Consider the following 71,600-nt stretch of genomic DNA (forward strand, 5'->3'; position numbering starts at 1 on the left):
TCATGGAAGCACTGGATTTGCTTGCCTATCTCATAAGTGCTTTCAGTGCAATCCTTTGATTATCTTGCTCTGTCTACTCCAGTGACTTGTAAATGGCTTTTCACTTGCATGTTTTAAGCAAGCAGATTACCAGATCATTCTCATGGAAGCTCCTATGTTTGGAGAAGATGATAGAGAACCAGCTAAATGAAAATGGAGTGAGGGGGTCTCTATTTCCTGATGCCATTTATGTAAGAAAGAATTCAATACTCCACTCAGCTGCAGAGCTTTCCATTGCAAGACTTCAAAGCACTGATTTTTACTTAGAAACAACTGTGAGAGGTGAGAACTCAGTTAAGGTAACAGAGAGCCTCATCCTCCCATTTCTGCCACAGCCTCACTCTGCAGCCTCTGGCAAGACACTGAATTTTCTTGTTCAGCTCCACTCTACAAGTGCCTCCCCAGAAAGGTGGCAGAGAGGGGCAGTGTTAGAAGCAGAGGATGCTTTCTTTTCAAGGCACATGCTTAGTATGAGACTTAGAGAAGTAAAGGCAGATCCTCTTTGTCACACTTATTTCAGGAGCCAATACCTGATCAATCCAAGGCTGTATTTAATGTGTTTTTCCTCTAACAAAACAACTCTAAAGCTATCTAATCCTTGTTTCTAGTGCTGCCAAGCTGAGTCACTTTCTTAAAGGCTAGGTGGAAGGTCACGAGGGCCCTTACTGCTTCAATAAAAGGAATTTTATTACAAGCTGCTCTTGCCAATTTGTTCTCCATTCAGCATATATGGCAATACCATCTGATTTATTCATTTCTGGAAAAGAGGTATCTTATTTTATAGCCTTGACACAGACACATTGCATTGTCATGAAGAAAACAGATACATGGGATAAAACAAAAAAAGCTTCCAGTGTTGGTCTTCTACAGTCTTTCATTTTACTTGGAAGTTGCTTCCACAGATCTGCCTTCAGAGATACCAGCAAGGAGATCTCCATCCTGAAAATGCACATGTCCTCCATGATGTCTGCTGGGCAGGCATTGAATTGTGGGTCTATAACTCCCATATTTCATACTTGCCAGGAGAGCTGGCATGTGAGCAGAGCAGATATAGCTGGCAGGAAAACAAAGTAAATGCAGAGAAGAAAGAGTGAGGAGAAGGCACTCATGTCTCACTTTACAAAATCCCCTGCTCCCAGAGTGAAACTTGTTGCTTACACCAAGTGTAAGCAGCATGTGGCTGTTATTCCACACTAGTTCAGACTCTCAACCTCCTTTGCAACACATCAGCCTGGAATAAGCAACCCTATGAACAAGGACACTCTCAGATGGTCACACCATGTTAGACATTACATGTCTATATAGGACCAAGTCATGTGTAGAAGACAAAAGAGGAAAAAAGAGGGAGGAGGGAAAGATTCCTGCAGAGGGAGGTGGCATTGAACTACTTATGGTTCCTGCCCAATACTCTTCAGAGAGAGATGTATCCCTTAGTATAATATTTCCATCAGTGAATGCAGTATTCCAGCTCATCCTTTGCCTTTTTAAAACTCAAGTTAGCAAGTAATAACCTGCTTCTTATACAGGCAATAACCTGATCTCAGATTAAGGCAGTGTATGTTAGGGCTGGATTCAGCCACACCGTACCTGCCAGGGTGCCCATAGAGCCATGCTCCTCGCATGCCAGGATGAAGTGGCTGAGGATGCCTGGGGCAGACAGGGAGTCTAGACTCTCCTGCCCTAGGGTATGTGATATCCTGCCAAGGCCATGCTGAGACTGTTTAATCCTATTAAAGCATAAGCTGGAAGTACACGATACTCATTAAAAGAAAATAGCTTGCTTTGTTCCCGAGATCTAAACCCCACAGCAGCAGACACTGTGGGATAACCCACCATTATTGATCTCTGCAGGCAGGGCTTGCCATTGGCTTGCCATTCCCAGCACCACTGCCTGAAGAAATCCCACAGCCCTGCTCTTTGCTCACATATGGAGACATAGGTTTAGGATCCCTTCTCAGGACAAGTGCCAGAGCTAGAGCACACGTATTTCCAAAGGGAATTTGCAAATACAAGGGCCCAGCTAGTCCTCCAGCTGGTGCTTTACAGGCACACAGAGTCCATACAGGGCCACAGCCAGTTGTCACTGTCCCCACACTGGCCTTCTCACTGTTAAAGTACCGAGCAGACAAAACCAGGCACGTCTTCTATCCCCCTCACTGGGTGTGTTGCCAAGTCTCTCACTGTTGCTGCTGACTTTGCATGCACAGTTACAGAACGCTAGAAACAGAGTGCACAGAAGCCTTCAGGCTAGGAAAGAAGAAAAAAATATTAGCTGGTTGTGTAAGTCAATAAGTAAATCTGTTCAGGAATAGTAATCATTTATCAAAAGGTGGAGAAAAAGATCGAGAAAAGATAGGCTGTGAAAACTCATCCAGATCTCTTAATGTGTGGAAGGGGCAGGAATTCTATGGCATGTGGAGCTTGTCTGCAACATCCAACTTAAGCATGGGATTCAAGACTTCCAATGGTTTTAGCTGTTAAACTTAGTAATATCTGAAACATGAAGAAATTTTCCCCTTCCAAAACTGTTTATTTTTAAGATACTTGTGCTGCAGTACAGCACACATTGTTGGTTAGGAACCACACTACTAAGGAAGTGATGAAATTATCATTGTTACTTTTGTTCATTCCACCCATAATGAGTTGAAGCAAATCATGCCATTCAGAAAGACAGAGCTGTTTGTATCCAAGTAATCACTGCTGGCACTGCAGAGCTTGATGCAGGTGCGTGCCCAAGGACACATTTCCCTGAAGCTCACAAAAGGACCAGGAAGGAAAGGGCCAACCCTCCTGAAGCAATAACGCATCTGAACCTATAGAAATCAACACACTTGTCTGACTATGTTCCCCAGAGAAGCTTTGTGGGGGTGTCCAGATACTTGTCTGCTTTGTGGCTACATGGAGCTGGGCAACGAAAACCCCTCAAAAACAAATAGGAAGAGAATCAGTAAGACAACAGCAGCAAGAGGAAGACAGACATGTGCATGTCACCAAGAATTAAATAGTTGTCATTCCTTCATGCATATTTCCTGTCTTGTGGATCTGCATCCCCAAGTACCAGAGCATCACCTCCCTGTCTTCTGATAACAGAAAGCGTGCCCCTCAGTAGTGACCATAAAACCTGTTATTTAAAGGGACTATCACCTGATCCTGCCTCCCTGTCCCCTCAATCAACTGAGCTGTCATTCTTCCCTCCCCCTTGATGTAACCTCCCTTTAGATCTTCACTAAAACTATTAATTCACTGTGCTGCTGAAGAATCACCATGGATCTTTCCATAGTCTCTGCATCCACTTAACAGCTTACACAAAGCAGAAGTCCCCCATTCTCTCTACACAGGAATGTCTTTTTAAGAAAGTGATGTTGTCTAAAACAAAACATGAATTCTTTTTTACCACAACAAAAAAAATTACACAACACTGCCTTCACATAGCCAACTGCAAATGTTTTTTTTTCAGAACCCATGCAGTCAGTTATTTCTTAAGAAGGTGCTTTATATGCTCTCGAAGGCAGTATTCATACTATCCCACATATTCTTGCTGTTGCTATGGAAATCATTCCTCCGTAAGCTGATGTGCAAATGCAGGTCTCATTGCTGAGTAGAGAGGCTAAAGGTGTGCATGAGTCAAACTATTTGTTGTGCATTATTCCTCTGCAGCCTCACTGCTGCTGGGGAACAGGGGAAGGAACGATTAACGTCTGCACTGAGAGTGCCTGTAACAAGGAGCTGTGGAGAGAGTTAGCAGGGTGTTAGCAATGCTAGAGAGTCATAGGAAAGCTCTGGCTGTTACCTGCAACCAAACACAATTTAGTCATCCAGCTCACCTGCTCTGGGTGCTACAGAAGTGACAGGATTCAGGCACGAGAGATACAAAACATCATTCATGGTGTTTTCAAACATTTCAGGGGGAAAGTAAGTCACGATGCATCATCATGGATACAAGGTAGGCAATACCCTTTCACATCTATAAGCCTGAAATTACTCAGAAAAGTGAATGATAAAATTAGGTTTCTGACAAGGACCTGCTGGTGGCTACAGAGAGGCAGAGACTTAAAAGCTGCTGGAGATCCCTCTAACTCTGGTGAAGCAGCAAGACCAAAGGAGAAAACCTACAAAAATCAAGCTTCTTTGCATATGCTGTTTGGCAACTCAACTAAACATGGTTTTCACACTGCTTAATACCTATGAATAAGCATTAAGGTGAATATTGGAGTACTCTCAGTCAAAACACAGCTTGATGCCAGCAGGCACTTTTCAATAACAACCACTGCCCTTTCACAATGCACCAGAAACACAGGAACCTGCTGCCTTCAGGACTCAGCAACCCTTTACCGTGAGTTGAGATGAACCCCTTGGAGCAGAGGCCATGTGTGGCAGCTGCTGAGCTCCTCTGTGCCCCACTCCAGCCAAACACAGGTACTTCTCTGCATATGGGAGGCTGTGTGAACATTTCAACACAAAACATCCCACACCCATTTCTTTCCATCTCCCCTGGAATACTTGGCAGTAATTTTCATAAATATATTGAAATAAGTAGTATGTCTCAAGGTAGTCCCCATGCCTTGGTAGTTTCTTAGTTCATCCCTTCTGCAGCCTGTGGGTGGGAACTGGGATGAAAGAGGGAACAAGGGGTGTAGTGAACTCAGATTTATAGTAGGTTTTTAAGGGAGAATAGGGTTTTTCTATTTTTTGCAAGTGTTAGAGTGACCATCTGAACATTCAAGATTTTTTTTCTTCAAACAAGGACATAGAAGGCTGTAGCAGAGAAACGCAGATTCATCAAAAAAGCAAACATGGGCTTCTTTTTTTCTACTTCATCTCACTGAAAAAACTGCTCCTGCAGAAGACTGACAAGCGGTCTAGCACACAAACTGAAGGTTTCTAGTCACATCTTATTTCCTTTCTTACTGCTCTACAAGAAACAGGTGTTCTACCAATCCTCTCCTCTGAATCATCTTCTGCCGTAGACATTAAGGAACTCTTAGAAGCAAGGCAAGAAACTTAGAGTTACAGAGTCATAGAAAGTTTGTGAAGTTTTTATACCACTTTTTCCTTCTGTTTTGGTCAGTCACCCTGGGGAAAGGCAGCTAATTAAAGAACAGATTCCAAACACACAAACAGAAGTCTGAACTTCTGCAAAATATCTCAGATTGCAAAGACAATAATCACAAAACGCAACTCCTTTGAGGCACCATTACATATGACAATTAAACACAAACACAGTAAACAGGCTACAGCATATTACTGTAAAGAAAGCAAGCAGATCTCCCTCAACTGTAACCCAAAACATAGGCAGCACTTACTTCAATTCAGGGCTAGAAAGGAGTCTGTTATCACCTAAAGCTGCTGCACTCCTGCTTGCTTTCCCACGTGGAGGTGGTCTGGTCTGCTCTCCTCTCCTCTCTTATGAGCTACCTGGAGGGGGTCAGCTGCTCCGTGGTCCTTAGGAGAAACACCTGCTAGTTCAGCATAGCTTGCTAGCAGAGTGCAGGGGTGGCTAGCATTTAAAACAAAAGAAGAATTAGTTAACGATTCTTTATAAATATTGTTGGTTTTAATTATTCATGAGCTATAATGGGCATTTTTGTGGTTAAAAATAACTTACTCAATAAATACCTCCTAGTATTCTAGTAAGCTGTTATACCATCTATTGAAAATGCAACAATAAGCAAATAAAAGTGTTTCTAGTTGCTTTAAGAAGATATGGTATGAATGTGAATAAATTACATTAAATCATACTATCATAGAGAAGTATCTTGTGATTTATAAATTCCTACCTTATGTAAATTAGTGCCACAGAATTCTGCAGCCCCATGGATAGCTGTCCTTTGTGTTGTGGTACGAATAACAAACTATGCCTCAAAAGCTTCCTAATGTGTGGGTGGGAGTTGGAGAATACAAATGACATAAGAAACTAGAGGGGTTTATTTCAAGAACAGCTTAGTATGTTAGAATATAGTATCAGAGATTAGAGGTTATGGATTAGAGATTCAATGTCTTGTTAGAAAGGGTGTAAAAGAAACACTGAAAGAATAGTAGAGATATGGCAAAGAGCAATGTACACATGTGCACTTAACATAATTAATCGCCATTCCTGTTATTTTTAGTATAATGGCATTCACAATGAATCATAGCGTGAGTGCAAATTTAAGAAATGTGATTGTGAATGGATTTGGTACAATCTGTTTATGACACTCATAAGTGCAGACACAACGCCACCGTCAGAGGGATTAGGAAGGATTCTTTTCATGTACATCACAGCCAAAACCTATAAATTTAAATTCTGAACAAGTTCTTAAATTTGCTAATCATTAGGGCTATTTTTTTTCCTTTTCAGGTGCCTCATTTCATGTAAACTGATTGTGTCTTGGCATCCAGTTCAGGGGTTGAGTTTGAGCCGAAATACTTCTTAAAATATTTGATACTCTTCTGTAACAGGAGTAAGTGAATTTAGAAATACAGATCAATCAAATGATAGACTGAATTCAATAGTTTTCTAGGATAATTTTCTTCAACAACAGAACTAAAACTCAAGTCACACCAGAGACAACATTCTTGCAAATGTTAAGAAAACTTATGTTTTCAGGGATTTCTTCATTATAAAGTGAAAGATTAAATTAGTACATGTCAAGAGACAGGATGCACATCAGAGAAAGGGGAAGAGGCATTACTGACTCAAGTTCTGCTAACTTTTAGTTTTCCCCTGGGGCAGACACTACTTTTCTGCTTTGCATGAGGAAAAGTTACTGAAAAAGGACTATGCTATGGAAAAATTACTGAAAAAGGACTTCTACCTCTCATCTCTCCATAGCAATTGCACCTTAATTTATGTGTGTGATGACAACAGGGGACACAAAATACACATTTCAGTGCCAAATCCTAGAATTAAACTGCAGGGAAAAAGGAGGGCTTGTCAGCATTTGAGAAGCAGTATCCTTTCCATCACACTCCGTATGAAGTACACCCTAAGATATCAAAAGCTCTCAGCTCTGATTAACTCCCACAGGAGTTTAGTGACTCAGCACCAGGCAAGTGATCTCAGCACATTTCAGGATGAGGCCATTTCCCTACTTGATAGCAAATATTGCAGTGGTTCCTTAAACTGAGTCTATACACATAAATATGCTCTAGTAAATCTCACCGTTAGTGCATCAGCCCAAAATTGGTTCTCTCTTGGCTGAACATTATGCAACTTGGCTTCACTTGACCAGCAACACACCCAGAAGGTCAGATATAGGGGAGATATTTTCATCTGAGTAGACTGTTAGTGAAACCAAAGGCTATCCATCTTTCCCTGCCACTCCCCTTTGTTGCTGGATTTATTTTCTGACAACATTTGTCCTGTAAACAAGAAAGAACTCATGTGCTTGTTTTTGTAATTTTAAAAATAATCCCAGAACCTGTTAAAGGTTGATAGTGTCTAATGCAATGTGTTCTGTCCTTCCACAGGAGAGGAACTGGGCTCTAGTGTTTTTTTCTCTCACAAAGCAAAGAAAGCAAGTGATGTTTCCTTCTCTTCTGGCTGCGCTTTTGGCCTTGATTTCAAATATCTGTCCATCAAATCTAGATTTAGAGCTGGAAAAAGACAGATGATCACACATTATTATCAGATGAACCAATTCTACTGACACTTGGGGTGGCAATATGCAACCTACTTCAAGAGGAAACTTCTGGTTATTTGGCTGTTGAACACAGCCAAGTTGTTGTTGTGCACACAATAGAACTGTTCCGAATATTTTCACTAAGTCCAGCATATCCAGGATGTGTCTGGACATGATACGTGATCAGATCAACTGTGCCACCCCCTTGTGTCTGGACTGGAGTGCCCTAAAGGCACTGGAACCTAAAAAGGGCTGGTGCAGTTTGTGTCCCTAACAGCTCCCATGTGTGAGATGCATTGCATTGTTGGTCACTGGCCTGCACTGCACCCCTACACAGTATAGTAGTTTCTCTGTGTGCTTTACAGCTCCTCAGGCTGTTTGTGGCATCTCATTGTATGTTAACAAAAAGCAGATTTTCATAAGATTGCAGAATTCTGTGAGTTGGAAAATTGATTGATTAATGGAAATATTATTTCAGGTTAGTTCTACAGTGTAAATCGGTAGAAAGGCATGTTCCAGAAGATTGACTCAGGATTACTTGAAGAAAGGAAGTGCAGAGTAATCCAGTGGAAACATCACGTTGGTCGGTAGCAGCTCAGCTCACTCCATTCATCAACAGAATAAATCCTCCATGTGTTTTCTTCTGATGATACCAGACATCAGCACAAAGGGCCCACTGCCTTTGGAAGCACAAACTTCCAAGTGCTGTGGAACAGGATGCGCATGTCCCTTGTCCTGCTGTAACCTGGAATTAAATCTGATTTAAATGCAATTCATAGACAGGGCTACTACAGTTACACTTTCTCTCTTGCAGTGAGACACAGTGGCAGCTACTCAGTCCTGGTATATCTATAGTGGTAGAAAACAGTAACTTGATACAAAGAAGGCATCAGCAGCAGTCAGAACTCACTGCTCAGTGACAGTGGTTTGTGGTCTAGGAGTACAGCTCCAGATGATGTTAGGATGACAGCTCAGTATCCCAGCCACAGTGGAGAATACACAATTGTCCCCATATGACATGAAAGGTGACACTGTCCACAACACACAGTTTTAGCCATTAGACATTTGTCATGAATATCTAACAGCTGCAGCTGGGAATAATTTCTAGTGCGAAGGTCTTGTGTTCCCTGAGCAGACAGAGTAGACGGGGGAGTCAGCAGCTGCTGCAGTTATTAGTCAGCCAAAACTCTGCAAGCTTCTGACCCCACATGTTTTCCCTGGATTTAGTGGCTCCACGAACCTGCAGCTGCAGAGGCTGTGGAGGCGGTGTTGCACTTGCTCTGATCAAGAAGTGTGTTGCAGCTCCATGTTCAGCTCCTCGGAGTAGCTGAGTTTGTCCACTTCTGACTGATCCTTCTAACAGTTACTTCACTCCTCTTTCTCACTCACAACTATTACGAGTAATAAATACCTCCTGTCATTTTTAAAAAGATACTATTAGCAGCTATTCCCTTTTATCCCTCATGCTCAAGCCATCTTAATGAGGTAGGAAGTATGCTAAGCTCACAGAGTCTACTGCACTAGTTCAGCCTAGCAAAAATCTCACAGATAAATGTCCTTGCAAGCTGGGAAGAGATGATTGTGGAGACTAAGCTATGTTTAGAACAAACAGCACTTAGTGAATTTTTCAGATAAGTTTCCTTTTCTCTCCTGTGAGCAGAACTGGTATTACTAACTTGTTCCTGGGAAATCTTGTGGTTGCATTTTTGTGTTTAGTTGACTTAGAAAAATATCCTGAGAGGTGAAAAGCCTTGACACAAAGACAAGTTGTGCACTTCAACACGGTGATGTTTGATTGCATCTAGGGATGCTTTCATATGTATGCTCTGCTTCATGTGACAGTTCTTTATGAACCATCTCACTGGCTGACAGGACACAGACGGCAGGACAAAAGTGAGATAAATTTGCTATGTGCTGTAATGGGTGTAATGACTAGTTTTCATCTTAAGTGAACTGAGGCAACCAGTGTCAAGTCCAGAATAACTGTGGCACAACGTTCTGAGAAGATGCTGAAGATAGCACCTATTTCATTATCACTGGGTTTTCAAAAGGTGATGTAGACTAATTTATGATTTTGGATTTCTGCTTTTAACTGATGACGCTCTTACAATGTAATGGAGTAGCTCAAGGGTTTCTTCTGTTAGCATCATCTCTGTTTTGGACATATTGGGAAGTTTCATACTTGTCTGTGGCATCTCAGGAGATGATGGATTTTAGGAATAGACTTCAACTCATATAAGTTATGAACTGAATACTACCTGGAAAAAGAAATAGATATAATATCCTGAAATGCATAGGGAAAATTTACCATTTCATCCCGAAACCTTTGAATTATTTGCTTGAATGAAATGCTGGAATTACAAAAATTTAAAATCTGTTCAGTTTTGTATTTGTAGGCTTATACTTTAAAAAAATCTATAGGCACCACATGGACTGACTCCACCTGGCTGTAACTTTGTAATGAACATGGAGGAACTCTCAGACCAAGAGTCTGCAAGTTACCTGATTCTGTTTCTGAGTTTGTATCAAATTCCCTTGTGATTTCTGATGGCTAAGTAATTGCTACAGTCCACTGTGCTTGGTTTTATTTTCAGTAAGAAATGGGTACTGTAGTCTCTGAGTGTATTAGATACCATTTTTAGAAGTGTACACTTCACTGGAGTACTTCTGTGCCAAGTCAGTGATTTTGGGACAGTTCATAAATGCAAAATGTCTTTTGTGTGTAAGGAAGAGCAGCACCCCACTGCAAGTAGAAAACAACTATGGGGTTGCTTCAAAACTAGAAAGGCCAGTTACCTTGGCATTTACAGGTGACAAGAGTTTGCAACATTTTACAGGTTTGAAACTTTCCATTTTAGTCTTTCTTTAAATAAAAATGTCATAAAGATGTCAGTGAAACTCTATCACTCTGTGAAAGCTGCTACATGTCCCTGCCATTATTCTTAGACAACTACCAAGAAAATGTTTGTCTTTTTTTTCCCACATTCTAAAGGCTCCATTAATATATAGATAACTGAGATCTTCCTGAGTAGTAAATAATCATATTAATTAATGATCATGTGAAACAAAATACAAAGAAAACATACACTCCAAAGGACTATTTATGTGCATGTTAGTGCCAGTAACTCCAATGGAGACAAGTGGGAGATGCACATACAAACAAAAGGGAGAATACGTTCACCACAATGGATGGAAAAAGGCCAGCCTGGAAGAGAGTGGAATGCATAGAGGGATTTTAAGCAGGATTACAGATGCCTGTGGCAACTCATGACAATAAATTATAGTAAGATCAAAGAAAAACAGAATGCTTTGATAAGAGATTAACAAGTGCGCTTCTCAAATGTACAGTTGTAACTAAAAGCAAATAAAATTACATTTTAATCCCATATTCAAGGTATTACTTTTTTCCCCCTAGTTTTATTTATGAATGACTTCTGGCACCTGGGGGTAAAGACAGCTTCTTCAATGTCTTCATAGAGCCAGCCACCAAATAAACATGCACTCGTTATTTTCGTGTACGTATCAGGAGTTCTGATACAGGACATGGGCTTTGGGTGCAGGTGGTGTAAATTTCAGAAAGAATAGGTGACATGCTTAAGCTAAAAGGTAAAGAGAATCCAGACAGCAAGGCTGCTTTTCTTGGATTGATAGCTAAGTACTTACCAACTCGTAATAAAGATAAAAGCAAAATTGGATTTGCTTTCATCTATTTTCTAAAATCATTTCTTGCCCTAGAACATAATGAACACGTGCACTATTGCTTATGCAGCACAGTAAAAAAAAGTAGTTCTTTGAAAAATCAATGGAAAATTAAGCAGTAAACTCATAAGTTACTACAAATGTGATTATACTTTCATGATCTTATACAAAATGTAAAAAAAAAAAGCCCTTTTTTTTTTGTTAATTTACAGCTAGCATGGGAAGATGTATTATGACTGTTCCCCTTCAGCATCAGAAGAGCAGGGACCCCAAAATGCATTCTGCAGTGACTCTGAGATCGCAGAAGTATTTGCAGGTGCTTGATGCTCAGTTCAAAACAAAAAGGGTAGGCCTTCAAATCTGAGCATTTTAATGCTGCAGTTGTCTAGAAATTCCGTCTTTGGAAAAATCACTTTCACGTGACTCTTCCTCATTTCTGAAAAAAATATTCAGACAGTTAAATCTCATATCCATCAAAAAAAGGAACCTAGGTGTTTGTTTTTACATTTCTTCACCATGAAATTTAGTGTTTCATTTGTATTAATGCTGTCCTGTATCTTCATCCTCGATACACCAGCAGGAGGAAGAAGTATCTTCCCGGTCTTTCTGTCATGTTATAGTGGGAACAGCCTGCCTCTACACTGGCTTTGCCACACAGATGGTCTAAAAAAGACATGCAAAAAGAAGCAGAGCTCATAGAAAATTTCTTACAGGATATGTGAGTTAGATATGGGCAGAGCTTCAGGAAGAACTGACTGGTCCTAGTCACAGCCTAGTCACCTTCTTAGCTCCCTAATTTGGATAATAACAGACTTTTGGGGAAACGGCCTACCCCATGGTCTCCTTATCCAGCTGACTGTGGTGTGAAGATGCCTCGACTGAGACAAAATAGCAACGGGGGAAATTTCTGGTATTTTCCCTGTGAAATAACAACTTACTAAAAATAGTGTCTGCAGATTGCAGACCCGGAGAAACCAACTTAGATAATTCACTCCTCCTTCCTCCTTTTGCATACGCTCCCTACACTTTCTCCTGAAATGAAACAGAATACAGAAATCCCATGTCAAAGGGTTGCAACAGACTCCTGTAAAACTTCTGTGTTACAGAAGGGCACAGGATTTTTCTCCAAGTTCATCATCTGACATAAATTTGCCTCTGATTATGAAACTTTAGAGGACAAGGTACATTTGGGGTTTTTTGCCTGCTTTCTTTTTTTTTTTCTTGGTTGGTTTTTAATTACTCCCTTCTCTAAAATTAAACTCAAATTGCATTTTTAGTATATGCCGTGTACCTATAACAAATTGACAAATAAAGGGCAAATTGACTTTTGTATCTGTGTTTGCAGTCACAGAAATACTTACCCTCTAGCCTCAAGAGGATGACCAACATAATATGATGTAATGTAATTTCAAAGTTGCATCAATGCTTTTCCACCCTCACTGGTATTATCTCATTCAAAGGAGATATTTGTTAAAAATAGCTTGGATACAAATCCAATAATACCTCACTGACAATGAAAGCTCATGGAAGGGGAGAAAAAGCTTTTCAGCAATTTAATGTGAAGCAGGTTTACACATTTACATTTTAATTGCAATATGTTAAAAGCAAAAAAAAACCCCAAACAATAAACACTGTCCCCTAACCCCCAAACATAAAAGGGTTACTTTTTCCTGGTAATAGTGATTTTTAAAATCTCCTCAAGCTATTTCTAACATTATAGTGGGTATGACTTCTATAAATGAGAGAGAGGCTGCTCTGCCTGAGTGCATGTATTATAAGTGTTGTGACACACTACTGTTTTGCTAAGAGATTACAAAATCAATTCTTTATGAAAACATCATTATTCTTTAAAGCAAAAGCCACCCAATTCTTTCTCACTTTGGTTCCCTGAGCTCCCTTTTATTCGCAAGATGCAGGAACCTCCCTAAGGTAGAGCATCCTCATGGGTTGCATCCAAAGATCTCACAGGACAGCTTCAGTGTCAATAAAGCAGAGAAGCTCCTTTTTGTTATTCCTTAGCTCCCAAGATATTTTGATTGGCTGAAAGTGATGAAAGAGTAAATAACAGGGAGGCTGACCAGACTGGGTTCCCAGAAAACAGGGGGAAGAGTTAACCAAAGCTTTATCAAGAAAGAACCAGACACATTACATGCAACGGATGCTAATCCATGTGGTTGGATGCAAAGCAGATCTTTTCAAAAAAGTCTCTTTTCGCAGGATGAAAGGTCTGGTAGAGAGCACCATTCATGTTAATGCAGTTTACTTGGGTCTTGCCAAAGCATTTCATTTCATGGCATATGTTGGTATGATTAAAAAGCATGCATTGTATGGAATTAAAAGGATGTACTTTGGAAGAACTAAAAGCTGGCTCAGTGACAGATTGCAAAGTGGTGAGAGTAACGAGTGGAACTATTTCCAGCAGATTCCCACAAGGATCAGTTCCTGGTACAACATCGTTTAGTATGTTCATCACGTGTCCAAACAATGATGTAAAATCAGTCCCAAGCTGGTTGGGGGCTGGAGCACTTACTGTGTAAGAAAAGGCTGGGTGAGCTGGACTTGTTCAGCCTGGAGAAGACAAGGTTTTAGGGAAAACAAGAACAGCCTGTGAGGTTACAAAGAAAGCAGAGCCAGGGTTTTTACAGAGGTTTGAGGGAAGAGAATAAGAGACCATGAGCACAAATTGAAAGAGGGAAAGTTTCAGCTGCATATAAGGAAAAAGAAATCACTATGAGGTTACTCAGGCATTGAATCAGGATGGCCAGGGGGGATATGAAATCTCTTTCCTTGGAGGTTTTTAAGAACTGACTAGATGAAGCCTGGAACATCCTTACTGAATTAAATTTTCACTTTGTTTTGAGCAGAAACTTGGACTAGATGACCTCCCACGGTCTCCCCTTGTGAGGAATGTAATTGGGTTGATTCTGCCTGGAGAGCGATTTGGGAATCCTATTGGATAACTACTTCAACATGTGCTGTAAAGTAAGGCTAGAGGGAAAAGCAATGGCTGGAGGTTATTTGGTCACTGCTGTTAAGCAGCCCCCCACAAAACCTACTACCTTTGCAGAGCGGAATTCCTAAAATAGAAGCAGCAGGAAGTGAACATCACTCCCTCTGGTACAGCCTGTGAAGTCTTGCACTGCTGCCCAGCGGAGCTCTCCTACATCTCCCAAGCTGCTACTTTTGCTGTGTAAGTGGAAAGAAGGACAGCTGGGAGCTAGATCTGTTCCTGGGCATGCTATGAAGCATTTCAGAGAGAGGTTTGTATCACCAAAAACTATAGAAGAGCACAACGGGGGGGAGAGGGAATACTTAAAAGCTTTCAGGCAAAGCTATAGCAAGATTCAAAAACTGGAGGCTTTAAGTTAGACAATATGAAATTCTAAATAAAAATAAAGTTAAAACATGCCACAGCTTCTCTAGAGTGAAGTTGAATTCTCCCTTGTTGCCAGTCAAAAGTACTGCCCATACTTTACTGCAGAGCAGGTGGTCAGTGTAGATGTCTGTTGGATCATGACTCAAGTGACCAGGATTTGCACGCAGGCTCTCACTGTTCTCTGCTTTAAACACTTTTCCCTTCCTGCCTGACTTGGAGCTGTTCTGGAGTATTTATGAATGGCAGAAACCTTTTAGACAAGTCCACATTGATACAGAAAAGCCTTTTTGCAGCAGCTGAAGGAATAGTATACATTGTTGACCACACATAAATGTAGTCAGAGGTTACATGAACAGCATCAGCACAGGTGTGCTGGAGCAGTGGGACCCTGACCTATATTGCTGACTAGGAAGGCAAGAAGCGTATAGATAAACTCATTTGACCACACATAACAACCCTCCGGGTGTGTTTTGCTGCACTTGCTTGTTAGCTGAGATCCATTAAGATGAATTATCCAGATTTGCATGTTGTAAAAATGCCATTATGATAAAGCTCACAGCCTCAGATAAATTCAAATACCTTGTTTTTAAATAGAAATCACAGTTGTATTTTTATCTATTATGTGAAGTCCCCAACTCTGATGTCATTTGAGGAGGGTTTTTTTTAAGGTATATCTTAAGTGATGCAACTATTGACTCATTGCTGGTTTGGGTTTTGACACCAGAGGACTGTGTTGGCCAGACCAGCAACCTCCTAGATTATAACTCCTTTGTTTCTTTAATAAGAACTGATCTGAAAAAAATGGAACTGTAATCTAATTTTTTAATTTAATAATTTCTTACATTCTAATTTTGTACTGAGGACTAACTTTCTATTCCTAGGTGAAATAGTTTTGTGGGTATTTTTTCCCATATGAAAACAATGTGCTTCTCTTTAGCAGTTTCATACACAAAAATACACATTGATAAGAAGTCTCTAAACAGATGACATTGCAATCACCTGACCACTCTAGAAAAAGTAGGCAGAAATATATATCACTGTGTTGAAAAAGTTGGAACATGAGCAGTATAATTTTTATATTATAGTTGACTAATTCCCAAACTGCTTTATGTCAAAAGTATTAAAGATTAATAAAAGTGTTTCCTGCCTTTTATGGAAAACCAACATCTAAAAAGAAAGAGGAGGAAACAAATGCAGTTCTTGCTATATACAATTCTATACTGCTCTGTTGTATGTGGATATATGTAAAGCATGCTGGATGCTCACACACACTGCAAAATAAACAAGCCATTACACACCAACACATCACTAATCCAAGAGGAGTAAGCTATAGGTCACTATTTCTTCTGTGTATTGAGGTTATGAATTTATCTTTGGCTGCAAACATGTGGAACATAATCTGCTGGATCAATAACCTCTTAGGTGCATAACCCCTCCCCAGCAACTGATTTTTTCATACCTTTACTTATTCAGCAGTAGGAAAAGGACAACAGACAGCCAGGCACAATGGCATCCAAAGGGCAGCATCTTCAGATGCATGGACAGAGCCAAGGGCAGAGTGCTGGAAAATGTAAGATAGACGAGTACAGCAGTGACGGCATTGAAAACAGGATGGTTGTACACTTGACAGGAGGTGGCAATATCATCTGTATCACACATGATGCTTTCACTCTACCATTAATCTCTTAAAAAATTGAATTACAAACATTCTTTACACTAGTCAGAAAGTTTCTGTTTTGATAGCAAGGAACAGGGTGTGCCATAGTTTTCCGTCTGTCATGCTGAGCCTACCGTCCTTTTGTGTTTTCTCTGTGGAGGATTTTTGTGACAATATCCAGTTGCCTTACACCTTGCTGATCATTGCTCTGCCCTTATCCTTCAGTGGAGTGGCAAAAGTTTTTCAGATTCCCGTCACACATCGCCCACTGACCATCTGCTATTACCACTGTAACGAGAAATCACTTGGTGAAAGGTGATTAAGTGGTTACAATCCAGGACAAGGTTAGAAGCTCATTATGCTACTTCCCCTCCAATATTAAGCAATAGTGATAAGCCAAGAGTCTTAGCTGATATGAATCAGTGCATTTCTGCTATTTCAATACTGTTGCCTTGGTTTACATGACATTTAGCTTAAAAGCATTTACCATCAGGTTTATTTAGATCCCAGCCTTTGGTTCAAGTGGGTTTCTGTGTGCCACCATTTTAAAACAGAAACTTGGGATAATCAAGGAATATTCCTTTCTATTCTGTATTATTGTTTTAGTCATCATGGACAGAATGCTTTAAAGATAAATAAGCTGTGGGGTCTTGGTAGCACTCATGATGCAAGAATTTGGTTTCTGTTTCCCCCTCAGAGCACTGAGGTTTCCTGTAAAGCTACTCTCACTCTGGATTTATGTACCATTTGCAGAGGAAGCTCTATCCGCTTAAAGCTTCCAGTTAAGCCTTTGCTGAGTCAGTTTTATAGTCAGTTTTATATATCAGGTTGTTAAAAAAAAAAAAAGGGAAAGCAAAATGAGGGAAAAGTGAGCTTCAAATAAGTCCAGAGGAAGTTCATAGCTCCTTAAATAGTTTTTGTTCTTAAAGCAAGCATTTCTCTTTCCACATTAGGTCTCTGCTGTGATCTGCTTCTGCTAAACCAGAAGCACTCTGTGCAGCCATCTTTTAGGGTTGTGGATTTCAAGACAATCTCCCAAATAAGATTCACAGAACAGAACAGAGTGGGGTAAGCTGTTGCAGCACCTTTGTAAACTAGAAAAAGCCACACGGAGCTGAAAAATTGGTGTGAAAAAAAAGTCTGGCAGTGTGATTCAGGACATACCACTTGAGGGGAATGATACTGTTGCTGTACTTAGGTTTGGAAAAAAATGTCCTGAAAGGTTCTCTTGCTAGCACATACTCTATTTTAGTTCTGGGACTCATCCTCTAATGTCATATATATTCTGAGTGGTAAAGGAACCACCTGATGTTCAGCTTCATTTCAGGGAAAGGGAGGGCATAGGTATGATGGGCACTAGAAGACAAGTTTGGATGTACTCAGATTACTGGGGGATAGTTCAAAGGAGAGACACCTTGAAAGGTCAGTGTCAGGAATGCAGCATGCTAATGATGCTAATGATACAAACAACATGTGGGATAGTTATGTCTTGATTTGGTAAAGAACTTACGTACAAGTCGTACTTGGAGCACCTGAGCAGCTGTATTCATTTCAGCCAGGTGACCCACATGCCTGCAGCCAACCTTACACCTCATCAGACAGGAGCTCCAAGCATTACACAATTACAGAACTGACTCTTCTTGGCATTTATCCACACTCTTTGAATGCAAAGATTAGTGCATCTTCCTCTTACAAAACTGCCTTCTGCTGGTGGTCATTCTTCAAGCTACTCTGATTCGTGGCAAAAGAAAAGCTTTCCCAAAGGATTCAACAGCTCTTTTCCCCCAAAACACACACATCATCTGTGTGTATTTGTCTGTATCCTATCTTATTGTCAAAAATGAACAAATCACTTCTGTGCCCCTATTCTCTCATATCTAAAAGGAAAATATTGCCAGTATTAAGTTTTCTTTTGTTTTCCTTTTTTTTTTTTTTTGCATAATAGGACATAATTCATTATTTCGCTTATGACCATTGATGGACAAAGTTCCAGAAAAACGCAAATCTTGCTGTTTTGAGATCTTACACTGATTGTAACTTATCACATCATAGGCCCTTTTAGCACCAGAGACATCATTCTGGCTTAGTAATCCCTCAGAGAATTCCTTCCAACAAATATAGAAGACTGTCATCATGATGAGAAAAAGCCTTTCCCCTAAAACTGTTTATCATCCAAGAATAAATAGCAATGAAAAAAAATGGGTTGCCGAGACTTTAGAGGTAATAATCAATTTATCAGGAAGATATTGCTACAAGCATTGTACATAAGCCACTTACCCTTTCCAGTGTCTTACAGTGATCTGAATGTCAATTAAGAAAAAAAAAGAAGATGAAGTTGTAATGCTGTATCAACAGGCAGCTGTCCTAGTGGGCACTGGGAACACAGAATGACTCGCATTGCTGAGCAGTGCAGTCATTGCCAAAGAATGATGAGCTCACATTTCATTCCGATTCACATACCCGGTGTGGTCAGTCTGAGGCTCACCCCTCCTCGCCCAACTGACGCCCCCCTCCCTCCCTGCCTCGACACCAGATCTGGCTCGTTAACATGTCTGGAATGAGCCTGAGCCTACCTCTCAGCTGGCAAGCACAAGGGGCATACTTGGATTCCCAGGTTGGAAGATTATCTCATTCAAGCACAGTTCTCCCAAAGATATATAAGCAAAGTGAGTGTGGTGGTCCCTGCAGAGCTGGTCTGAGCCCTTGGAGTTTCAGCCATACAGGCTGTACAGGAGTACAACCTCCAAACACCAGCAAATATGACGATGATGATGAAAGTAGAAGAGCTGGTAGGTACAACCTTCCTTCATTTACTCACAATTACTTTTCTTTCAAGGCTGTCATTACACCAGGCAGACAAAGATGACCTTACTGGATCACTGATTTAGCAGGTTACCAGCACTGCTGTGCTCTAGGTGCAAACCCTTATATATTTTTTGTTATCCTGTTATATTTTCATTTTAAACTTTCTTTGGGAAGTGGGCTCACCACAGATACAGCTACGTAGCTGTTTGGATTTTGCATCAGAGCACAGTTCACCAGGAAGAAGAGACTGACCAGATTTAGCTTGTTTATTTGCCTTTGTCCTTGATTTTAATTTTTACTTTTTTAGAAGCTAGGAATTTTATGATCACTTTAAGTAATTCCAATCTAATAAGGCACTGAGAGAAGGCATTAATGCAGAGAAACTAAAGTATTTTATAATACTAAACAAACAGTTTAGTAATAGTATTGTTTTCTAATAATATAATATACTAACAGTTCCTACAACCACTGCTGTTCATGATGTAGACGAGCCTTTGAAAAATAATGTCTAAACCAGACCACAAGTGATGGGACATGCCACTGCAGTGTTTAGACTAAGAATGTCTGATCTGTTCGAGAAACTGGGAAAACAGGGACGATACAGTAAAGCACTGCTTTTATTTTCCCAGATGACTATGTTAAGATATAACTGCCATACAGCCTAACTAGTTCATGCTGTCTTCAATTCTTCAATAAGTTATCTCTTTGTACATACTTAATTGGGCATCAGAAATATTTCTGAAAGCTATTGAAAGCTGTACTGCTGCACAGCACCACAAAGCTTCTGTGCGGGAACATCCTTTTCCCATTCTCTTATAAATGAGACTTTGGTACTCACAGTGACGGGTAAAACCAGACTTGAAATTATTCAACAACCTGATTTAACTGCATGGGATGTGTTTCAATAGAGCTGGAAGGTCCCAGTGGAGGAAGCCTCTCCTCCCACGCTACCTGCTCAGTTCCCGTACTCAACACTCACAGGGTGAGAGTGGCTGGTTGGGGTGGCTCTTTCCATCACAGCCTTTTAGGGCCTTCTGGTTAGTCTGACACAGGCTGGCAAGTGAACAAACAAGAAAACCCTGAACAAAAAGGATGCTCTTCCCAACCCTCTGGCTTTTGTCGATATAGCAGCACCTCAGCTGCAGCCAGGCAGGGAGTTAAACTGTGAGTTGGCCTCATGGATCTGGATCCAAGCCCTGAAGATGCCAAGGGTGGGTTGCTGTGTGGATGTGGGAAATCTGCCCTTGGGCGAGACTGGTGTAGCCATTTGCACACACAGCTAACCCAGGCACAGGTGGAATGATGTCTGCACTCAGTCCGTCCCGCACAGGACAGGAACAAGGTCCACCCTAGGGAATCCATCCCAGGTGATGACCACTGCAGTCATGACACTGCGGATTATATTATATCATGTTTGCATTTACAGGTGACTGGGAAGAAAGCGGATGATAAAGAGACTGGCAGCTTCCTCCCTGAGGACTTCAAAAATGGGGAGTATGAAGCTGCTGTGAGATTAGAGAAGCAGGATGACCTAAAGACAGTCTCTGAGCACTCACTGACCCGAGGTGATCTGGCTTACGAGAAGGAGAAAAACCTAGAAGCAGAGGTAGGCTCTTGGGTTTTCTGCTTGGATTTTTATCATCCTGTGTGCATTTCCTGCTGCAGTCCTTGAAGTTTTGCCTCTTTCTAAGTTAGAAATACATGCATGTGAGCTAGATAAACCCTTGGGAGATCTCCACCAAAGGAAGTTGGTCTAAAGTACACTGAATACCATGGAGATCTGCTGACTTCTGTAGCCAATGGCTGCAGGCAGAATTGCTTTGAGGCAGAACCCAAAACATCCCCTATAATGCCTGACTGAAACTGTAGGGGCTCCCTCTTGCCTAGAGTCACCTGGTGCCAGCTGTCAGTAAGGGGGGAGCAATCAGAGCCAGTTAGCCACCTTCAGCTTCCACATCTAATGACTGCTACCAAAAATAACTAACCCACAAAAGACACTGGCTTCAGTGCATTTCTGAAGCCAGAAGTCTTATTTACCATGAAAATGTTCTTTTTATGAAAACATGGCATTATGCTTTATGCTTACTAGCACATTTGGGAAGAACAATTACAAATTAAAGTGATACTGGTCTACAGAAAAATACCATTTTCTATTCCTGGAGCATGACAATTCTCCCCATATTCCTAAGAACTGATGCTTTTTTCCCCCAAAACACATCTTGAATTTTTTGGTGAATAAGGAACAAACTGGACTAAAAATTTAAAGTGATTTGGAAATGAAAAAGTTTACCTAGCAGAGGAAACAAGACTTTTTTCTGAAAAATGAAGAGTGGGAAACTGAGTCTCAGAAATATTAGAATAAACACTACTACTTAACCTTCAACAGAGACATCATTTCTTGCTATAGAGGCTTTTTGAGTTCCTCCAAAACTGGGTTCTAAGAACTTTCTGGGTCTCCAGTTGATCCACAGTCCACTCAGCATAATTATTTTCTCTAAGGTCAATGATCTACAGATGAAACCCTAAATGGAGAGAACAATAAAAAGAAAGGGTGGAAATAGCCTGAATAAGAATTCAGTTGACAAAACTGTATTCTATATGACAGGATATCATCAAGGTATTTACCCTTAATGACACCATGAATCTGTCATCTGTATTGACCCTGAGTTACCCCTTGTTTGTGAATTCCCCTTCTGAAGTCAAGGACACCTCATGGGATCTCAGTTCAGGCAACACATTTTCCCTTGATATTAGCAGTGCTCCATACTGACTTCATGCCTGGATGCTTTTTACAAGCAGGCTTGAAGAAATCTTAAACATTTATTGAACTGCCCATCAAGGACACTGAGGACATTCTTTGTAGCTTACCAAAATAAAACACTTGCTGACTGAAATGCTAAGATCAGTCTAAACCTTGTTCTTTACTTAAGGGTATGTTTTTAAGCAAAGAGAATTAAGTTCCAATAAATTAGGGGCTGCATCATAAAAGTGGTTGAAGAAAAAATGCTTGGTGGAAGTCAGCTGAAACTGCAGGAGTTTCCCAGCTCTGATAAGCTGCACATGAGATTTTTTAAATTTTTGTGCCAGAAGGGACTGCAGTGCTGCTCTGACTCCTGGCCTAAATTCACGCTCTCTAGCCCACAACATATGGCTGAAGTAGAAGCTAGGAAGAGGTCCAATGGAATATGAAAAACTATAGATGACAAAGAATTTCTCACACACTTAGTAACTTATTCCAATGGTCAATTAGCCCTATCTGCAAATAATAATATTAAAAAAAGACAGCTTATTTCAAAGTTCATACAGTCTTAATGGAATGCAGCTGAATGGTAACACACTGTCCTGCCACTTTGAAAAGGAAGAGGTGGTCACACTCAGCTCAACTTGTTGGCTTCCCTGATTTGTTTCAGTTTAAGAAAAAGAAATTAGAGGCAAGGACAAAACTTGAAAACTTGGAGGATCTTGAAAAAATTATTCAGCTGAAGAAGAAGAAAAAATGCAAGAAAGTGAAAGTCCCCATTTTAAAGGAACCTGAACCAGAAGTTGTTGTAAGTTACTTCAAAGTACCTTATTCTGGATAAAGCAGTAGTGGGTGTTTGTGCCACACACGTTTATGCCCTCTATATTCTTTCCATCAGACAGGACCTGTGGATATACCCATGTTCTTTAAAGCTGCGCTGGAGAATAAGTTGCCAGTAATTGAAAAATACCTGTCAGACAAAGGGGATCCAAATGTCTGTGATGAGGTACAATCTTCCTTCCTAATGCAAAGCCTGCTACAGAAGAGGGGTTATTACAGAACAGACATAACTTTTACCACAAAATTTTGTAGCTTCCACCCTTATGAGGAGGAAAAAGGGAGGGGGGGAGGAAATAAATGCTGGAAGTTTTGTAGATCAAGTTTTCTAGTGATTAACAGGCCACTGAGACCCTTCAAAGTCATATTACGTCAAAAGAGTCTTTATATTTAAAAGAAAGTGATTGGTGCCCAGGAAACCCTGATTTTCAGTAGTAGGTGATCTTCCAAAGCTACAGATGAGGAGATAAGAAATTTGTCTGCAGAAAGACAGAAATAAGTGATGCTGCCTGCCCTCACATTCCATAATGCATAAGCTGCATTGGCAAAATACAGCATAGCATGTTGGATGGGGAACTCAACAGGCATCATATTAAATTTGAATGCCATACTGCAGATACTTCTCACATCCTTTAAAATGCTGGGTAGGCAGCCCTCAGCTATCAGGTTGCTATTAATATTTAGCAGATTTCAGGTTTCAAAAGTATAAGCTGTTAAAAATGAATCAGCACAGAGTATGTATTTGCCATCATCCTAGGGAGAAGGGGAGAAAAGATTTGAAACATATGCTTGTGCGATACATAATGTCTGACTTTGCACTGTTTCAATTGCCAGTACAAACGCACTGCGTTGCACAGGGCATGCTCTGAAGGACATCTAGAGGTGGTGAAAAAGTTGGTGGAAGCTGGAGCCCGGCTTGAACAGAAAGACATGGTATGTACATCCTCTCACACCTTTCCAAAAACTGCTTGTTGTTTTATAAGTGCCAGGAGAAGCACTTATAGAAGTGCTTCTTACAGAGAAGGAGTATTAAAAGGCCTTACAATGTCTTGTAAGTTTATCCTTAAAATAACACTTTTGAGAAGAGGTTTCACTTTTGAGAAGGGGCTGTCTGCCTTGCTTTGCCAAAATGGTTGCTGGAAAACACAGGAAGCAGAGAAACACGCTGGCCAGTCGAGTGCCACAAACAGTAAAGCCTAACTTAGGGTAAGAGAGCTGAGGTCAGGCTACCACTTCAGCCTGCTAGCAGGTGCTGGAGATACCACTGTCCCACACATGGATCCAGGGCTCACTGCAATGTGCACATTCTCCACCAGGATTTCAAGGCAGGCTCGGGAGAGCCCCCTGCTCCTCTGGAATGCCAGCCACAAGGGTTCCTGAGTATAAACAGCTTCTGCAGCTGTTCTTTTGCTTCTCCACTCCTAGCTCTTTGTCCCTTTGCTGAACAGTTGGCACTGGCCAGCCTTGCTTCCCCAGCAGTGCTCATGTAGGCTGTGAGAAGCAGGAGGAACAACAGGAACAGTGGGACCGTCAAGGGACATTCCACTCCTTCCAGCAGAGCTCAAAGCAGAGAAATTGAATTTTGTAGAGGAAAAATTCACTTTGTGGATCTGGATAAGTTGTGGGGTTTTTGTCTGTTTTTTACAGAGAACCATTCTTTCCCTTGAGCTTAATTTTCTATACATTTTAGAACCCAAAAGGCATTGAATAAAAAACATTAACTAGTACATACCAGCCACATACCTGGTGAAAGACAATTTTTAAGCTCACAGAATAGACAAAACACATCCTCTCTCACAGCAGCATTGCCAAGATCTCTGTCTTTAGGAGCAACATGCATGAAGAGTGAGAAAATCACAATACTGCAGAAATTAGGGCAAAATAAGAAAAGCTGTTACTAGAAACAATTTGGTGATCACAGTGAAGTGCTTTAGGTTAAATTGCATAAAAATTATTTTTTATTTAGAAATTTGATCAAAATAGTTTAACTTTTTTAATATAATGATATATTAAAGTCCTTTTAATTTGTTTTCCTACTGCAGCTTCAATCTACAGCTCTGCACTGGGCATGCCGGGGAGGTAGTCTGGATGTTGTGAAATTCTTACTGGACAAAGGGATAAACATAAATGCAAGAGATAAGGTATGTGCTTGTGGGACTCTGCAGCTTTTTTAATTGGACATGAAAAGCTGATCCTTACTCCTAGTAGATAATTTTTGGCAGCTGTTTTTGAAGCAGCTTTTACCTGTTCCATGCCACTGACAGATTCCTCTCCTCCCCCCTCAGCTGCTCAGCACCCCTTTGCACGTGGCTGTGAGAACAGGGCGATACGACTGTGGGGAACATCTCATTGCCTGTGAAGCAGATCTCAACGCCAGGGACAGAGTAAGTACCAGCAACCTCTTACCTGTCAGCTACCAGGTGGCATCAAGCTGCTGACTGCCTTGATAGTTCCACTTGCCTGTAAAAATCCCTGACTGTGCAGCTGGGGCTGGACTGTGGTGCTGGACCGGCAGGACTGACGTTGTGGTCCATGTCTCGTGTCTCTAGGAAGGAGACACTCCAATGCACGACGCCGTGAGGCTGAACCGCTACAAAATGATCCGGCTTCTGATTCTGCACGGAGCAGATTTAACTCTAAAGAACTGCGTAAGTAATAGCACAAAAATGAAGCAATTCAAAATGCTTTAAAATAAGTTTCCCTTCAGAGCAGTTCCATAGGCTTCAAGGCTGGGAGAAACTACTGTGAATAGACTTAATTAGATCACTTCAGAGCTAATTAAAGCAGAGCTGCGGCAAGGAAAGTGTAACTTGGGGGAGGTCAGGGAAAAAGAGAAAAGCCCAGTACCTCTTTTAAAACTAGAAAGCATCAGCTGCCACTTAAAAAGCATCACATCTTTCTAAGATTTATTTTAATTACTCGTATTGTACATTGAAAAGATACAATGGACAGACACTTACTCTGCACAACTCCTGGGCTTCGACCACCACTGAGACAATAAAAATCTTAGCTTGTCAGAGAAATCTCCTTTCTGTTAAGCCCACAGCTGATAGCCAGCCCCAGCACTACATCTGGATGACTGGCTGTTAACCTTACCACTGGGCAACAAATCCCTGTGGCTCAGGGGAGCTTCAAGAAGTCCCACACCTGACTCAGCTCACAGCTGCAGCAGCAGCAGTGTTGTTGGAGCTCTGTGACTACTTGTTAAAATATAGCACATCATAGACCCTTTCTCCCAAATCCAAACCTAGCAGCAGTAGCATGGGGTTTAACATTGCCAGTCAATGTTTTTAAATGACAATCAATCAAAACTTCAGGGTACAAGGAAGAAAACAGTCACTGGAGCACTCTGCACTCCCTAGTCTCCACCCACCTCCCTGAAGCAGGGTAGCTCCCGGCATTATCACTCATCAGGGTATGACAATGATAGAAGATAAAGCCCCAAAGGCCAGAGACTTGCTTTCTCAGACTTTGTCTGCACACAAAAATTGGTTTTATTTAATTCCTGTGGTTTATACCCTAATTAACCAGTACAAATTCTCATCTGAATTCTGAATTAAAGAGAAAAGCATCTTATTGAGGTTTCACCTAAATATATTTCTAATCAGTTGAAACTAGAAGAAAAGAAACACCTGCATGTTCTACTAATCACAGTATTTGCCAATATGGTTAGACTTACTGAAACCTTTTGCTCTGTAGAGCAAAGGTACTCTGACCTTAGGGAGCGAGACTAAGTCTTGAGCCTGTGTGTGCAGAGGGGTCTCACTTCAGGAGATGCAGTGATGTATGTAGGAAAGAACAAGGACTCAGCAACCACTGGATGAAATTAAATCATGCTTCCTCTGCTTTTTTAACCAGCAAGGGAAAACCCCCATGGATCTTGTTCTTCAGTGGCAGAATGGCACCAAAGAGATATTCAACAGCCTGAAAAACAATTCCAAAAAGAGTGTCCATCCAAGCAAATTCTGAAGAGAGAAACCAGACCACTCTCTTTTTGCTGCTTTGAAATGCTTCACTCGAATCTGGATGAAGATGCCCTTGAACACAGTATTTTTATTGAAAATATTTATGGCACTGGATTATTTGAGGTATCTTCACCAAAAACTGCAAAAAACCCCCCGCAAAGTAATTGAGTGTTAAAATTCCACTGGCTCTAAAATGGCTTTATTTATTTCTATTTATTATTTATTTATTTAAAAGCAATTTTTAATGATTCTTAATATTATTTAAGCTTTTTTTTTTAATGGAGCTTTACATCCTAATGCAATCTTTGCCAGCAACATAAATCCTTTTATCTTAAATGGCAGTATTTCCAACCACATTAGCAACTTTCCTCAAGCCTTCCAACAGCTCTAAATAGCGAATACTTGCAATTGTTGCCTTGTCTCTGCTGAATTCTCACTATTAAAATAATCTGTGAAATGAGCGGTGATATGTGGAAGGGCAATGGAAGAAGGTATACTGAGATGCCAAGTGGATTTAAAGAAGTAGTTGAGTAATGGTGTTTACACAGGGTTTGGCAATCGTGGTTGATAAAGAGCTCGAGGACAGAGCTCCAACCATCATGTAATCATTTGGACTGGAGGATTCAGATGCCATGTTGTGAAGGTGAGAGGAGGCAGTATCAGAAATGTGAATTTTTTTTTAAGCTAGACTACTACAAAGTATGATGACTGAAGAACGCAAAATCAGATTATGTATATTTGTAAATTTGTACTGCTTTTTCTGTACATTTTGAACTGATCCATTTCAGATTAAATAAACAGAGTGGTTTCTTTTTATTTGCTTGGGTGGATGATGGAGTGGTGAACATGCATGGGGTTATTTTTTCTCTCTTTAAAGGAAGTTCACATCTTGGCCTCTGTAAAATTCTTAAAAACTCAGGGAAGAAGTCTGAGCTGCCAAAAGCAGCCAGCCCTCAAGCCATCTCCCTGCCACTGTTAGATAAATCCCATCTCTTGCTTATTTTGTTTAATGGAGGCAGATATGAAAGCAAAAAGACAGTACTTGAGTAAACAGTAAAACAAAGTTACAGTTTTATTACTGGGTTTGATTAAAAAAAAAAAAAATCTCATTCTCAACAAGTCAGTACTTACTATTTGGGGCACAAGACAACTCCAGTTACTCAAGCCAAGGGAGATGCCAAGTCCTGTTAGGAAAAGCAGACACCTCTCTCTTTGCTTTAGCAGAAGCAGGACAACCTTCACAATGCTGCCAGCCAGGGCATCATGTCTCATTTCATAGACTGATAGAACAATTTGGGCTGGAAGGGATCTTTAAACATCATCTAGTCCAACACCCTGCAAAGAGCAGGGACATCTTCAACTAGATCAAATTGCTCAGAGCCTGTTCAGCCTGACCTTGAATGTTTCCAGGGATGGGAAATCTACCACCTCTCTGGGCAACCTGTGGCATGTTTCACCACCCTCATTGTAAAAAACGTATTCCTTATATCCAATCTAAATCAACCCTCTTTTACTTTAAAACCATTACCCCTTGTCCTATCACAATAGGCCTTGATAAAAATTCTGGCAAGATCTTTCTTATAAGTCCCCTTTCAGTATTGAAAGGCCCCAATAAGGTGTTCCCAGAGCCTTCTCTACTTCAGGCTGAACTCAGCTCTCCCAGCACTTCCTCACAGGAGAAACGCTCCAGCCCTCTGATCATCTTTGTAGCCCTCTCTGGACCCACTCCAAAGGTCCATGTTCTTCCTGTGCTGAGGACTCCTGAGCAGGACACAGAACTGCAGGTGGGAGAGAGCAGAGCAGAGAGGCATTCCATGCTGTATTCATGCACCAAACACATTTTGCTTCTTCTCCGGTTAGAGCATAATTTTATGTATATATATATATATATATATATATGTTACTCCCCAATACCTATAATAAAATAGCCACAAAGTCAACAAATAAAGTGGTCAGAAGTCACAGAGTCAACAAATAAAATGATAACATAAAGGAAAAATATCTCATTATTTGTTGAATGAAGCAAAAGCTGTTGTGACTTACACCAGCATTATACAGAACTGTTAAGTCTACTGAGAACTTCCTCTATTCTGCTCAGTACAGTTACCAAGAGCTCAGAGATGACCCAGTATTCTGTGTGTTACAACTTCCACATGTTGTCAGGTGCAAATAGAGAACCGGAATATTTGCAGTAAAGTTCACTCAAGTATTTTGAGTACAGTAGCTTATGTAATTTTTATATTAGTTTAATCACAAGAAAAACTTCAGTCAACATTTGGAAGAGCTCTGAAAATGCTCTGCCGATCATAAATCTATTATGATTGGTTTTTTGGCAGCCAGATCAGGTTTACTGAGGCACTGAAGGAAGGAAAGGCAAGAGGTAGCAAAATGAACACGTGCACAGACAACAATTCCAGAACAGGCCATAAAGAAGGAAATGATGCAGTAAAGATGATGTGACGTGGAGACTGCTCGGCCTAGGTGACACAGCTCTTACACTGCAACTGAAACACCCCATGCTGAGCACGCATTCAGTGTAACCTTGGGCTCTTCCTTCCCATCTCTGGTAACCATCTAATGTTACTGCTTGGTTTTAAGTGCTGCAGGACACAGATGGCCTTCGGGATTTAAATCTGGCAGGTCAGGTCAGTCACTCCTACTGTAACATAAATCCAAGATATCTCCTAGCAATTGACAGATCCTGGGACCTTCACTGTAGCCATTGATCACAAAATGGAATGGGAAGCAGATTTTTTTTTTTTACTGCACTATTATCTCTTCACAGGCCATTGAAGGTAAACTTCATCTATTGGTTTGCAGTTGTACAAAGACGTATTTAAAACTTAAGAAACCGTAAGAGCTAGACTATGAAGGCATGTGTTCTTAGAAACACGTTTAATAAAAAAGGAATGCACATGTACAAGTGAAAATTTCCATGATAGAAATGTTCAATTGACTTTGCACTAATTCCAGGAGACCTAAGGCCAGGTGAAGAGTCAGTCTCCTGGCCAGAAGCCCAGCATGACCTTTCAGATGTGGTGAACTAACATTCAGCAGTCTCATTCACACAGCTTTCCTCACTTGAACACCAGAGGAACAATTCTTCTCCAGGCTAAACAAAGTAGTAAGGGAGGACTTGGGCTGGAGGGTGAAGGAAGACTCAACACTAGGTAAAGAAGAGGCTCCTGTTTACAGTTGTTTCAGTCCTCAAGCTTGAGTCTTAGCTTTTTTGCAGGCTGGCACTGTTGTTTCCTCCTCCTCAACCTTGCGAGGCTTCTTCACTGTGTACACCACCCCACAGGCAGTCTTCCGAGTTTCTGGAATATACAAGCAGAAGCTGCAGTACCTCAAATAAAATGACGCTAATGCATTTAAGGCATGCTCAGTTCAGATGTCCATACCCCAAAGCACAGTTCAACATGTTGAACAGCCAGCCAGTCAGCATGCACAGCACGCAAGCAACTGCAGGGGCAGGAGCTGGGGATTCACTGCATTACAGAATAGGGAAACTATGGGGGGATATACAATCGTGGATGTAGATTTACAGCAAACAAGGAAAAACTGAGGTCTGCAGGGACTGAAGGGCTGCAGAGACACAAACCCATAGGAAACAAGGCTTAATCAGTTCAGTAGTCACAGAAGGACACATTCTTGAAGCATTGACAAAAGCATTTCTGAGCCAAAAATACCATTCTTAAAAAAATATTTAAAAAATACATTCACATACTCCAGGACTCCTAAACAGACTATACTGGCACAGCTATATTGGCAGAGGATCCCCTACATACCCAATAAGTGGCTTTATGGTATTCAAGAATTTTATTTACCAAACCCTCAACATTACCATAAACTACTAGTGTGTGATGTTTGCCAAAAGAACCTGGTGAAGCCCAATCCAACTTCATAATGACTGGTGGGAGGCTTCTCTGCAAAATTTGAAGGTAGAAGAAATTCCCTACAAATAGTCTGTTAGCAAAGAGGCTCTGAAAGAACCTTGCCAAAATATATTGACTTATTCTGGGCTAGAATTCTTTAGGGGACAGGGAAACAACATCTGCTATTTAATTTCACAGATAAGATAGACAGATAAGATAGATGAGGGTCTTGAGAAATTCTACATAAACTTGACAAAAATTCTTTCAACACACTCTATGCCTCTATGTAGATGAGCAGCAAGCTGGAGGAGGACCCTGCTCACAGGAATGCCCTCACCAAGAGATCAAAGCTACCTGCTGCAAATTACAGCAGGTTCAAGCCCCACTTCTACTGAAAAAAGAGATGCAACCCAAATCCTACTGTGCATTTGCACCTTAGAGCAACTCAAGTTGTTGGGAAGGTGACTATTAGTCACACCTACCCAACAAACCTTGACAGAGGCCGAAATTAAGAGATGACTACTCAGAAAGTTAAACTGCCATCAGAATAAACAACAAAAATCAACAAACTAAGAACCTGTTCTGAAACAGGGGACAGTTTCACTATGAAGCACAGCAGGCAGGTCCCTATTTTGGCTAAACCATTTATGACTCGTTAATGTGGTTAAGCGAGTGCTCCAGCACAGACAGCACCACCAGTTTCCCCACTGATTTGCTAACATGGTTACACGGGAAAAAAAAAAACCTTGCCACACAAGCTCCTCTTCATTCATTGGACAAGGGAGCTAAAACCCTAATCCGACTTGCTTTGTAAGGTCTCAGACCTTTTGGAAAATATGCATTAAGAGGAATTTATTTTAGCAAATGCACATGTTACTTAGAGGAGCTTACAAGTGCTCACCTCCATGAAGCATGGTGGCTCTGCAGTTGGTGGACACGGCTGCCTTTGCTTCGCTTTCCGACAGGCCAAACAGCAAACCTCTGTCAGCATTGCTCAGGATCAAAATGCACAGAAAGGAGCAAACAGAATAGGGAAGTCTCTCGGCACATAGGTTTGCTTACTCTACAAATAACTGGGAATTAGCAAAGCTGTAATTCAAAGTGACATTTTGCATAAGGTTACCCAGAGGCAGGGAAATGAGGCACCCAATTCTCCGGGCTGCAGTTCCCCAGCAGCCCTCCTGGCAACGTTGCTTTTTACCAGGCAGGAAACTGTACTTTTGAAAAGAAAAGTCTGTCAATGCAGGAACATTTTAGATATGAATAATCAAGCAAAAAAATCACCCCATGGAAAATTTCAGTTTTGGGGAAAGGACACTGTCTGATACAAAAGCATCATGCTGAAAAGTTTCCAGCCACCTTCGGCAGGGATGACACCAGATTAGGTGTGTTAATTTGGGTTGAGCCTGACTGCTCATTTTAAGAGGGAAGAAAATGTTGTGCATAAAATCCTTCCGGGCCGCACAGCCTCCCACACAGTTCTTATGACTCAGAGCACGCTCCTTCCCTTCGAGGGACAGTCCAGAGATGTGCTTGTGGGGTGGGGAGAGTCATAAAAATGCATCTGAATTCCTAAAAGAAGGGAAGAAAAGACGCTCTCCTTGGTTTCCAGAACACAACCACTTATTTAACATTACATATGTAACTAAGGACTGGAAGATTCAGAAGTAATCAGCACTCAGATAGGAACTTCTTGCAATTTTACATAAATACAATTTTATAGCTTTTGCTACCAAATATGTGGCACTTTGGAGATCCTAAGTAATAATTTCTTGTTTGGTTTGCAGGGTCCATAGACTTGTATGTTTTTTATTCATTTCTCCATTTTCACCCACACAACATCAATGTATATCACAACAAAACATACCTGTAGCTGAACACGGACATTACTGTCTGCAGTGACTACTCACACCACCCCATGACCAAGATCTGTTGCTCCTTCCACACACACAGAGAGCCCTGATTCATTGAAGTGGTCACCAACAAGTATCACTGTATAAAGTTCAAGGACTGTAAAGGATGAAAGAATTTCAAAACCACTTTGAACTTTCAAGTGTTACTACTAACTGCTGTCTTTGACTGGTGAAAAGGATACAGATTAGCCACGTCATAAGGACCTCGTAGTTCCAGAGGCTAAAAAAGAACAAAGAAGTTTGAATATGTGCATGCCCTTGCTTGCAGGCTGACAGAGTGAGCAAGCAGGACAAGGCTATCAGGTAGGTAAGATTAAATTCTACATTAGAGCAAGCTGCCGAAGATACACTAGGAAATCAAACAAATACCACTGTTTTGGCAGAGTCCCCAGCTGGGAAAAAACTGTCATGGAAAATATTGCAGCAGCAACAAAAACCCCCCAGAAGCCCCAGCAAAACAACAAAAAGAAAATCCCCAAACCCATAATACAATTCTTTGGTAAAGCAGATTGATTAAAAAACTCCTGAAGATGGCAATCATATTTAAACTTACAATTTTTATATGTTTAGTTTTTAATTAAAGCTGTATTTTAAGCCACAGATAAATCTTCAAATTGTTCTGACTTCAAAAAAAAAAAAATCTAGGACTTACCCTTTCAGCTGCACTAGATATAACTATGTTCTGGAAAACAAAAGAAGACAAACATTCATCTGTCAGACAGCATCAAGAAACGAAAAAAAATCAGCAAACAGCACAGACTTTATGAGCATTAACTAAGTTCAGGCTCAGAGCTCAATTAAACATCAGAGTATCTGAGGCCCTCAGATGAAGTGAACTCTAGCAGGGTGGGATCTTAATTTGAGGACATGATTAAACTCAGTTATTGCCCTATCCCCTACACAGAGAGGGGCACTGGCACAAGCCTCCCTTGGAGTTATAAACCTCTCACAGAGACGCAGGAGTTGAGTAAGTACAGCACCTTTAAGAGGGACAGGCTAAGCAGTATAAATGTCAAGAGTGGTGGCATTAAGCAAGTACCTATCTGCCTGTATCACTCATAGTGGACTTCAAAGGGACCCTAAGGGTAAAGAAAAAAATGCAGAGCTGCAGATACGGTGTTAAGAAGTGCCCCCCTTATTTACACCAGCTGAAAGATGCCCCATACAAACAACAACGCTCTCTGAGATGTAATGGAAATGGATTTAGGAGTCCAGGATCCCCCAAAAGCAGCTTACAGATAGTGCCTTTAGACAGTTTGGTGCTCCTGAATTTTCAGCCTACTCTGTTGCAGTACAACTTGATGCTAAGCTCAGCATTCACGTTGTCCTTAATCAGACGCACAGTGGTTCAGGAAACCTATCTACACCTAGGCAGTGGCTGCCAATTCGTGCCATACCCCCAACACTGGCACCCCTACGAAAATTGCCAGTCTGAAAGAAATCCTTCTCCCTTCACTCCTAAAAGGTTTCTGCAAAACAGGTATGTCAGTACACAGGGGCTGGCAGACACCACAGCTCAGCTGCCAGAGCTTTTCTAAAGTTAAACCTCCAAGGATGCTCACCCAGGGAGAGACTGTTTTCCACAGGTGGAAACTCTGCAGCAGCAAAACTGCTTTGCACCTTTTATTAAGCTGAATAAAAAGCTTTGGGAATTCTTGCCTGAGTGGGTAGGAATGAGAATTGTACTGAGGCAGCAAAAGGCTTTCCCTCTCTGACGTCAGTACCACCAACACCTCATGCCACCTCCACTTTCAAGGTGGGGCTTTAGATCCCTTCCTCACACTGCTAAGCTTGTCCTGCCACCTCCACAGCATAAAGGGCAGACACTGGAAGAAAATGCCCTGTGTGCAACTGGAACTCAACATGTGAAAGCTACACGAAAATGACTGTATGTTCTCACTGTGCCCAAGGTTTCCTTGTGTGCTGAGGAGAGGATGGGCCAGACAATTCTGCCTTACCATAAGGAAGGCCAGAAGCAATACATACATCACAGTGACTTAACAGCACACATCCTGATGGTGCCTAGGACATTTCTTTCTGCATAGTTCACCTTTAAATTGACTGCACTATGGATCCCAAGGGTGCTTTTGAGCTTCAGTGGTGCCGACTGCAAGAGTTTGCTGGGAAAATTCAAGTCTCCTGCTTCGAGCTGTAGCAACTAACGCCTGCGTCCCAGGCTCAGAGAAGCTCCCAGAGCAGCTGTGCAAGATCTTGAACCAGCATGGGATTGTGGTTCACCACTGTGCATGGGAGATATGCTCTGCCTGGTTCAAAGGCAACAGGCTTCCATTAGAGGATGGGTAAGACAGGAGAAGGAGACAAGAGCAGACAAGAAAAGCACTGCCAGCAAGCAAAAAGAGAGGCAGGCAAAGGCAAATCTAAGGGAAGGGCTAAAGGGAAAAACTCAAAGGCAAAACACTATCTCCCCAGGTAAAGGAGACAGCAGCTGTTCAGAACACTGCTCCAGGCAGCACTCAGACTCAGTTACCAAAACACAGGAGGTGAGGGACTGTGGCTATGCACACCTTCTGACAAGCAAGGCAGGTAAATCCCTTCTTCATCCCCTGCACACTTTAACATGTTTTAAGGACTCCGTGCAATGCAGACACCAGCAAATTTCTGGAAGTTTCTCTGCCCTGCTACAACAGAGGAAGAACAAAAGGATCCAAAAGGTTCTGCAAGTTCAGCAACTAAACTTTACAGAAGGCAAGACTTGGGTGCCAGGTGCCAATGCAAGTAGTCTATGGACCAGCCATCTCCTGTCTCATTAAAAAAAAATTTAAAAAGCGCCTTTACATGACTGATGGAAGTAAACTGTCAGTAACGGCTAACAACCAGCTCTGCTGGCTACAGATTGAAGACTGACAGGTGCAGAATAAAAGCATGCAAGCCTGAGCATCTGAACATCTCACTTGCCCTGTTTGTGACATCAACTCAACTGGTCCTCTCCAAATCAACAACCATGTGAGAAGCACATCTTGAACTGCACAGAGGAAAGAGAAACACTGGTAAAAAATGAATGTCAAAGGAAAGAGGCCTGCTGTGTATATAATTCATGTCCAAATCAGTATTTTGTGCAATTAACTCCCAGAGCTGGGCTTCTCAGGAAAGACTGTGCAAATACTTACTTTATTCTGTAGCACCAAGGGAATTAACCTGCTTGACCCACTCTGCTATCCTATAAAAGTTGCCATGCCTGAGGGGAACTGAGGTAATGATGGATCTACTTTTAATTTGCCTTCCAAGCTCTATATCCCACTTCAGACTAGATTTGCAGGGTAAGGCCAATTTCAGCTTCTCTGGACTAGCTGTGGCAAAGGCCATTTCCAATAAAGTTGGTGGGAGCTACAATTTCTTTTAACTTGGGTATGTATTATGATATGCTTCCCTATTAAAAAATCATGTCCTGAGAGGACCCAGCATGACAGACAGCTTAACCTGGTAGCCTGGGAGGAGGGAAGTTATGAAAGCAATGGATTACAGACATCTCAGCATTACTTCTTCCTTGGGTTTCAGTAGCATGGAAGAATGCAGTTGATCTGACTGCAGCAAAGCCTTGGCTGACAGCCAGCTAGCTGTTGGGTCTGTTTTGTACACAGGGAATTTACTAACCATTTAACAAAACAAGATTTCTACTTTTTTTCTTATCGTTTTCTATCCCCCCATATTCAATATATCAAAAAAAGAGCTTTTGGTCAATCAGAAATATGAAATGGGGGATTTGAAAGAAATGCATGGATTTCAGTTCTAGTGCAAATCTTAGATCTCTGGAACTTTATTCTCTCCCCATCCCCTCCCACCTTTGTTTTGGGAATTGCACACCACAAAAAAACATAGGTTGTTCTGAAGAAAGAATCTAACAGCTTGACAACTTAAGAAAGCAGGCAGTGGTGAAAGGCTGGAAGTATCTGGAGCTAGAATAATTGTGTCCTTGTGTTAGTAGGCAAAGATTCAGTCACAGCTTCAGATACCCTGGCATCAAACTCATTTAAAATGGCTCAGTCTGTACAACTCTAGAAGAATTTGAACTGAATTAATTACCTAGTTTTCACTTTGAGAGCTTACCTTTCCTTTGCAGATCTGCATCAGGCTGATTGCATTGGAAATTGTGTATCTTCTCATTGTGGAGTCTTTGATGGCAGGCGTGTAAAGAAGTTCAAAGTAAATGCCTCGATCTATTGCCTTCACATGAAAGAGAGTAATCAAAAATCAAAAGGAGAGAACCCTAACAATCTAACAACTGCTGTCTATTATTGATGTAGCTTATTCTCAGTTTAACTGTTTTATATATGAAAAAATTAAGGAGGAATTTTTCCAGAAAAAGCCCAGCATAGCATGAAAGGATCATAGGGGAAAGCTCCACTGTACATCAGGTATGTGTACTTGAATCTTGGGATGACAGATAAATGAGGTTTAACAAACAAAGAATTACCAGCCACTTAGTTGTTTTAATTGGCTTTCCACTATCACAGAGATGAGGAAACAGGTAAACACTGCCGGTCAGAAACAAGTCTTGAAACCTTGAGGACTCCACTCCTCTAGTCCCACACCCTCCTGTAAGGAAGATCACCACTTCCCACTGTACCCATGTCTTGCAGATGAAGAATTTGTCCTTGCATAAAAGCAGCAATCAAGACTCTTCTCCTGTCTCACAGCATACTCTGGTATTTGTGACAATATTAAATAACACTGAGTCACAGAAGAGGTTCCAAATAGTAATACTGATTATATTTTCAGCTGCTTTAAAATCTTTGCTATCTGTCAAAGTACCTCACCAAAAGCCTAGTATTCTTGTTTTTGCAAACAGAGAAAGGTTAAGCAACTTGCTATGGGGCACAGTGCACTAGTGATAAAGACACAATTTAGAGCTGGGAGTTCTTTGGTCCATGGTCTATAATACATTTGCCTGAAGTGATACTCTATGCTTAATACTCATATTATTAAAATATGCTGCAATGCTAATATTGTAAGAGAGTCCAGTAACTGAATACAGATGGAATTAATCCAGCTCCCATCCATGCATGACCTCTGCATGCAAGCACAACAGAAGCTATGTATACATCAAATGGTTTACACAGAACTGGTCTGACATCTGCAAACAAGAGAAGCCTGACTTTATCAAAACCAAAACAGGTGATGGCAATACACCAATTTCCAGTCAAGCAGATTTTTAACCTCATCCCCACCACTTCAGCTGCCTGCCAATCTGTCTGTCTGGCATCGTAACAACCAAAACTGACTGCCCTGGGATGCACAAAACCAGTCCAACAGACAGAATGCCTTGCAGCTGGGAGTGTGAAAGATGAGAAGTAGCTTCTAAGGAAAATGTCTCCCAACACAGGGCTCCAAGAGCCACACAGCTCCTTACCTGGGTCATCTTCTGGAGTTTTAGGCAGCTAAGGTACTCTCAAACAACATTTCATACAAAACTGTTATTCCAGGTGGAATGTTAAAGTTCTCAGTTTATAATAAAATCTGATGTAATATTTTTATTCTGTTTCAGAATTAATTCTAGCTAATTTTTTATTTTTATTCTAGGTCAAACTTTCTGAGAAAAGGAAGTAGGATTACTAGCCAATTCCAAATTTAAATTTTTAAGCACTAAGGACTACATCAGCCAAAAATACCCATGTGGAATGAACCTGGCCATATATTCAGAGGAAACAACTAGTTCACCTAAGAGCATGTTCAGATTAAATTTTCTGGCAAGCCACCAAAGTAGGCAGAACTGAATTAAAAAAATATTGGATCCACGCTGACAGTCATCTTGTGTCCCACAGCAGATATTTAGCAATTTCACATTTGGTTCAATTACCAAGACATTCTTTTGTCTAAGTATGGATTCAACACAGTTGTCTTCCAAGTAACCAGCACATCATCTTTCTCCTAAATTAACACTGTCATTCATGTTTCTTGTCTTTTAAATCACGGGGCTGTTTATCTATTCTGACACAGCTGTACCACTTCTGGTTTGGGAAGCAGCTTAGTCAGCAATCACACCACATCTCATTGCTTGGCAGAGTAGCGGCCTTAAGGCTCTGTTTCCATTCCTTGGGAACACCACTTCTGCCTTCTTAAGTGGGGGACAGGAGGAGAAAAAGAAAGAATATACATCACTGTGTATTAAATGCTGCAGTGGAGCCCGGAAGCGAAGGACATCTGGAACAACACCATATATTATGCAAGAAAATAAAAGAACTGCTTGGATGGGAATGGTGGGAGGAAAGGAGTAGGGAATTCAACACAAATTCTGTATTTAATGTCAGTTCAGTCTAACGGCAAAAAAACAATTAGATGTAAATTTACCATATTCACAGGGGGCCTTCGGAAGTAGAATGGCAGCTTTTCTGTTACATTTATGCATACCAGATCCACATCTAGAGTTGTGCAAGCGATCTACAGCAAAGAGACAGGAACAGGTTATTAGATATGCCAAAGAAAATGCATAACCAACTTTAGGTACATTAATGTTCTCTTTCATTTCTCAATGCAACAAATGCCTCTCCAAAGTCAGTTCAGTTTTAAAATTAAGACGTACTATGCCATGCAGGTATGCCAACAGAGCAGGGCTACAAATGCACAGCCTGAGCATCTGAGGCTTAAACCTCAAGTCTTCCCTCACTCAGAGAGCTACTTTTCCGATAAATTAATGACCAACCCCAAAGCAAGGCTTACTGCTTTGTTTTTATCTGACAGAGGACATGCAGAAGCAATGCTGGCTTTTGACAAAAGAACTCACAGGTTCAACCTGTGACAGGAACAACCCCAGTTTAAAAAGGGAACAACCCAGGAACTGCCCCCTACCCTATCAGCTCTACTTCCAGTGCAACACCTGTTTGTTTTCAGGATTAGTTATTTTTACCAAAAGCAACAAAAACTGAAAGAAAAGCAGAATTTTAGACAGTGACTGGTGGTGTTGCATGTCCAGTACTGGGGACCGATCCACAGAGCCTCTCTTTCTTGGCTAGGTGGAGAATGTGCAGCTTTTTCTGAGAGCCACACCTCTGGTGGGGCCTGAAGATGGCACTGAAGGCTACAGTTTAAAAGTTTAGCTTTGAATTCATACCACAATTTACAGGTTGTATTAAGAGATGGAGGGAACGAACAATGGGTGGAGACTCATCACACTGAGATACAGGGAAAATCAACTACAGATAAAAGGGAGCCCTTAGTTTACACTGACCACATGCACACAAGGTATGTAGGAATTATATGTGCCTACCCGATAAAGATGATTACACGGGGTCAGACTAATGTCTGCAAACAGCGTTGTAACAAAGAAAATAAAATAGGCTGAGGAAGTTGAAAAGGAATTTTCTGTGTGTAGAGGAACTCTCTGCTTTCAGAAACCTGCCAGCAACTGCTCCAAATACACCTGGGCCAGGCGCCAACCATTCATCCCTCCTCCCACCGGCATGAAAGCAGTGGGGGTTGCGGCAGTCCCAGGGGTGGGCTGCTCTGATGCAAGGCAGCCTATTGCTTTGCAAACTACTCTTCTACCAGTCTGTTCACAGGGAATTTGGATGGAGATGAGAGCAGACACCCAGCTTTAGGAATGTTTCTTAGCTGTTGATAGCGCTCCCTCCTAGACAAGACAGCCACAGCACACATGCAGTCAAACCACAAGGTTTTTGAAGTTAAAATATCTCTACCAGGCCGTTCAAACTAAACTTTATCAACTCTGTTAGACAGGACACTGTTGGAATCTATTGCATAGAATTAAACTTGCATGTGGAAGCTCAGCCCTACTACAGCCAGTCTTCCTTCTTGTCTTACATGAAACACAAACTATCAGACAGAGGTGATTTACAGGAACATGCACAGAACAAATAGATGTGAATCCTTGAAAGGATGTCAGTGAGGCCATACAAAATACAGGAAGAGATAATGCTAAAAATGAAGGAAAGCAAAAACAGACATCAGAAGCATTCAAGCTTCCCTATGTCATGAGAAATCAAGCCTTCCTAATCAGCTCCAGAAACACTGGAAAAGTCTTTTCCAGTTTGCAAATTAAGCACAGTTGGAGAGAGAGTGACTCAAATGCCAGGATATCTACAGGATTCCAGTGACCAGAACATTTCAGAAAATACCACCAAGGGAAAACAAAATTAAGAGTCATACTTCCCCCTGAGGAATTCCTGCACTGCATGGAAAACTGGAGAGGAGATTTCTCCAGACATTTTTATGTTCAGCCAATCTCTGGCTCACAAGTCACACAAGCAGGCAACTTAAGGTTACCCTGCCTGCTGAAAGGATCTGAAGTGCAACAACTTCATACAGAAAATAACATGCAGTGGTTGCATAGCCCAGCACCTGCCTGGCCACACTGTGGGCAAGAGCCCCATCTGCTGGGAAACTCTAGACAGCCATAAATAAATAAATTTGCCACTGTTTGGATGCTCTGAAGCAAGCTTTAGCAAATATTTTAGGAATAAACATTGAAATTTGGCTTTGCACTACATCCTGAAACTTACACGAGCAAGTTTTTTTAGATACTGGTGATCTGCTAATTACTTACAAACAGCAAACAGAGCTAACTAATACAATTAACATTCAGAAATCTTAAAAAGCAAAAGTTTTGAAAAGCAACAGGCACAGACCTTATTACTGGCACAGAGTGGGCATTCCTGTTGCAGCCCAAAACAATCCTTCTGGGAGACTTAAAGAAGAAGCTTGTTCTACAATTGGCAAATATAGCTTCCTCATACCCTTGAGGTAATGCTGAGTTACCAAAAACCAATTTTAAAATATGAAGTTGATTTGTGACCCACTCTAGATGGCTTTATTCTTAACGGAGAAACATCCATGAGTCATAAGAGCCAAATGTAGGTGCTGAAACCCCATATGTAATGTCACTTGTGTCAGACTCCCTGTTGATACCTCTACAAAACTGACACAGCTCTCCACAGACAGTTTAGAAAATCTAAAATCTTAAAACAAAAGCCACACATTCAAACCTGCCCTGAACATGAACATGTAAGGATGAAGTCTTTCACCTCATGTGGTTTGCAAGGAACATGCTTGGGTTCCATCCCCAGCTCAAAGTGCTGCCAGCATGGAAGCAATGAAGATGGTCCCACTGACAATCCTGCTTCTGTCCTAACACACTGCACAGACTCTCAGCTTAACCAGTCTCTATCTGCACTAGCCTGCCCAGATCCACTTTGTGCCACAATGACCCACATGGCTGAATCAGAGCAGAAAAGCGGATCTGCCTGAAAAATAACTTGGCAAAAACTCTGGTTACTGTTCAGCCAAAAGCAGGTTCCTCAAAGCAAACTGCCAGGCAGCTAGGCATACAAGCAGCCTCATCAGCAGAGCAGTCAGGGACCTGCAGAAATGAGTGTTTTTCATGCAGAAATGTTTATGACAGCTTAAGCACCGCCACAGCTGGATGTCCAACTACAGCAGGACTCATGATATGGCTGAAAATAAACAATAATCACCCTTAAATGAGAGCACATCCTTTCCCCTAAAAACAACACAGCATACCCCTGCTGATTATCTAACTTCAGGCACTTGTTTAAACATATGATAACTGATTGAGCTCACTTAAGAAGTGAGATTTTATGCTGTTGCCAGAGATCAAAAGAGAGAGGTGGAGAGTGGCCCTTAAAAGTCTTTTACAACCATTTGCCTCCATCATACCCCCAAGAGTCCTAAAATCTTGCATGGGAAATAAAATTCAAAAATTAGTTTTATTAAGCTGTAACTGTTATAATTAATGCTTGAATTCTTCTACTGAAAGATTCTTTAAAGTTCACCTTCTTCTACAGCCTCTTGCTTTGTACTTTACTTGGACAAGTCTTCAAAAAGGAGGGGAAATAATTTAGACAAAACAGAAGAATATAATTTTAATGTGGCAAAACAGGTACTCAACAGTACTGGAAAGTGGCTTTAACTTTTTTAGAAAAGCCAATCACCAGACTCAGTTTTAAACTGACAAGTTCCCTTTGAAAGTAAGTTCTCCAAAGAGACTCACAGTCATTTTTGGTGTCCCTGTGCCTCCTTAACACTGCCTCACACAACAAGCACGCCTGCTTCCTGACTGCCAAGGCTAACCGAGATGGGATGCTTCCATCTACTCTCACAGTTCAGACTTAACTATATTTATGAGCTTACAACAGGTCAGACACCACAATATTGGGTTTTGTAAGAAAAAATCTGATAAAAACATCATTTGCTTCAAAGTGCTCCACCTGATCAGAACATTGACATCAGCTGTTAACAAGTATTTGAAAACAATTTAAATAAAAATATGAGGGAAATGGAGGTGAACACCTATCACCCAACAAGCCGAGATCTTTCTGTCTCAGACAGTGTTTTAAAACTGGGATTTTTTAATTTTTTAAAACTAGGATTTTTTCTGGTATGAAAGTTGTATTGAAGACATACCAGCTATGAATAAAGGCTGGAAAACAATACGATGCTTGGTGCTTTTAGTAATGGTTAAAAATTACTGCACATTACTGTATTTAGAAGTATCAACTCTCACTAATGTCTTCTCCAGTCAAACACCAGAAATAAAACAAACCAGTTCACTGTCAAACACACTGGCAACACCTTGTTTTTCTAACATGACAGAAATGACAGAGTATTGGGGGGCTTGTTCAAAATATTTGCATTTCTATTAACATAAACCAATGTGAGAAACAATGCTGTTGAGCTACGGTCACAAATTAGTCCTAACTAAGGTTTGAAAATTATTCACACCCACTATTTTCCCTCATACTGGGAGTGCTACCACTGCTACAAACATCAGCACCTGTTCAGTAACACCTTCAAAGACTCACGAATTTTGTGGAGGTAGTTTTCAGTTGCAAGTTTACTCTGAACAGTCAGGATAAAATCTGAGCGAGAAAATGACCGTCTGCCCTTCAAGTGTTTCCCCTGAGGCTGTTCTACTTTTGTACAGCCTCAATGGTTTTCTCAGCAGGCAAAGTAACAGATGTATCATGAAATCACAGAAGTGAAGCTTCTCTCATTCAACTTGAGCATCCAAAACACTCAAAACAAAAACAGAAATCTCAGTCTGACAATGAAGCAAGGGCTATTGGGCTTAATCAGGCATATTTACTTTTGGAAATTTTAGTTTATCTGTTCATAAGATGCTGTGACAACCAGAACTGGCTCTGTCTTGTAAGCTCCTGCTCCTCTTTTGATTTAAAATAAAGAAGGAAAAAGAAAAAGAAGAAAGATATCAGCTATTCTTTTGGACAAACTTTCACGAGAGGACCTAGGACTAAAAGGAAGAAGGTAACTCTCAGAATCACATTAGTTCCACTTTAAAATCCTCCCCAGCATTTCAGAAACCTGGAACAATTAATGCTAACAGAAGATCACAAGTGTGTTTTGGGGAAGTCAGAGTTTGAGAAATTAAAGTTCAAGAGAGAATTTTTCTACATGATGATAATACACATATATCGGGGGGAAAAAGAATGTTTTCTCTCCTCATTAGAGTACAAGACACACAAAGGCAACCACAGTGCAGAGGCAGACGAGTCCATTCATCAGGTAGATCAGGTAGATGTTTCAGACTCTGACCTGTCACCTCAAGGCCTTGCAGCCTCCTGCAATCCCTCCCAACCTGCTCAGACTATTAAGTGACCAGGCAGCCTATAATGCTTAATTAGCCCCATAAGGTCTTCATAAAATAGGAAATAAAATCAAAACAAAGCATGTACTTAAACTAGCTCAAGGCACTAAAAGTTATTGAATAAGCATTACAGATCAGATGATTGTACTTACGTGGAACAGTTTCTCAGTCTTTGGAAATACTGCTATGATGTCATATAACCTTATATTTGCAGATGTTGATCTCTACAAAAGGAGCAAAAAATTACTACCTTTAATTCTGGCAGATATCAAAGCTATGCACAATGATTAAAACCAAAATAATGAGAAGAAAATTTCTTTTTTCCTAGTACTAAAAGAAAGCCAATAATCATCCAACTACACAGTAGGTCTCTACTGTGAAGTCATTCATTCTTAATTTGAGCCTTATTGCCACCCACCTACTAAGGCACTTAAACCTTTTGCTTCAATCATGTAACACTAAAACACAACCAGACACAAGGCTTGCTCATGGTCTTCCAGTTTATGCACAGAAGTCCAGAAATTGAAGAAAAGAACCAAGGAACAGAACTACTGTTCCTTATTGACACATGATCAGCAGAAGCCATATCCAGTCTTGTAAGTCTGCACCTCTTCGTGATCACATTATTTGTTAAAGATGCAATCTGAGAAATCACTGCTGAGTGCCCTATAAAATGTAGGGAGTTCTCCCCATAAAATTTCCAAAATTTTATTCATTCACTGAGAAAAAGAAACAAAAATTGGAAAATCGATTACTAAATATACTTACCAAGAGATTACAGTGGGAAGGATCAGAAACAACAAGTGTTAGCCGGGTTAAGACTTTAATTCTTTTAGATGTCCCCTACAGAACAAGAAATAATATAAAAGACTTAAAAACCACCAAAGAAAAAATTTGTGGTGATTTCCACCCAGCCTGCTATAAAAAGAAAACGGTGCCTTGCTTATAGTCTTACTATACTAGTTTTCCAAAGTCTGTATTTACACTTCCCTAATTTATATTATCTCTTTGATATTATACTTGTCCTTACAAAGAACGACATTGTGTTTCTCTGAGTAAGGGTCAACAGAAAGAAAAAAGAAAGAAAGAAATAAAGAAAAAAAATCACGCAGAAAAACTGAGTATGTTTTATTACTGCTATAATTCCCCAGGTAGGCCACTGCAAGTTCCTGAATTAATATCAATGACCTGAAATAGTCTTGTATTTTATTATATCCAAATTTTGCTCCATCAAAACCAGGAAGTTATTTCCAAAACTCAAATTTCGAGAACTGTACTTTAATTATTCAACTACAAGCAGATTCAAAATTCACATAAAGCAATCTTTAAAAATTTCTAAAATAATGAATAGAGACTAATGTGAGTGTACCATTCTTCCAAAGCTTGGTGTTTTTAACCCTCAAACAATGGACAAATTTCTCTTTTCTGATTAACATCTAATATACAAAATCACATATACAAACACACCAAGGCAAAAAAATGTATCTCAGAATAATAATACACAGATAGAATTTAACTAGACATACTTGTACAATAGGCAAAGATGGAAACAACTCTGAAGGAGATACTGGCTTGATGATTTCCTTAAAAGAGAATAGAACAAAGTTATTAAAAATGTGATGGGTTAGGTTTACAAGTAAACAAAAGCTGTGTTCCGCTCATGAGAAGAAATTTACCATGCTAACAAAACTATTTCCCTGGGACAGTACACAAACCACACTAAAAATTAACCCAAGGGCAATAATACTAAATTATAAAATGGGAGTTTTTTACAAATACAGATCTTTGTACTTGTGTCTAGATGTGCATTCTGCAGATAAAGCTATCTGGGAACATGCAATAAAGCAGTAGGTTTACTAGAGAAAATACGCTAAAAAAATAATCCCAAGAAAAATTACCTGTTTCTTTTCTTTAAAATCGATGACATGGTTAAGAGCAACTGCAGAATATCCCACTGAAAAACACAAAATAAGAGTGTTTTGTCCAGTAAACTAATGGAAACAAATCCAATCAAAAAACTGTTAAACAGTCATTACTTAAAGGTCTTAAAATTAATAAATCGGGTGCATATTTAGCTTTCACATTATTTTTTTTAAAAGGCTGGTTCACCCAAGAAAGTGTTTTAAAATAAAAAAACAAAACTGTTTGCCTTTTAACATATCCCAGGCCTGACAACTTGTACTCAATGGCAGAGCTTTATGAACACGAATACTTGGGGTTGAGGTCCTCAAAGATTTGGCCGAGTTTGGCCCCGTTTATGACTTTCTTTACGGAAAATTGTTAAGTACATTCAGGACAGTTGTTAAAACTGCAGGCGACGCAGAGCTGGGAGAGAAACAACTATGGAAGAAGGCAAATATGAGGACTCAAAATGATGCCGACGAAACTGAAAGGTGTCGTTCAGGACGACTCTAAAGAAGATTTAACAGGGGCATTTAAATCACCTCCAAACAGTGGGCAGGCAGCACCTGGCTGTACAACAGTTCTGCAGGAAAAGAGCCGGGTCATAAGAAACTGCAGCCAGAAAAACTTGTCCGCGTCGGGAAAAACACAACTGTTACGCTGGGATAAGCAGACACAGAGCCTGCGAAGCACACCACGAGCTTCCCCCGCTGCTCAGAGCCGGGCACTTGCAGAAAACTGCAGGCTGGGCAGGGAGAGCGCGGAGGTGCCGGGGAACACGCGCCCGCGTGGGAGCGGACGGAGAGGGGTCGGCCGGCGTGGAGGGAAGGAAAGGCTCACCCCGGAGAGCTCGGCTGCGCCCACCCCAGCCCGCAGGCTCCGGCTGTGCTCCCTGAGCCCTGAGCTCCCTGAGCCCGGCGCTCGCGTCCCGCTGCTCCCCGGGCCCCCCCACCGAGCCCCAGGCGGCCCCTCCGCCCGGACTCACAGTGCGCCGCGGCCTCCAGCAGGCTCTGCAGGGACTTCTTGTCGGGCCCCTGCGGCAGGTTCAGGTCGGCGAACCCGGCCATGCTCACGCCGGGGCGGGCGGGCCGATCCCGGGCACGGCGGCGGCGCACGGCGGCGGCACCGCCCCCCGGCCGCCCGCGGCAGCCTGGGCCGTGTAGTCCCGGGCCGTGCCGGGCCCCTGGGCCCGCAGGGCTGGCGGCACCCGCAGCATCGCGGCAACCAAGGGAACGGGGGGTTCATGTGGCCGTGGGAGCGCTCCGGCCGGAGGTGCCCCGACACGGGGCTGCGATGGGCGGGGGAAAGCCTGTGGGTTGAATTGCTCGGGTCGCAGGCGGAGTCTCTGCAGCCGGAGCGGCGCCGGCCGAGGCTCCCCGCGCTCCTCAGAGCCGCCGTGTGCCCACCAGGTGGAGCGGTAGCTTTGCTGCAATGGAGCGTTTATCGCCTGTTAAACTGGTTGAGCTCCATCTGAGCATTGTCAATAAGAAATAAAAGTAATCCTTTCTAGTTGTTGCAAGGCCTTCTCTTTCCTACGTTAATTGAAACACGTGAAACAAATATCCCCTGACATGCAGAAGGACTGAGGGAATCTCTAATCAGATGCAAGTTCACTGTGTAGCACTGCTACGAAAAGCACAAATGTTATTCTACCATTGATAAATAACACAGAATATGTAAAATACAAATTGCAATTCCCACTAGATTTTTTTGTTTGTTTGTTTGGTGACTTAGAGCAGGTCTGTGATTCCCATCTGACTTCAGGTGGCCAGGCCAGGGGATGCCTAGCTTTCTCTTTCTTCAAACTGGGCTAAATGCACACCAGGGAAAGTCTACAGGGTATCTGGACCCCTGAATTCTTAATAAGGCAAAAATACCTGTAACCCAGGTGAAGACATCGATGCTGTCAAACCCTAGTACATCCCTCTGTATGGGGTCTGTCCTTGACGCAGCTTGTGCCGGCTGTGCACAAGGGACTTGCGAGGAGCTGCGACTGATTTCTACCAAAGTGATCACACGGTTTACAAAGGATAGCTGAGAAACAACAGTGCCTTCTTGGCATATTTCTAGCATTACTGTCTGATGAGTTACAAAGACCTGGGATGGTGGTAGCAGAGAAGCTACTTATGGGCTGAAGACACTGCACTAGGAGTTTGGAGCAGCTTTGAGGGTCAGTAGAAAACAGCCTGCCACATGTCTATGACAGGAAAAAAACACATCCCTCTGAAAGGGAAAATAAGCCAAACCAGCTGGTAAACCATCTTTGTTCTTGACACACCTATAGCAGCATTTTGCTCTTGACAATACTGGGATAAGATATTTCAGTAAAGGAGCTCTCTTTTAATTTATCTGCATCTGTAAAGTGTTCGCCTATTACAATCAGATCAGCCGCTACTGCTTCTTTGCCAGTCATTTGAACAAGCAGGACAGCTTGAGTGGTATTGCCAAAGTTTTTCTTTGATATCTGTAAAAATGGAAGAGCTTGAGGTATTACTCCAGGTTTTCTTTGACTCAGTGTACAATGGAACTTGATTTAATTTGTCTTAATGAATGTAAAAAGAAATCTGTAAATATGTATCAGTTATTTTTACTACAGCAGTGTTCAGAGACACCAAACAGGATTAAGCAGCTTTTGTTTCTGGCAATATACAGGCAAAACAAACTTTTCCTTGAGGCATTAAAATGGAGAACTTTTAAACAGATCTTCGTATGGAAGATCTGCAGAACGTATTATTATTTTTATTATTATTATTTGCTGTAATGATGTAAGAATCTGAGTATGAAGCACTTCCAGTATGAGGTATCATGAATCATGTTCTCAGACCGGTGCACAACCTTATTTCCTATGATATTACTTAGATGTTGCTGCTTTTATTTAAGCCAGCCCCAATGATCTACTTAGAACCTCCTAATGATCCTCACTGTTAAGCCACAAGCTTCTAACATACTTTTTTCCATCAGTGTCCTGAAGTCCTCCTTGGTGAAGACAGATCTCCTCACTCCAGGTGTTTTCTTTCTCAATACACCCACATCTCAAGACATCCTTTCAGTAAATTTTGATGCAGAAACCCTAATGATTCTTCTAACAGGTTTTGAATGGGCAGCCCATGGTAGCAACTGTTAGGGTTTTTTTTGCTTTAGTTCTGCATTTAGCACTTTCAGGGAGCTAAGAGATTATTTAGTACTATCTGTCTTAGCAACTCAGTAACATGAATGTCACAGTCACTTTTATCATAACCGCATAACCTCAAAAAGCTCCTTTGTAAAGGTGCAGACTGAATCTTTCGGGTTGGGAGCTCTCATTTTCTGAGTGATACAGAATTTTTAGCATAAGTGTCATCTTAATTGTTTGTTTTCTTTTCAGCTGCCAGCTTCCTGTTGTTAGCATTTGTTGGTTCTAAAAAAAGGGAAGACATAATTTCATATTTAAGTTGCACAGATGCAAGTATTTAGTTTGACAATGATAAGAAACGCCAAAGGTGAGAAAGTTTACCTCTCTGTTTTACTCTCACAGAGTGATAATGATTTATCTTCACAAAGACAAGAAAAGGCAGAAAAGAAAACTGCAGCTGCAACATCTTTGCTAGAACTTAGACAAGAGTCTTATTTGTTAAACAGCACATGCAGGGAATAAAAATCGAGGTTTCAGTAATCATTGTCCATGGAATTCTAGCCAGTCTCTGATAAAATATTCTAAATATTTTGACAACGTATTTCCCCAAGGCAGAAGAAATGTATACCTATATTTTATTTGTTGTTCCCAACAGCAAGTGATAAATATATATATATATATTGGTTTCTAAGAAAATAGATGAAAACAAAAGGAAACAAAAAAAATTGCAAGACAAATGAAAATAACAGTTTAGAGAGATAAACTGGCTCACGCAAGGATAAAAAAGGGGATGATAGGAAAAAGAGCAAGAAAAATTTCTGATCTGTTTATTTTTTGCATTGCTCACTTGTGTTACCTTCTTGCCATGTATCCAAAATTGAATGGTTTAAGAAGGGTAATGTAGCAGTGCCTTCAAGCTCTTATGCTAAGATGAGCAGGACTGTTTTCTACAGGCAGCTGTGTGAGGAAAAGTGTTACCATGCCAGGTTGTCAGCGTTTCCTCCTCCACTGCTGAAGCTCTTGCACTGCATTCCTTGACCCATTTCAGTCAGGATCCTCCAAGCTAACACAGACCTTCTGTCTCAACAGACTCTGCAAGCATTTAAGTCCTCCAGGGAGGGATGAAGTATCCAGGATCTAGTGCAAGTTCTTCAACACAAACACTTTGATAGATACAGTCTGGCCTCACTAAATCAACATGTGCCTGGAAAATTTTGTTTCCTTAGCCAGTTCTGATACCTATCTTACCTTATCTCACTAACATGGGGACAACAAATTGATACCAATACCCACTGTTATATCATACCCTTATATGAATGACAAATGCTGTAGATGTTATGTTATTTAGAACTATTTCTGGAGAAGGAGACAAAATAAAACAAATAAGTTAATTGGTTTTGGAGAGGAAAAAATCAAAGTAAAAAGTTCTCTTGCTTTTTTTTTTTTCTTTTAATCTGAAACATTTCTATATAGTAACAGTGAAATATCACAGTTGATATTTGTCAATAAAGTACATTATCACATCTGAACAAAATAGTTTACCTTCAGTAAGTGAAGAAAGAATGAGTGACAAGGGCCTTAGCACAGACTTGGAGGTATACAGACATATTAAGAAGCTTTTATGCATAGAAAGCCTAAATCACTCAAAAGGACAGGACTTGACTAAGCTCAGCCAGCAAAAAAATGATTTGATTATATTTATTGAAGCCTAATGGAAGGTGAAAAAGTAATTTCTTGGGGAGAGAACAAATGTCAACATGTTATTCTTAACACCTAATTGGACATTTATTTCACTTCTGTATGCTGTCTGGAACAACATGTTAGAATTTGTAAATAGGATCACTGAAGACAAAAGCAGGATGTACCCTTGGAAACATCAAGCCCTACCTTCATGTATCCTTGTTTTAAGTATCTAGACTAGCTCTCATCTCATGGAATGATGGATGCTCTCTACTTTCAGAGACACTGAGGATGTCAAAGTCTCTAAAGCCCTCAGGGAAAGCGTCTCTCCAGATTCAGCCCAGCCCTGGAAACTGAAATGTTATTTTAGATGTGTCCTAGAGAAAAGCTTTCAAGAGACATATTTTAGAGAGGTATCAGGTGCTTCATCTTTCCAAGGTTTCACATTTTCTCTGCAATATTACATAAATCCCTTTTTATAATGGTACATAAATTGACTTAAATTTATTTGTTTCTTCAAAGATAAGATTATGAGAGTAAATACAAAGAACGGTAACGTATGGCCCTTGAGAAGGAAAGACATCAGGTGATTAACTTCTAATGAACTGTATTAGAAGGTGCAGAACAAAAGATGAGGCTAAATCCTTCTTTCAGATTGGAATGAGTAGGAGTACACACAAGTGATCCTGCACATCATCCACTGAGAATATTTAGAGAGTCACGTTCCAGAAATGTATTGAAAAGCTGTCAAGAAGAATAACTGATTTAATGAACTGTGTCAACACATTTGTAGGAAGCACCGGATTATAATTTGCTCTGCCTTAGTGACATTTTAAGCAAGTGAAAAATTGCTTTTACTGGGAGTATTATATTGTACAATGTTATTAACTTTTATGATATGAACCTATTTTGAACAAAATTTACTCAATTCCTAACTCCTTAGCTGTACTTCAGACAGTATTTTTAAAAAATGTATTCAGTCATTGAGGAAACATTCTCCTTTCTCCAAGTTTTGCCTTAATGCTTTAACTTATTTTAATGTACCCTTTCCATTTCTAAAGAACTTTTTCTTCCTAATATTTCCTTAACTGAGGAAGACAGAAAAAGGACTTGCTTCAACTCACCTGAAGCTCAAAGCTTATAAACACATTCTCTGTGGTTAAACAAGGAAAGCTTTTATTGTGATTAGACACAATGGAGCAACTAACAAAGTTTAGGAAAATACGTGACTGAATAGGAAAACACTTTCAACTTGGTAATGGTCAAAGAGCTGCACAACTAGATTTCATCCTTAACACATGAAACTTGCTTATTTTATTATCTTAGTCAAATCAAGATGTGGGAGTGGAAGGGAGAGCCAGCAACCAAACTCCCAAACCTGCTTGCTGCCTGCTGCATTTCTGACCATTGGAGGCTCTGCTATGCTCAACTTGTGTCAGGCACAGCTGACCCCAACCCCAGTCCTAGGCATACTCATGTATGGGCCAACCCAGTCATGCATGTTGGAAAGCCCCAAGACATTCCCTGAGCCAAGTATGGAACCCTCACTTGTTATGGATTTATGTTTCAGTGGTGCCTATGACTGTCAATCAAGGGTTTTTTCCAATTGCTAGATACTTATTAGGCCTGTTTTAAAAGAAGATTTTAGATTCTGTATGATGTGAGATCATGCTGTAGACTCTCTTACTACTGGGTCTCACACATAGTTCTGCCTTCTGACTGGTACATACTTAAATAAAACTTGCTATATTGTTGCTACCTGCAAGATCCCCCTTCATTCAAACATAACTGACATTGGTTACTGATCCATTTGGGATCAGTGGTCCTCCTTTCATTTCCTCTCCTTCTCTAGTTCATCTGGCTTCTGTCTCTCGTAGAAAACGCAAGGGAATGTTCAGGAGCAGGTGTTTCCTGTTTTTAATCCTTACTGTCTAGTATGTTACTATACCAAGAGGTGTAGTCTTCTGCTGGCATCCCATGGGTAACTGACAATTCAAACAGTTAGCTTTCACCCCACTTGGAGGCAAGACTATGACTTAAAGAACTGAGAAAAGCTAGTGAGTCTCAGAGTTCAGGGAACATGCAAGAAAAGTAGGTAATTCAAAGCAATGGGAGTTTGTTGTTTTTAACTTTACTGAAGTGATTAAACATGGAACAGTGAATAAATTGAAAACAATGGTATATAAATATTAATACGAAAGAGAATCCCCAAGCTTGAAGATACAAAGATACTTCAGCGCTGACCTGTTGTTGGGGGGTAGATCTTAAAAGATCAACCACTATTAACTCTAGCAGCAGCCACGGTCCCGAATCTTTCTGCACGGATATCCCGGTAGCGCGGGCAGAGGCGCTCCCGAAGCAGCCGATCCCGCCGCAGAGCCGCGCTGGAGCCGAGAGGCTCGCACCGCTCTACGCCGGGGCAGCTCAGCCTGCGGGAGCCTCTGCTCCAGCCGCGGCCACCCGCCTGCAGCTTCTCGGGTGCGACCCGTATACATATATGCATATGTACGTACATACATATACACAGGGGGTTCCCAGATAGCCCCTCGATTGGGGCGGCCACGGAGAAGCGGGAGGAGGGACCGGCGCCCCGGGTTGCGGTGAAGGGGCGCTCCCCCACCTGCAGCTCAGAGGGCAGGAGGGAGAGGGGGGCGGAGCGGCTCCCATCCCATCGCCTTCGGGAAGCAGCCGCGGGTGGGAGCGATGGCGCCGTGCCCACCCCGCGGCCACCCGGGATGAGCCGTGGGCGAGCCCGGCTGCAAGGGGGGAAGTTGAAGGCTGGGTCCCCGGCGGGTCGCTCGGCCGGCTGCGAGGGGGCGGGCGGCGCCGGGCGCCCGAGGAGGAGCCCGAGCATTCCCGCGGCGGGGACAGCCGGCGAGCGGGCGGCGGGTGGTGGGGCTTCATGGGCTGCTCACGCCAACATGGTGCTCACCCTCAACGGCAGCCACCTCTACGGTAACCTCCGGCCCCTGGTCCTGGAGGACCCGCGGGCGCTGAGCGGCGGCAGGATGATCGCCGGCTCCTGGCCCCCGCGCAGCCTGGCCAAGCTCGGTCCGTCTCCTGCCCCGTCGGCGCTGCCCACGGCGAGCCCTCTCCCAGCCAACGACTCCCAGTGCGGAGAGCAAATCCTCAGCTACGGCAACGTGGAGAAAGTTCTCATCGGGGCCGTGCTCTGCCTCATCACCCTTCTGACCATCGCCGGCAACTGCCTGGTGGTAATCTCTGTCTGCTTCGTGAAGAAGCTGCGGCAGCCCTCCAACTATCTCATCGTCTCGCTGGCCCTGGCAGATCTCTCGGTGGCCCTGGCCGTCATGCCCTTCGTCAGCGTCACCGACCTTATCGGCGGCGAGTGGATCTTCGGGCGTCTCTTCTGCAACGTCTTCATCGCCATGGATGTCATGTGCTGCACGGCCTCCATCATGACCCTCTGCGTGATAAGTATCGACAGGTGAGAGCGCCCCGGAGCCCCGCGGCTCGCCCTGCCCTCCCGCAGCCCCGGGCACCGGGGACGGCCGTGGCGCTGGCGCGGGGACCTGCCGCGAGCGATCCCACCAGCCGTCTCCTGCCTCCTCCTCCGGGTCCCTTGGAAATGAGCCGCAGACGTGCTCAGAGCAGGGAGTGAGGCGGGTGCCAGCCCTCAGCCTCTGTTCGAAGGAGCCCACCGGAGCAGGGTGTGCTGCCGCCCGTATCCCAACCCTGGTGCCCGGTTATCCCTCTGGGTAACTACCCTGCTCTCACTGCAGAGCAGAGGCGTCAGAGCAAAACTGAACGTAAACTGTTAACGTTTACTGTGGCTCCATACAAGTAATGAGGCATTTGCAGCCACGTTAATATTTGAAACATATGTATTTAAACTGCTTTATACCACAGCTAGATTTGAGCTGATTATTCCGCAGCTGGTGACAGTGTAACCTGGCTGGATTCAGTGGAGTTTTACCAGACCACAGAAGGTGCAGGAATTATAGCTTATTATGGTTTTATCTTTATTCTAGGACACCACTAGAATAGCACAATTTCAACCAACAGAACCATTTTTGACAAGTAATGTTTTATATGGAAAAATTGCTTTTAAATGTTTGCTTTTTAAAAGTTTTCACCTGCTCTCTTAAAAATCAGATTATGCTCATTGACTAAATAGCTACTTCCAAAAGATCCAGGCACTGGGGCAACAAGGAGGTGTATACAGACCACAGAAGAGGATCTTAGGTGTTCAATTGTGATGTCAGGGCCAAACCTAAGGTCTCATATTTGCCTGTGTCTGAGTTCTCCTCTGCAGAGAAAGGCTGACAGTTTCCTTTATTCCATGCAGGACCTGTTCTAAAGTAAATTGCAGCCTGTAGCTTCCCTCTTCCACAGCCTAAATTCCACACCAAGAATTTTGGTATCTCGAGGGTAACTTTTCATTACAACTCCACACAACTGGTAGAAATTGAAGAACTTCATAACTAGACTGTAGAAGCAGTTTACCAAGTCCAATATCTGACAGCAATCTTGACTCTTTACTTCAGAAAGTTTTTGGAAAGAACTCTGCATTAGGTTTCTGCAGAGAAACAGTCTTTTAAAAGTTTCCTGCAATAAATGGAGGTTGTTTCATTCCAAGGAGCACCACGATTTGTATTAATTTCAAAACTTTAATTTCTGTATAAGCATCCCCTTCTCCAATGACCTTTATTTTGCAACTTCTTTATTGAACAGTATCTGAAAGCTGCAAAGCATCTTGTAGCAATGAAATCTACATACACAGTTTGACTGAATATCAAAGGGTGGGTTTTTGTTTTGTTTGTTTGTTTTTAAATTGGTCTTGCCTTGAAATTTGCTATTTTTTAATTTAATTCCAATACTGTAAGAAAATATGAGTAGGCTTATCTGCCTTCCCAATATTATTCTCTGTTTTCTGTACTACCTATTTCTAAGACTGATGATTTCATTTTTCCACTCTCTCCCCATAAAGTATTCCCATTCTTTGTTTGTTCTTGATGTTCACGTCTGAGCTCTCCACCTCCATTTCAACCTTTTGAAGACAGGTTAACATATTTAAGCTTTCTTACTGAAGTAGGGATGTGTGACTGATTCTCACTGTAGAACTGTGTTTTCTTAGTTTAACGTTTGAGGTCACTGCTGTTTGATTAACAGGAGCTTTGACTGAACTGGTCGCAGTCATGATTGCGTCTTTTGCTGTCTTCTTATTATTCTCCCTCCACTCCCCTCTCCCCGCAAAATACTAGAGAGATATATCTCTGTATTTAGAACCTGTTGTGAATGACTGATTTTCAACAGCAAGTGCTGATTTAAATTAGAATTGTTTTCCTCTCGTCTTTGTATTCCCAATTCTATACTAAATGTTTGTTGAACATGATCTATTTACAATTCATTATACTGTTGTCTACTCCCTTCTTGAAACTAAAATTTTGTGAATTATGATGCTTTAACCTCTGTCACCCAAATCCATTATATAGTTAAGATAGGTGATATCACAAGTAAAAGGAGACAAGCCAGCAATTCATTAGCAAAATGTCTCTACTACCCAACAATAAAAGAAATTTCCATGATTTCTAATCCTATTTAAAAATAAATAAACTCATACTGGTATGGCACTGCTCAGTCAGGGCTAAGATTAGTTTGAGATGAACTAATCTTTGAACAGTGAAGACGTACAAAATATGCAAGCCAGGGAGAAATTAGGAAAATTAAATGTGAATGATGAAATGTTGCCAGTGTAGCACTAATTTAAATTTAATTTTAATTAATAAAGCTATCCTACCGGCAATTGTTCTTACATGTATGTAGTTAGGAAATCCTCGAATGATCAGTGAGGGAAATTTATCTCTGAAAAATCACATACCTCCAGATTAAACACTGTATTTGGTATTGGAGCTGCAAATCACAACATATATAGTGCATTAGAGGGTCAGATTTTCACAAGGTCCATTTTTCCATGGGTTTGATGGAAACATTTGCATGTTTTCTGTTATGTAGGAGAAGATCATCAGTGATACAGCCCTTATTAGCCTTTCTGTCTCAGTGCAAAGAATACAATATCCAGAAGCCGGGAAAGAGGGAATTAAATTAATTCATTTTCCTTCAATCTGGCACTACCTTCAGAGCCATTTAGATGAACTTTGTAGCACAATTAAGTATCCTGGGATCATGTGGGAGATATTTGTAAAGGGAAAAGGTTAAGACAGGACAAATAGGAATAGGAACATTTTTGAAGAATAATTATGAATGGCACTGTCACCTGGCTCTTTAGAACACTTTAGGAAACCTTTGTTGGGATCCACCTTCTTGAAGAAAAAGATGAGGTTATTGCAGACAGAAAATAAGTTGGCCGTTTTAAAATTTAATTATTAAATATTTAGGTTCTTTCTGAAGCAGATATAAGAATCAGGTAAATAGCTGACAGAATATTAGCATTGAATTAACCTTAAAAAAAAAAAGAATTTGTTACAAACTGCTAAGCAAGGTGTGTAAGAAGAGGTAATTAAACAAACAATTAGGTCAGTAAAAGAGAAGCTTTGAGGAGCTTCCAAACAGGATGAGTAAATTGAAAAGACTTTTTGATTTGTTTCCCTTGCACAAATATGTGCTACTCAGCTTATGCCACTGAGAGCCCTGAAATGCCAGCAGCTGGCAGGCCTATTGCTCACAGGGATGTTTTGATGCACAGCCCTTAGTGGCAGATGTGTTTTTTAGCTGAATCTATCAGTTGGAAAGCTCTGAAAGATGCAGATTAGCCTGGAATCTACCAATGGGCTGCTTTCATTCTGTTGGAAAGCCTTTTATTTTTTTCCTAATGAGACAAATCAAGCACTTATTATACTGTTTAAATTGTTTCTCGTCTAAGTTGTGTAAATGTTAGGGTGCTATTATTGGGATCTCTAACTTTGTGCAGGGTGCACGTGGAAGAAGCTGGGTTGAAAAGGTCTAAATTTGTGGAGATTCAAGATTTGGACTATTATGTGTTTTTTTAGGTCATATCTTCCCTTTCGTTTCACAACATGAAAACCTTCACAGATCTTTATCAGAGTGACCTCTGAAGAACACGTTACTTTTTAGGCATCTCTGTCTTATTTAAGCCCCCACTTTGGAAGAAGGCTATCTGCTTACTGGCAGGTCTGTCAGAACTAAAATATATATGACGGAGAGAAAAGACTTTCTCCCTTTTCAGATTTCGTGAGGATTAAACAGCCAAGACAGCTTGATACTCAGACAGTCAATATATTACCTTTGCTATTCCTGCCATCCATGATATGAGGAGTAGCTCTGTAGAAAGGTAGGAGCTACAAAAATTTTGGCAGCAGAATTGGGTCTCAGTGAACAGTAGTCTCCTTTAAGCCTTCCTTATTAGTGTGCATTTTGTTTTGGTTTTTTGCCCTTAAAGCTCCACTTTTCTGATTCTGAATTAAATAAATTATATCATATTTAGATTCCTTTACATTCTTTATGTTTAAGAGTGAGCATACATTAGGAGTAAATTATGAGGGATGGATACAAACCACATCCTAGTGGGGGGATGAACAAATAAAGGGAATTAATTGTATTAGAACTGGTGGTGTTTGCATGCTGATTCATCATGTTGTTCTGACCCAAGATAGCTACGGGAATGTTGTTTTGGAGAGTATCCACTGGATAACTGCATAAGTAGCACTTTTTAATTCAATTTAAAAATAGTTCTTTGGCTTAGAAAGTGATAAAGTAACATAACTACTCAGATACAGTTGATGAATTATAACACTTTCCCCACACCCACACAAGTAATGAAACACTTTTTGGGGAACTTTTCCAGTCTGTATCTTAGCCAACAGTTCACGAGTATTCCAGGCTTCCATTAAATTGATGAGGATTTGTATGCAAGTAAGTGGGCCTTTTTGTTGATCCTGAGATTTTTATACACAAGTATCAGCTCTATGTTTCTCCTTGTTTTGCCACACTCCAAGTGTGAGTACTTATGCTTCTCCTTAGAGAACGTGTCAGTTCCTTAGAGCTCACTCACTGCTCAAGTCCTTGTTCCATGCCTGAGAACTGAGCAGGTATCAAACTTCCTCAAAGAAAGTACTTGGAACTAAATTTAAATAAACACTCAAGTACTTTCAGTAGAATCCAGGTGTCTAAATTCTGCCTACATCCAAAACTGATAATATGACCTGAAAACTGTCAGCAATTTGCTAAACTTAACAGCACCTAATAGTCCTGTGTGGCTTCCTATTCAGTATGAAACTTTTTCTGCCTTGAGTGTGGAAAAGGCTGCGGTCCGTTCTGCCAACCCTGCTCAGATCGTTCACAAAAGACATGTAGAATATACATGTAGGCTAGATATGAAAAAATTCTCAATGTAATATATTTCTGATCTAGAATAAACATAGGCACCCACCAGCAGTGCCACTCATGATATTTTGTTCAGTACATATATTTACACGGAAGTAACTGAGAAATTAGGAAAAACCTAAAAGGAACTATAAAAAAAGCATGTGATGGAGTTACTGCAGTTAGGGTCTATATTGCGGAAGAAAGTTTGGAGATCAATAAGGCAGATAATTCCTTGCAACAGCCATTATTTCCACTTTTTAGCCTGATAAACAACAGTAATCTTTCTGAGATTGTAAGTAATTTGTCTAGCTAATGAAAGATACAGACAGCATTGATAAACTAAAGTGAAAAAGAACAGATTCGGTTTTATTCCTTTCCATGTAGTTTTTCTAATGTAGTCCACTTAAAAAATGTTCCTCAAGTTAATGTAGTTTCTTTTTGCAGAGAACTAATTGCTGAACACTTCTGCAGTCTCCATTTTACTGTTTACCTTGAAAAGAGGAACAACACAAATTTTTGATCCCAAATCCACAGATGAAGAAGTTGAATTGGAAGTTGGATGCATTAAGTAGCATAAGGCAGTGCAATGTGTATCTGTCACCCAGAACCCACTCCAAAAGAGTAAATAAAGTTGGGGCATTCTTCTGTATTAACATGATCCCTCTTCTTTAAGTACCTTTCTGTGACATCCTCAGGTATCTTTTCCTGTGTCACATAGGCAGCCTGAAAGACACACAGTTACTTACAGAGTAACCTGATATTAGCCACAAGTATTGTTTTATTATGTGTTTGCAGATACATAATTCTTCATGACCACACCGCCAGACACACAATAAGTAAGGTGGGCAGTAACAAATAAAAGATATTTTATCAAGCAGATGGACTGATTTGTGAAGACTTAACTCAGGAGTAAACTCTGGAGTTTGAGCACCAAAACAAGTGGTAGTTTTGTCCTTTCGCAGTGGGAACAGGCATAAGACCTGAAGCTTGGTGGGTGTGTCTTGTGGCTGCACAGTAGAAGCTGACAAAGTTTAGGAAGCTAGAAGGTGTTACAGAACAAAAATCTGTAGATTGATTATTCTATTGCTGTTATATACTGGATGCATTTAAGTCGTGTTACTGAAGGGGAGTTACAAAGTGTGGAGATGCAAGATAAACTAGAGGTAGCAGTGAAAAGCTGACTGAAGTTGGTAACATTTCAAGATATGCATGCATGGGGAATTATAGTTCAGTTAGAAGAAGGAAATTTTAAATTAAACCACATTTACCTGAATGCCTTTTCTTGAAATTGGATGTTTCATTTCCCCCCCCACATTTGAAACTATCTTCTGTTTGCTCCTACCAGGGTTTAACACTGGATGAGTTTTCAGAAGTGATTTTGGGGTCTCTAATTCTTGGGGGTTCATCCAGACATTTCAAAGGATCCTGATAAGTCAGAGGTAAGGGAACATTAATTCGTGTTTTTACCAAGCAGGGCATTCTGGAGACATTTTAAAAGTGATTTTTTTTCCTGCCAAGGCCATAAAAATAGTTTTTCCATAAGTAAGGTTGGATTTGCTTCAAAACTCACAGGAAAAATACAATTCTAGAAACACTCCTCTTAGTTTTTGAAGGGAGCTTTCAAAAATATCTCCTAATATAACTCACCAAAATGCAGATGCATATCACACTGGCACAATGGTGTAGTGTAACCTGCGTACATTCGTATCAAAACATTTTTTCCTAGAGTTTTTTTCTTGAAATGGATGAGTATCATAGAATGACACATCAAAGCCTTTGTAGTTATTATACACTGTTTGAAGCAAGATTACTATATCAGTAGTAGCATGCTCGCACAAGCTTCTGGAGGAACAGAAATTAACCGGGGAATGTTTTCACTTTCTTGGAATAATTTTCTCTGAAAATTATTTTTAAAACTCCCTGAAAATTATGTGAAGAAAACATCTTATTCCTTTAAAAGAAACACAGAATTATTTATAATATTGTTGTTGAGTTGGAAACATTTTATCAGAAATATTTGTGGCAACTTTTGAAACAGAGCACCTTATTTCATCTGCAGCTGATATGTACATATGGCGCTGTCTGTCAGCTACAAACACTTCTCTCTTTTTTTTCTCTCAGTATATAGCACAGATCTGGTCCATCCTCTGTGGACTAGAAAGTCTGAAGAAAGAGCTGGCCATTGTAGGTTGCACGAACATAAAGAGCTTGAGAAATAGTGGAGTTTGCCAAGGTGCAGCTGTCATACAAGAAAGACTGGGGAGCCAAATTACAAATTCTGATATCTGCATGTAGAAAGCTCAAGTATCATAAAGCAGTGAACACTGCAGTTTTGTTCTAATGGTCACTACTCTTTGTAAGGTGAGGATAATTTCTTTCAGCTGGAAAGCTTACAGGTTTTAGTTTTTCTTCTTGTACTGGGTAGCCAACTGTTTCTAGAGGATTGAATCACACTGTATCTCTTCCTATGTATACTGAAAAGAGAAAAAAAGCAACTGAATTTTTTTGAGCCAACTCCTACTGCAAAGTTTAAGTTTTCCTTCTCAAAAGACTCCAGTAATTAAATATGTCATAGGGAAAATTTGTTTTTATTCTGTTTGAACTAACATAAAATTAAAGAGTGCAGCAGCTATGATTTTCTTCTTGTACCTTACTGTTTCTCAAGGCTTTATACAGAAATCTAGATTATCTGATACATGTGGGTGGTTCCGTACATATGAGCATGTCTGCAGTTCTGGTAGCGATTCACCTCTAACACTAAACAAGGGGTTTGGGTAATGTACAGACACGTATGAATTCTCCAAAAGTCCAGAACAGAGATGAGCAGGGAAATCAAGTCAGTGCTGAGTATATTCTGTCTATTTTGATCTCTGCTATCAAATTGAAGGTAGCAGAAGAGACCACTGGAGGGGGTTAACTTCATCATGGATAGCTATTTCACTGCAAAATGGTATGATTGTTTTAAAAAAAAAACAACAAAACACAAAACCAAAAGGGGATATTACAAAAATAACTTTTTTTAAAGTAAGGAAAACCAGGACGAAGTCTATTCTTAGACGTACATTGTGTCATGATGAAAAAACTGATAGCAAATTTTTTCCTGAGATGTATCAAGGAAACGGGTGGAGTTTTGGAACTGTTAAACACTCAAAACCAAGTTTTTTAGCTTGTAGAAGTGTAAGATATAACCACAAGGAAAGTTGGTAATCCATTTTTGTGTACAGCTTTTATGTCTATTTAAGGAGATTGTGGGAAGTGGAGGCAGAGCCATATGAAAGGTAACACTTTTCTCACACTGGGAGCTATTTGTCCTGCAGGGTGTAGCAGGTTGAGGAGCAAGCAGCAGCTTACCATGTATTAATAGTGGTGGAAAAACTGCTCAGGAAGCAAGGGAGGCTGGACAGAGCTTGTTGTATCTCAGACATTCACCAAGTTGGGTAAAATCAGAACTGGCAGCAAAAGCTTGCCTACAAGAACACCATTTTTGTGGCAGAATTACGTACAAACCTTTTTACGTCTCACTCCCAGTGTGATAAGTTTTCTGTATTTAAACAGATCAAATGTCTAGTTTTCATTTAAATAAACTTTTTTTTTGGGGGGGGGGATGGGCTTTGAAAACAGTCCAGTCTTTTGGGGAGAGGTGGTAACTGGAGATCTGGGCAAACACATCATGAGTTCTCCTCCCGATAACCTGGCATGCAATTGGGCCACCTTCCTTCCCGCTGAAGAATACCTGGTGGCATTGGAATCATCATTTCTCATCAACCATACAAGTACCTGCAATCAGAAATATGGCCTATTGCTGCTGGGAGTGAAATTGTGCTACCAATACAGACCTTTCATTAAGTACCTTATTTATAAACTGTTTGCTTTTCACGAGAGATGTGTTGGAGTCTGGGGACAATGTATTTCAACATATGGTTTGCAGATCTCTGGAGAAGGACACAAAAGGCAACTGCAAAAAACCCAAGTCTGTGCAGTAGTGTCTGTTTACTAGTTGGAGGACTGTTCCCATGCTAGAAAATATAGGGATTTTTTTAATCAGAGTAAAGAATAGTGCCCTAGAAGATTTACTCTTGTAGCCGGTGTTCAGGAATTGGCAATAGGTATAAATATTAGAAGGTAGAACTGGAAGGCATATAAAAGATAACAGAAGTATATGCTGTTATCTAAACTTATTGGAGAATTTGCCACATAACTGTCATCATGAATATAAGCCACGAAAACATGTTGTGATTATCATGAAATATTTCAGATATACAGTTCCATTTGCCAGAATAATTTTCTGTAAGCGGTTTTCGATGTGGCTTGTTAAGCTTTGTTTATTTGCTGTAGAAGTTGACATTTAGCAAATAGTTGAAATATTAAATCCCTGAACAAAGAGTATGTTGTCTGGTCACAAATTACTTGGTAGTATTTATATGCATGACCCAAAACAACTGCTGACAAGATGCAAAGCTTTTCTTCAGTAGTCTAGTAAGACATTTTGATGCTAAAAATAGTACAGCTTTGGCTCAAAAGACTTAATTTTTGCATTGTTATGTACTGCAGTTTCCTTTTTACCTTAAGTATCTGCATTTGAAGACCCACTTCTTATCAGAAGCAGTTTTAGCAACAATACTGACTGTAGTGTCTCAAGAGTGTATTGTCCTATATTGCTATTTTTGCAAAAATGAGTATTGTTGTTAGCAGAACACAGTCTTCATTTTTAAAAAAATAACTGAAATTAAAATAGTATAGTGGAATGTTTGCCTTTGAATTAAACAACACAGGAAGGAGCTTAACATTTCTAAAGGCTGTTACTTAATGGGAAGTTTCTGCACTGCTGCCTAAGTGTTGATATGAAGGGAGATTCTTACCAAATATCCGAAACACCTGCAGCTTGCAGCGAACTACCTGAGATGTTCATAGGCCAGCCGTGGTGATTCATCCCACCCTGATGCCAAAGTTCTGCTCCTAAATTCAAATGCATGTTTGAAGTTTTCAGCCTGGCAATGAGAATTGATGTTATTGGAAGCTGTAGGCATAGCAGTAAACCTTAGGTATTTAACTCTTTATCCGCACAAAGTTGATGCTACCATGACTCGGAAGAACCTTAGAATTGCCACCTTGCTGCTGAGAAAGAAAAACCTCACTGAGAGGTGAGAAGAAAGGCTTCTTTCTGCTGATCCCACTTATTTCACTGCTTTCATGTGTGTACAGTTTTTATATCTATTTTTATTTTTATGTAGCATCTGTAAAGTGAATATAGAAGAGAGTTCTGGGATCCTTGATAATCTCCAAATCCTGCTATCTTTAAAGACTTTGGAGGAGGAGATGATCTGTTGTCAGCTGTAGTTCTGTTTTAGCATAAAAGTATAACTCTAAGTTCTAGGGAATACAAAAAGGCATTGTGAAAGAATCGTGACCACACACACACACACACACTAAGCTGGACAAATGGTTATTTGTGGATAGCTAATAGTTGAATCTGACCTTAAATTTTGTCACTCTATACGGAAAGCCCAGGTGAAGGGGGCCAGAAACTCCTCTCTTGACAAGAGAAAAGCAAGAGGTTCATTTTGTAGATGTACTATGTTTTCATGCCTGTGAAGTTGGTGTAGCAGTTTGTGTTGAGATGTGTTCTATATTTTAAAAATATTTAGTGTTGCAGATTTTACATGAATTTTAAAAGAAGGAAAAATATGAAGAATGTTGCTGAAAAAAAGAATATACTGTAGTGGAAACTGGTGGGCAAGCCTGTTTTCAACTAGACAAAGAGGACACACTATCCTGGCTAATCTCCTTTTTTCAGGTTTCTCTAAGTTTACTTACAGCTACCTTTACAAAAATAGACCTGTTGGTATCTTAAATGGGAATTATGGACTTCTGGATTTGGATTAAATATTACTGAAGCAGCAAGCTGGAAAAAGCCAGCTACATGGAACCACAGAGCAAGACCCAGGATGTTCAAAGTTCATTAAAGTGGAGGACTAGCTAGCTAGAAAGAAGTAGTGTCCATTCTTCATTCCCAAGCCGGCTGGCAAAAATGAATAAACATTATGACAACTGAACCATTAAACACTGAGGTTGGGAAAGGCTGAACGTAGAGTTTTACACACTGCAATTTGGGCTTTCCTGCAGTTATTTTTCATCACTAGATCTTTCTCCCCTTCAGTCTTCTCCTTTAGTTAAAGGGCACCTGTGTATTTAAGGATTCTGAGTGACTGCAAGGGGCAGTTATATTTGTAAAGTAATATTAAATTCCTACAAATTTTCTGTTTCCAGTTTATAGAGGAAAGCTCAATCTGAGCCATTTTTTTGACCCTGAGATGAGCTCAGTTGGTTGGAGCATGGTGCTAATAACACCAGGGTTGTGGGTTTGATCCCCCTATGGGCCATTCACTGAAGAGTTGGGCTTGATGACCTTTGTGGTCCCTTCCAGCTCAGAATATTCTGTGATTCTGACTCTGTGATTCTGTGATTTATTGATATTAAATTCCAAAATATCACTGAATGAGACATTTTGTGAGAAAAATGACAGCAGGCAGGAGGATTACATGTGAAGGGAGAACTTGGGATCGGATGTACAAGCATGCTGTAAATAAATATGTTAGTTAAAATGAGTGTTAAGGAAATAAATGACATATGGTTGAGAAATGTGGTAGCTACAGTAAACCTTCCATTCCACTGACATGAAAGATGATGAGACATGATAACCTCATTCTGTGCTACATACTGAGCAGAAAATATACTGCTAAAATATAAAGAAATGGTAAATAAATAGCTGTTTTTATAAGTTACAGGGAAGGAATCACCTTATTATCTAATAGGACCCTGTACCAGAAGTTTCTGTTGGAAAGGACTGTGAATAGCAGTTTTCTAAAAGGTTCTTGAATCATACATACAGAATTTGATCTAGCCTTCTGCTTTCCTTCCTTGATAGCTTTCCCTCATGCTGTGCTCTTTCCAGCCCACTGGCTCCCCTTCCAAAACAAGTTATGATTTTTTCCTGTGTTAAGATTTATTTGTATTAGGAAGAGAGAAATTATTTTACTGCTGTAGGAAACAAGCAACTCCAGTCTGCATCTTTAAAAAACAACTGGTAGTATAGGGGATCAGAATGGGATGTTCTATTATCAGAATATTTTATGAAATGAAACATTGAGATGATTTTGCTAGAATGTAGTGGGTTTTTTTAAAGTAACACAACTAATGTTATCTCCTGGTAATGTCCTCTTTTGATACTTCACAACAAGCTGGTTCAGTTCATTTGTTTGTATGTGAAAAGCAGAGTTCAGGGCACCATTGTGTTTCTAGCCAGTCAGTTCAAGATAAAAAAAAGCTTTGGATTTTTCCTTCATAAAATTCAGAACGAAGACCAATTTTAAAGCTTTCCAGAAACAAAACATGGCTCTGTTCATTCTTTACACAGCACTGCTAGATAGCCATCAGTATGTGACTTCAGGCAGAAGCAGCTTATTCTTCTAGTGCTTTGACCAGAGTTGTACTTAGTTGCTCACACACTGGAAATTTATGACAAAATCCCTACCTCATGTTTGGGGTTGGGGCTTTTTGTTTGGTTTTGGTTTTTTTTGTTTGTTGGTGATTTTTTTTTTAACTGACTCAGCCTTATGATAGTTCTTTGCTTGATTGCCGCTATTCTCAGGTAACGCATTGCTGATCTAAGTTAGACAGACAAAACATATTAGTGTTTGAGGAGACACTGTCCTTTTTAATCTTGGACTGTTTTATGAAACAGGATATTTTAGATGCTTTGGCTGCTTCACTGTCTCAGTTACAGTTGCAAAGTTGCAATTTCTCACTTTTATTCTGTTAGTGGGTTTTCTTCTTGTTTTCAGACCTATTTGCATTGAGAGGATTACATTAGTGAAAACTGTATTTTAGTCTGAACTGCAACGGCAATATTTAAAAAAGACTTCTAAGGAAAGGGCTGAAATTAAAACCCATGGTGCCTACTTCCTAGAAACAGTAGGTACCTCTGTATGACATTTCCACAGGTACCACTGCAGAGAAAACTGAACTCTAGACAAATCCTATACAAGATGCTTTGCACATCCCAAAGGTTTTGAAAGGAGACTACTAATTAAACCTGCTTTAGACTTAGATTTTCCTGTGATATCTAACACAGTTTACTGATATCCTTTGGTTTTTAGCTATCTGAGCTTGGACAAACAATTAAAGCCTGAAGTCAACATTTACAGTTTTCACATACCTGATCCTGTGGAACATAGCAAAATCTTTATGTGCTTTTTGACAAATTTGGATCTGCCTTTGGGCCAATACAGCTATAGAAAAAGCCAAAAATGTCCAAGAAGGTTAGTTCTGTACTGAGATTCACCCATAATGACTATATAGGTGTTCCTTAGGGCTCTTGCAAAATTACTGTCACGGAGGAGGAAAGAGGAGAATTTGGACCAGTATTTTTCCTGTCTCTTCAGAGAGAGGAAGAGGAAGAAGGGGGAGGAGGGAAGAAGTATTCTAGAGAGGGTTGTTCCTTGAATCTGGAGATATTATGTTTAAACATTTTGTATTCAAGGAAGGAAGAGAAGAGACATACATATCAGCACATTTATACAGCTAATTCCTGAAGACACTTTGTTTTAATGTAGTGGTATGATCAGTTCAATGGTCTGTGCTTTTTCATTTCATTCATCACTTATACTATGGAAGTTTCTGAAATGCTTCATTTAATTGTACTGAAGACATCAGTCATGATATTGTAGTTAAAGTTGTGGGAGGCTTTCATTTTTAAACACCATTATAACTTTCAAAATAATTCCTTTTAAGCTGATGTTTAGTGTCAATCCAAGTGACTCATGTAATGAAGCTGGAGAAAATCACCTTAGCCATTTCTACTTTAGAGGAGTCTGGTGAGGGTTTACTGTTTTAAAAAGAACAGACGGTTTTTCATAACTCTGAAATTGAGCCTCCACACATTTTAGTTGCAGGTATCTGTTATCCGGCCTCAAGAAACACACACAAAAATGGTTGTGTAACTAAAGCAGCAATCTTGGCTTGTGATGACCCTGTGATCAGGGTCTATAGGCTTATTTTGTGGTTCTGGGCAGGCCACTTAAACTGCACCTAAAGTCACAGCCTGATATGCTCAGGGCAAATCCTGATATTTATGTTCCCTGATCACCCAGAGCAGAGGTCTGTGTAGCTCCATGTATGTTTAGGCTCTCTCCTGCAAAAAGCAAGGGGCTCAGGAGGCCTGGGTCGTGTGCCAGTGTGTAGCCAGGGAACAGCCAGAGTGCTCAGCTGGGTGCAGGGACTTGGCAGTTCTTTGTTTTGAACTGGACAACACAATACTGTTTTGGCAACCTCCTCCTCCTCCTGAGAACCATCTAAAGGACTGACTCCATCCTGAAGAAGCCTCCAGGCTGCCTCAGCTGCATCCACATAGGCACCCTCCCTTGTGCAATGTGCATCAGTGGGTACTTCCGTACCCTTCCTCCTAGGGCTTGCTCTGGATTCAACGTTTTTTTACATGTACGTCCTGGGATCCACCGTGCTGACAATACAAGGGGTCATCTGAGGTGTGTGTGTATGTGTATGGCTGCACAGACACGGAAGGAGAAGATGATACATTGGTCAAAATATAGACACAGAATCCTGTGGGCTACCAACCTACCTCATTGCTTACCTGAGGGATGTTTGTGCTGGTGTCTGACACAGTACAGAACTGAGAGAAATCACATTGCAATTTTCCTTACAGCCTACTTGAATGCTTGCACAGAACAGGATGGTTCCAAGACTGAGGCGTGTCTGGTGGTTGTCTCCTGGCACATCTCCTCTGGCCTGGCTGCAGCCAGCAGACTGGCCTGGAATCACGACTGCTCATCTTGGGACAACATCAGTCAGGACATGGGAAAGTGGGAGATCTGAGCTCTGTTAGTAAGTTGTGAGCTTGAGAAGTAAAACCCTTTATGAAGACATAAAGGGGGAGAAAAAGTATGTTAGATGTGGTGCAGACTGACAAAAATCTGAAATCTTCATTGTCTTTTACAATACCCCCAGGTGTGAGGAACAAGAGGGTTAAGATGGGGGGAACACAAAAGGAAAATGAGGATTTTCCAGTTCCTATCTGCAAAACATATTCTTTTCCATTTCTCTGTTTTCTTTTGCTCAGGAACTGCCTCTGTTTAACAGAGTAGGGATTTCATCTGAGCTGGTGTTTCAAGAAATCACGTCTTTGCTTAAAGTTATTCTCCCCCACAGCGGAGAGTAAGTCCCATGTAACACATTAAGCAATATTTCAAGCCAGGCCACATCCTTCCTCAGTAACGTTTGAACTGTGTGCACTCACGCTCAAGGTTGCTGCTGCTCCTCAAGCTCACTGACAACACCATCTCCCTCCAGTCATGCCAAATCCTTTACTCAGATTCATTTTCCTTTTTCAGATTTAACCAGTTGTCCTCTAAAATACAAAAGGCCATGTGAGATAAAACCTCTTTCCCCAGCTTTCTTCCAACCTGAACTTTTTTCCTGCCTGCTCAGTCTCTAGTGAACATTGCAGTACAACTAGACTGAAATAAATGAGAATGTGATTTCTCTTTAATTCTTTTTCTAGAGCAAAGCTTTTCCTATCTTAGTCTCCAGATAGTATCAGAAGGTTAAGGTAGCTTCTCTACCCCCTCAAAAAGGCATCTTGTAATAACTTAGTAAAATTAAATACTGCATCATGCATATAAAGGTGAAAAAATAGTTACATAAGACAGTCATCAGTCTACAAGTAATTAGATATTTAGTTAGATATAACAGTTGCCATGATGCAAATGCACTGCATTGGTTTCTATGAGTCTAAAATATTTTGGAATAATAAGAAGGGACTCAATGTGGAATAAACCGAAATGTAAATTTTAATCAAAATAGTGTTTTCTGATATAAGTCACTTTACTGAATATAGCAACAAACTGCCATCTTTGAAAATGTTTTGCTTTTCCTTTTTCTCCTTGATTGATAAAATTACTTAACAAATACTGTAAATCAGACCACAGGGTTTGAATCTCTAACAGTGTACAGGGCCCTGGCCATCTGCACTTGTGAAGTAGTTTGTGTGTATACTATCATGAATTCCATTAAGAATTTTTCAGTGAACTGAGATATTTCTTTAAAAACCTGAGAAGTTTTTCCCTAGGGAATATTCCTAAAATGCTCCTGATATGTATTGCAAATTATAGTTTACCCTATATTTTTATTATTATTTTCTACTTTTGAAAGGAATAACAAATTTAGGAAGAGCATTTTGACTCTCTTACTTCTTCCACAAAAAAACAGATCTACATTAATTAAAGTGAGTTTGCAAATCTGAGAAGGGGAGAGGTGGTGGTGGTGAAAGGGCAGAAATGGGTGGTGTGTCCCCAACAGAGTTGTACATTTTCTTTTAGGAAAGCATGAAATTATTTTTTAATTTTCCCTCAACCTTCACAATGTTGAACAGTGTAAAGAAAAATAGATTCTTCTTATGTGTGACTTGCCCAGATTTACAGAGCTTTTGCAGTGTTACAGATTATCTATCAAGAAGTGGGGTGAGAAGCACTTTTGAGCTCTGTATATAATTAATCCTGTTGCACTCAGTAAGCAAACCACACTTGTATACAGGAAACTAGGGATGATGAAACACACAAAGTTGGAGTTCAGACATTTTGGAAAAACTTAAAAATAGGAAGTCTTCCATTGCAGAGTGCAACTTAATTCTAAATAATTCGTGCTCAAAACCTTTTAGTTTTCAAATGCATCTAGTTTCTAGGAGGCTGGTGAAGGATTAAATGGGCTAAAATGCACTTCCCTTCTTATGTCTCATACCTTTATGTCTTTGGTGAAAATAGACAAAAGGAAAATATACATATACTGTTTTCTTCAAAAGGATTTAATAAGAGCATTCAGTCTATAACACAGAATATTTATATGGGTAATTGCAAAATATTGGGTAGGAAATACATATTATTTAACCTTTGGGCAGTGTTGCAAAGTAAACATCAACAACTGCATGTTGGGAACTTTTCTTCACAGGGTTTGCAGAGGAAAAGAAAAGGCTACCAAACTGGTTTGTCGAGGAGCTGAGAACAAGGCTGTGACAGGTGATAAATACTTTGACATGTCAGTCATGCAGGGGGGAAAAGAAAGGCAAAGGGTGAGGGCAGGTGAAAGAAATTTGCCAAAGTCTGAAATGAAAGAACAATATGGTTTCAGAAATGGCATGTAAGACAGTAGAAGCTGAGTGGAAAGATGTTGCACATCTCTTTCTGGCAATAGTTGCACATCTCTTTCTGGTTGTTAAGTATTTCTTAGAATGAGAGCAGAAAACATCTCCCGGTCTGTGGGATGGATATCTTAGATTGGTAGGCAGAAATGAAGAAGGGAAAATACAGAGTTAACAGAGAAATAGAAATAAGACGGCAAGAGAGTGAAATAAGAATGAGTGAAATAGAAGAATAAAAAATGAGCTAAAATAAATAAGAAAAATATGAAGCTGTAAAATTATACAATA

At 40.7% G+C, this 71,600-nt stretch overlaps 3 protein-coding genes and 2 long non-coding RNA genes across 7 annotated transcripts in view; 3 read left to right on the forward strand and 2 right to left on the reverse strand.

The window, feature by feature from the left end:
• Positions 1–786: 786 nt before the first annotated feature.
• Positions 787–18,698, reverse strand: LOC108492133. Of its 2 annotated transcripts, XR_001873009.1 has the most exons (4): positions 18,650–18,698; positions 16,507–16,660; positions 5,343–5,536; positions 787–1,093 (listed from the first exon to the last, which is right to left on the reverse strand). It is a non-coding gene; the product is annotated as an uncharacterized LOC108492133 (long non-coding RNA). The 2 variants fall into 2 exon arrangements; XR_001873010.1 differs by lacking the exons at positions 787–1,093; positions 5,343–5,536 and adding an exon at positions 7,507–7,614.
• Positions 18,699–19,055: 357 nt separating this feature from the next.
• On the forward strand, positions 19,056–27,532 carry ANKRD1 (ankyrin repeat domain 1). Of its 2 annotated transcripts, none has more exons than XM_017804116.1 (9): positions 19,056–19,161; positions 20,604–20,783; positions 22,588–22,725; positions 22,816–22,923; positions 23,589–23,687; positions 24,797–24,895; positions 25,040–25,138; positions 25,304–25,402; positions 26,613–27,532. In XM_017804116.1, exons 1-9 carry the CDS (start codon positions 19,132–19,134, stop codon positions 26,721–26,723), a joined length of 963 nt encoding a protein of 320 aa, XP_017659605.1. In that variant the 5' UTR covers positions 19,056–19,131; the 3' UTR covers positions 26,724–27,532. The 2 variants fall into 2 exon arrangements, with proteins under 2 accessions (XP_017659605.1, XP_017659606.1); XM_017804117.1 differs by having other exon boundaries at positions 22,657–22,725.
• A 2,053-nt stretch (positions 27,533–29,585) lies between these two features.
• On the reverse strand, positions 29,586–47,097 carry RPP30 (ribonuclease P/MRP subunit p30). Its single transcript, XM_017804149.1, has 11 exons — positions 46,991–47,097; positions 46,002–46,057; positions 45,630–45,686; positions 44,872–44,946; positions 44,256–44,327; positions 38,814–38,903; positions 36,573–36,689; positions 33,160–33,189; positions 32,690–32,727; positions 31,496–31,575; positions 29,586–30,036 (listed from the first exon to the last, which is right to left on the reverse strand). The coding sequence occupies exons 1-11, from the start codon at positions 47,070–47,072 to the stop codon at positions 29,927–29,929; spliced, it is 807 nt and encodes a 268-aa protein (XP_017659638.1). The 5' UTR covers positions 47,073–47,097; the 3' UTR covers positions 29,586–29,926.
• A 6,621-nt stretch (positions 47,098–53,718) lies between these two features.
• HTR7 (5-hydroxytryptamine receptor 7) overlaps positions 53,719–71,600 on the forward strand; it is a 35,731-nt gene continuing 17,849 nt past the window's right edge. Inside the window, exon 1 of the mRNA XM_017804218.1 lies at positions 53,719–54,245. Coding sequence (XP_017659707.1) covers positions 53,719–54,245 — 527 coding nt within the window. The remainder of the gene's footprint in view (positions 54,246–71,600) is intronic.
• LOC108492180 lies at positions 55,044–59,735 on the forward strand. Its single transcript, XR_001873027.1, has 5 exons — positions 55,044–55,119; positions 55,493–55,560; positions 56,774–56,931; positions 57,966–58,070; positions 59,549–59,735. It is a non-coding gene; the product is annotated as an uncharacterized LOC108492180 (long non-coding RNA).

Source organism: Lepidothrix coronata, unplaced genomic scaffold (genome assembly GCF_001604755.1).
Source record: "Lepidothrix coronata isolate B3197 unplaced genomic scaffold, Lepidothrix_coronata-1.0 Scaffold8, whole genome shotgun sequence".
NCBI lineage: Eukaryota > Metazoa > Chordata > Aves > Passeriformes > Pipridae > Lepidothrix > Lepidothrix coronata.

Bases quoted from the DNA above. Each gene is read 5' to 3' on its own strand.
- RPP30 (XM_017804149.1), bottom strand. From the start codon at position 47,072: ATGGCCGGGTTCGCCGACCTGAACCTGCCGCAGGGGCCCGACAAGAAG. The intron at 44,947-45,629 runs GTATGTCTAGTT...CTTGTTCTGTAG, and splicing joins CATCTTTGCCTATTGTACAA to GGGACATCTAAAAGAATTAA. The intron at 30,037-31,495 runs GTGAGCACTTGT...TGTATATTCCAG, and splicing joins AGCCACCATGCTTCATGGAG to AAACTCGGAAGACTGCCTGT.
- ANKRD1 (XM_017804116.1), top strand. From the start codon at position 19,132: ATGACGATGATGATGAAAGTAGAAGAGCTG. The intron at 25,139-25,303 runs GTAAGTACCAGC...TCGTGTCTCTAG, and splicing joins ATCTCAACGCCAGGGACAGA to GAAGGAGACACTCCAATGCA. The intron at 25,403-26,612 runs GTAAGTAATAGC...TTTTTTAACCAG, and splicing joins ATTTAACTCTAAAGAACTGC to CAAGGGAAAACCCCCATGGA.